Source organism: Suncus etruscus, chromosome 3, assembly GCF_024139225.1.
Source record: "Suncus etruscus isolate mSunEtr1 chromosome 3, mSunEtr1.pri.cur, whole genome shotgun sequence".
Taxonomy (NCBI): domain Eukaryota; kingdom Metazoa; phylum Chordata; class Mammalia; order Eulipotyphla; family Soricidae; genus Suncus; species Suncus etruscus.
In genome coordinates, this window is record NC_064850.1 from 151,914,235 (window position 1) to 151,986,323 (window position 72,089).

At 38.6% G+C, this 72,089-nt stretch overlaps 1 pseudogene; it reads left to right on the forward strand.

The window, feature by feature from the left end:
* The first annotated feature begins 31,238 nt into the window (after positions 1-31,238).
* Positions 31,239-38,404, forward strand: LOC126004497 (sentrin-specific protease 2-like; annotated as a pseudogene).
* The last annotated feature ends 33,685 nt before the right edge of the window (positions 38,405-72,089 follow it).

Below are 72,089 nucleotides of genomic sequence, written 5' to 3' on the forward strand. Positions count from 1 at the left end.
GAATGGCTAAAGAAACTGTGGTACATATACACAATGGAATATTATGCAGCCGTCAGGAGAGATGAAGTCATGAAATTTTCCTATACATGGATGTACATGGAATCTATCATGCTGAGTGAAATAAGTCAGAGGGAGAGAGAGATGCAGAATAGTCTCACTCATCTCTGGGTTTTAAGAAAAATAAAAGTCATTTTTGCAACAATCCTCAGAAACAATGAGAGGAGGTCTGGAACTTCCAGCTCACTTCATGAAGCTCACCACAAAGAGTGGTGAGTGCAGTTATAGAAATGACTACACAGAGAACTACCATAATCATGTGAATGAATGAGGGAACTGGAAAGCCTGTCTGGAGTACAGTTGGGGGTGCAGTGGGATGGAGGGAGATTTGGGACATTGGTGGTGGGAATCTTGCACTGGTGAAGGGGGTTTTCTTTACAAGACTGAAACCTAATCACAATCATATATGTAATCAAGATGTTTAAATAAAGAAAAAAATGGAAAAAAAGAAAAAAAAACAAAAAAAAGAAATTTGAAATTAAATAATTATAATAAATTTTTTTTGGTTTTGCATAAAAAATCTTCTAGAAACAATACACATGTAAAGTCAGGCTACAAAATTAGTATGAAAAATCCATGGCTTTCCTATATACAAATTATGAAACAATAATTAGATATTAAGAACACAATCCTGTGAGGTCACCCCTCCCCCAATGCCCTATGTTAATATAATGTATATAATATATGATATAACAAATATATAAATATAATATAATATGTTAATATCACCTGTATTATCAGACCCACTCACACTTGCGAGGGGTCTGTGGTTTGGAATAAAGAATAAAAGATGCTGGGGCCCGGAGAGATAGCACAGTGGCGTTTGCCTTGCAAGCAGCCGATCCAGGACCAAAGGTGTTTGATTCGAATCCCGGTGTCCCATATGGTCCCCCCTGCCTGCCAGGAGCTATTTCTGAGCAGACAGCCAGGAGTAACCCCTGAGCAATGCCGGGTGTAACCCAAAAACTAAAACAAAACAAAACAAAACAAAACAAAAGAATAAAAGATGCTGACTGGGCAGGAGAAAAAAAAAAGGCAGCAAGGAAGCATGGAGAGCAGTAGAAGGGGAAACAGAGAGCTCCTGAGAGAAAGAGACAAAGAGCCAGAAGGGAAGCAGCTTAAATGAAGCTGCTTGGAAAATGTTTAGTATAGAAGCCATGTGAGGAAATGCAAATAGCGGTTAGGGCTGTGAAATAAAAACTTGTTCTAAGAGCAGGTTGTCTTACCTCCCCACCTAACTATAAGATGCGATCAGAAGACATATCATCCGTTGATTTGTACAAAAGCCAAGTTGCTATCTACAGAAGACTGACTGTGACAACCATGACTGGGCAGAACTTATCCTGGGGCCAATACAAAAGACCCTAGTCTAGGCCTTGGCCTATGATCTGTACAATAACCAAGATCTCTATTTCCAGAGGTCTGACTAAAGCAACAACTGCAACTGAGCAGATCTTCTGGAAACATAATGAAAGACTCTATTCTATGCTTTGTCCTAGAATCAGGGCAAAAACCAAGACCACCAAATATAGAAGATTGATAAAAACAACAGTTATGGAACAGAACTTCTAGAACCATAGAGAAAGACTCCATCCTAGGCTTCATCCTTGGACTTGTGCAAATACCAAGATCTCTAGCTACAGAGGCATGACTTAATCATCCATGATGGAGTGGAAAGCTTCGGACCTAGTGGAGAGTAAAAGAACAAGTACGGAGCCTGTAGTTATTCCCATGACAGTATCAAGGGTGGAGAAATCCTGTATCTCTTAGGCCAAGGGAATTCCCTTTCTAATCTCCCCAGTATTTTGTTTGATATTTTTTATATTATGTTTTTCTTCCTGTTTCACTTTTATCCCCTAATTTGTTATTTTAGCCTCTAGAAAGATTCCTCCCATTTTTTGCTTGTTTGATTTTTGCCCCATTTTCTTTTTTTCTTTCAAACAGAACCACATAAATTGAACCATGTTTTTCCGCTTCACAAATTGAGGGGGAAATAACGGAGGGTACCAAGACCAAGAGTCATTTGAACATTAAGTAGAAATAAAAAATGATCAGACTTAAACACCAAATCCAAAGCCAATGACAACAGAATTGATACCCAATTTACAAGCTAAACACAGAGGGGACCACTTATACTAGCAGCCTAGGGGGTAAAGGAGGGGGATATGGGGTGCATGCTGGAAGTAGGGGTAGAGGGAGGACAACATTGGTGGTGGGAATACCCCTGATTCAATGTTGCTATGTACCTAAAATATTACTGTGAAAGATTTGTAATCCACTTCGGTCAAAATAAAAATGAAAAAAAAATAACTCTGTGCCTATATTGACTGTATATAACGTAATTTTCTTGAATAAGAATCAAATAAACACAAAGAAATTATTATTATTGTTATTACTATTTTTTTGTTTTTTCGGGCCACACCCATTTGATGCTCAGGGGTTACTCTTGGCTAAGCACTCAGAAATTGCCCCTGGCTTGGGGGGACCATATGGGATGCTGGGGGATTGAACCACGGTTGCGATCTTTCCTTGGCTAGTGCTTCCAAGGCAGACACCTTACCTCTAGCACCACCTCGCCGGCCCCGCAAAGAAATTATTTTATAATTACTTTATTATGAAATGATAAAATATTTTATAATCGTTCATATTTCTGTTTACTTATTGTGAAATCTGGGCCTGTTTGGCTGGACACAAAGCTGACATTCTGGCAGGAATTGAAGAAAGACACACATGTAGCTCTTGTTCAACAATTCTCAGTCTCTCTCTGTCTTTAGTTTTTATAGTCTGTAACATGCGCTTTGGCTCACAAATAGACCAATCATGCTGAAGCCACATGTTACAGACAAAATTGGAATTTTTCCACCGCACACCAGACAATATCTGATGGCACACTAGTGTGCTGTGGCACAGTGGTTGAAAAATTCTGCCTTAACCAACTTATCCATGACTCGGACAACATGAAACTGGTTAAGTATATATATATAAATATACATTCATGGTCAGTAAGTAATATTGTAGCAATCACACTTATTTAGTTTCATCTTGAAAACATAACTTTAAATATTTGTTTGAAACTGGTCAATTGAATGGGCTGATTGTATTCTTCCACTGGATCCCTGTTGGACTAACACTTACTGAACACCATTACATGCTGGGTATGATGACCAGCTTGGAAAATAATAAGCAAACTCAAAACAAAATATCAGACAGAATTATTCTCTTTGGAATTTACCACCAAGCAAATATCCTCACTAAGAATATGCAATTAGCACTAGAGATTTGTGGAGGGACTCCCAAGTAATCTCAGGAGGCTCAGAGGCCCTGCTGGTGTTTCTTCACTAATCAAGTGTTAGTTCAGCACAAGGGCCAGAGGAGGCTGCACTAAAGGGCTGACAGGTTTGCACGTGAAACCTGTATTAAACTAAAGTTGGTAACATTCTAGGCATGTGCGTTATATGCTGCTTTATCTAGAAATGTTCTGGAGGGGGGAAAAAAAAGAAAATAATGGATCTATGGCATTGCTGAACAGAGAATCTTGCACTGCTGAAATGAGTCAGAGGACAGATTTTTATGGCTGAGAAGCCCAGGGTAGTATTTGAGTAATGCGTCAAAACTTACTAGTATCTAATTTGCAGAAGTAGGAGAAAAGAACCTTTTGGGCAAGAAAAAGAATCTGTGCAAAGACCTGAGGGTGAAAGGAAGGAGATTATTCATTAGAAATGGTCATGATTGAAAGAAAAATGGTCATGATCGGGAGTGCTGAAAGTTAGCAGAATGTTAGCTTAGTCTGGGGAATAGAAAAAACTGGGCAAAGTTCCAAAGGGGACTTTTAAAAGTTGTATTAAATATTTAGATAATCAGCAGAGGGCATAGGGTGAGCCATTAGAAACGTTTGAGAGAGAGAGAGAGAGAGAGAGAGAGAGAGAGAGAGAGAGAGAGAGAGAGAGAGAGAGAGAGTTATGTATCTAAATGATTATACTCTCAAAACGAAACTGCATATAATAAGGACCTAACCTGGATAAGGAAACTTAAAAGGATACTTTGGCAGTTGTTTTAAAGAACCAGTGGTACATATTTAAAGTAGGCATTAAAATGAAAACTAACTGGCAGAAATTTAGGCAGTGTAGTATTGAAACTGGACATGAAAACGAAAGGGTTTGGATTAGGGTTAGGAAATAGTGCCTAGGATACAAAAGCCACTCACAGAATGGGAGAACCTATTCACCAAATATGCATCAGATAAAAGGCTAATATGTAAGATAAATAAGGTACTGACAGAACTTAATAAGAAATAACTATCAAAAATGGGAAGAAGAAATAAACAGTTCCTCTTTTTTCAATATTTCCATTGCAACATTAACCAGATTTAGATATTACTAAAATTCAATTTTCTTTTTTTTTTATAATATATATAATTTTTATTTTGATCATAGTGTCTTACATATTGTTGACAATAACATTTTAGGTACATATTTACATAAAATCAGGGGGGATTCCCATCACCAATTTGTCCTCCCTACACCTCCGTTTTTGTTCTACCTCCCATTTCCTCTTCCCTCACCCCCAGGGAGGCTAGAATATGTGGTCCCCTCTGTATCCAACCCACTACTTAGTAGTCTTGCCCCTGTTTGGTCTTAATGCCTCCCTTATCTCCCCCTCTAACTGTAGGCAGGACTAGCTAATTCAAGTTGCATAATTTTGCCTGAAAAAGAGAAGATAAATAAACTGGGGTAAGAGTCTAATACTCCAAAAATGGATGGAATCCTTCTAGAGGCTCTCATCATCGATTTGGGAGATGAAGGAGAAAAAGAAGTTGAAACACTCCACCAGTACCAAAAAAAGAGTCAATTATCCAGTGGGGACTCCATCTATATCGATAAGCACCTCAAAAAAAAAAAACAGATGAAAAACAAAGCAAAACAAAACACAACAAACAACCAAAAACCAAACAAACAAACCAAAAACACGCATGGTCTTGAAATAAGAAACATGGCATAGCACATAACGAAAGAAGAGAAAAGAAGAGAAAAAAAAAATAAGTATAATTGGGGACCACGATTTCAGTAGTCACACCCAAACAGAGAAATCGACCAAAATAGATAGGTATATAAAAATAATAGTAACAATAATAAATGAAGGGAAAAATATATGTATATATGAAATAACCAAGGTTTTGTGGTTTTGTATTTTTGTTTTTTCCCCTCCTGCCCTGGCACAGTAAATATTGGGGTCATTCGGAAAGGAATTCACTTGGCCTAAGAAATATGGGGTTTCTCCGTCCTTGGAGTATACTGTCATGGGATCAGCTCTAGACTTTGCTCAGGATCATTTATTCTCCCGGTGGTGTTTTTTTTTTTGTGTGTGGAAGACTTCTGCTCTGTCCAGGGTGATACAATCAGAGCTCTGTGTGTAGAGGTCTCTGTATCTGCACAGTCCTGAGGTGGGACTTATGATGAAGTCAGTCTTTGTGGTTCTAGAGGTTCTGTTGCCTCAGTGTCGTTTTAATCCATCTTCTGTGGTTGGTGATCTTGGTCTTTGCACTGAACCTAGGATGGCACCTAGGATAGCATCTTTCTTTGTGCTTCCAGAAGCCCCATTCAGTTGCAGTTGTCTCTGTCAGACCTTTGGGACTAGGGATCATGATTATTGTGCAAGTCATAGTGCAAACCCTGAACTAGGGCTTTTATATTGGGCCCAAGGTGTATACTGTCTGGTCGTGGTTCTAGTAGCCAGTCATCTGTAAGTCATGATCTTGGCTTTTGGACCTACCAAATGGTGCCGCGTCTTCTGGTTTTGTCTTGTCGTTAGCTGGTAAGGTATGCTAATCTGCTCTCAGGACAAGTTGTTCGCATTTTCCTCATTGTCAGGATATCATGTTAGAGCTGGCCCTTGTTGTTGACCCCGCAGTATTAAGGCTGGCTCAGATGGAGTTTGTTTCCTGTAGCTGTTGTGAAGAGCTGTGCCGATTCTATGTCTGGGATCCAGATTTCAAGGCTGGATGAACGGTATCTAATCACCTGAGGTCTAAGCTGATTCCACATGACATATTTTCAAGGTAGGAGATATCCCTGTATTGTAAACAACTATGAGTTCCTATCTCTAGTAGATAAGAGCTCTTTTTGTTTTATATATATATATATATGTAAGATTTCCCCTTTATTTAGTGTGTCTTTGCAGGGGGAAATGGTGCTACATTATATTGTCGGTGTAGCTGGGGGTGGACAGAGGGTATAACAGACACAGGTCACATACCCAAAAATGATAAAAATAAAAATAAAAATTAAAAAAAAAGAAAGAAGAAATAAATAAAAATGTATGTGCTCGCAAATGTATATGTAGGACCAACATTTAAAAAAAATAAATAAATTTAAGAAAAGAAGAAAAATGAGTTCGCGAAGGTTTTAAAGGGCCAAAGTGGTGCAAAAGACTACCTTACATTTGGGGGAGAGCAGGTAACGAGGTGGTGTATTACAGGTCCTATGCCTATGTTGGAAGTACAGTTTTTCCCATTGTCTTTTGGGTTTTTGTTGTAATGTGTGGGTTCTCAGGCATCTTCCTATCCCACCCCCTGACCTTCTTCAGGTTGGTAAAAATTTGCGGCAGGGAGGTCTTGGAAGAGTTCTTGCATTGGGGATACTTTTGGACCTAGGTCCGGTTAAAATTCAATTTTCTAAACTAAATATAATTTTTGTTTGTTTTGAGGTCGCAGCTGTTAATATTCAGAGGTCACTCTGGGCTATTCACTCATAGTTACTCTGGTTGTGTTCTGGGGATGATATGGAATGTTGGGGATCAAACCTGGGCTTGTACTTGAAAGGTAAAGATGTACTCTCTGTACAATTGCTCCAATGCCTAAGTATAATTTTTAAGCTCTGACAATGTGCTCTACCAGGCTCCTTATAATTTATCATCTCATTGAATCTTTGCGATTTTTGAGAGATATTTCTAAGATGAGACTGAGGCACAGAAAGATTTGGTAACACAAAAAAAAAAAAACCCACATTTTCTTGAACAATAGTACAGCAGGGATCTTGCTTGTCTTGCACACAGCTGGTCCAGATTTAATCCCCACCTTCTCTTATGGTCATTCTAGCACCAAGAATAATTCCTGAGTGCAGAACCAGGAGTTATGTATTGCTGGGTGTGGTCCCCAAACAAAAACAAACAAAAAGCCCACACTGACAGTAATCAGAGGAGGGATTTTACTGACTGATGGGAGAGAGCACCAGTCACCCAAATATATGCTGTTTGAAAGCTTCTAAAATAGTAAATATTAACAGTTCTCATCTCAACAGAAAAAAATGGATCATGTTTGGTAACTGTTACCTAGGAGTTTAGGGCTTGGATGGAAATATTCCTTCCGTAAGTTCCACTACCCTCTGGGAAGTACAGAGTAAATACAGAGACTTTCTAGTGTCAGTAGGGGAGTTGGAAATGAGGTCTCCCAGACCTCGGCTTTCTATTGACCTACTTGTCTATGCATCTATTTGAGATAAAGGATGGCTTTTATATCCAACTAGAGTAGAGATGAATGTTTCCTTCTCTGCCTTTCACTGCTCTGATTGGCTTCCATTCCATTTGCTCTTCCCCTTTGAAATAGATTTTGTAGCTGCCACCCCAGTTTTCAGAACTTTTGTCTTGGATAATCTTGAAAAAAGAGGTGTGTGTGTGTGTGTTGTGTGTGTGTGTGTGTGTGTGTGTGTGTGTATCTGCGTGTGTTATGAGCATGAGAGAGATGGAGAGACACAGAGAGGCAAAGACAGATACATGGTCAGAGAAGGAAAGGAGAAGGACTTATCTGGAAAGGCAAGTTGAAATACATTATAAAGGTAGGTGTTAGAGTGAGAGTTAAATGTCTGTGACTTGGGGTGAAGAGGCTTAATTATTAATTGGCTCCCATTCTAGAATACCTTCTTGATTCTAGAGAAACAAATCAAAGCAAAATTCTTAAGTTTCTTCATTGTGATGCTAGATCATCTGACCATGAATCTGCAAAACTAAGGATTGCGAGCCTATCTGATACCTCCATCTACTAGGCTCTGTGCCAGACTTGGGGAGCAAAGATGAGCCAGAAAAGACCCTGGAGGAATGAATGAATTCAGTCATCCTGAGATTGATCCCAAGATTTTTTCATTTCAGAACTGTATTTTGCTGGTACTTTTTTTCCCTACAGGCTAGGCAGGATAGTGCATTTCTAGCATGAGCTGCATCAGATGGCAAATTTAGGGGAGACTGGCATGGCAGTCTGTGAAGAATTTGGGTTCAATGGAGGTTCTGAGGCCAAAAGTACAAAGTTTTGAGGGAAGATCTTTGTCTCCAAACCAAAGAATACATCTTTGTAGATGTAGAAAAAGAATACATCTTTGTAGATGTAGAAAGATGTAGAAAAAGCCAAGAGTGAAGAGAGCTGGGACAGTGACCAAGAATTCTTAGTCACTGTCCCAGCTCTCTTCACTCTGGGCTGACTATATGTACATGATCACTAGAAGAGTGTTTGAAACCTGCTATAAAGGCAGGCTTAAAATTTCAGAGTGCTAAATAAATTCAATGATCTATGTCCTATTTAAAGTGTCTTGAAGGTAGATAGCCCATTACTTTAGCTAAGCCTTCATCTCTTAATGAGAAATGTTCAGAGACAATATTTTTTGGGATCTTTTTTCTATCAGAAGGCTCATCGCTCTATAGTTCACTAACATTCACTTTCAAATCTGGATCAGAGGGACCAAAGTGGCTCTATCACAAAAGTTGTGAAAACAAAATCTAACTGAATGAATATGCAGGCAGTCTCGTTGCCTAACATTAGTCCCTTTCATTTCTCTTTAGCTTTCACATATCTGTCAGTATTTCAGCTTACTTGTTACCTCTTCTGAAGACATTACAAACATCGATCTGTTTTAGATTGCCATATGCTAACAGCTATACCTTAGCCTTAATAATTCCCTTGTTTATTAATAGCCATAGTAATGTAGAAATTGGTCTTGATACCTGGTCATCACTTTGTGGTTGACACACTAGTTTCTCTTGCATTACTAGCCCTGTGAAAGCAGAGGTAGGAATGTACATTTTAAGGTCAGAGAAAACTGAAACCACATTCCAGCTTGACTCTTGGGAAGCAGCAGGGTTCAGAAAAAGCTGTTTATTTAACACACTCCTCCTAGCTTTTAAAGCTTTGGGGTATCTGATTAAGTATAGTAGCCAATGGCCTGGTGTATGGTTGATGCTAGAGATGCAGGATGCTACCAGGATCATTCTTCCTGTTTTACAGATAATGCCGAAAGAGGCCAAAGGACTTGTGCAGAGTCCTCCATGCTCAGTTTTGGGCTATTTTGCCCCTAAAGCTGCTTGGCATGCCTCCTGAAACTTGAATTCTGCTTCATGGATAAATCCAATATTCACAATGCTTTGGATAGGTTATCTTTACATGATCATTGAAATACACCAAATGAGATGTAATAGTGTGTGATCAGACTTCTCTCCAGAAACCTAGTCATTGGTTTAGAATACACTCCGCAGCTCCTGCTCTGCTGACAAAGGCTCATGATAAGAATCTCCTACGCCTTGTCCCACTACTGGAAACCAACTCTCTTGTTTCTTGTTCTGAACCTTCTTTCTGCTCACAGAATTCAAGTACAAACACTAAGAGAAAAAAAAAGACAAAACAAAACATTCAGGAGTGAAGCTGCTTAAATTTGATATGAAAAAAATATTTCTGAGTGAAGTTGAGGAACATAAAATGTTATTGATATCCTGACGAACAAATTTATGCATCTTTCTGTGCTTTATTTTTTTACATCAATGTCTTAAAAACCTGATAAGTAGTAAGTACTATATGAATTATATTATCATGAACTAACTCTCATTTCTGTTCATGGGTACACTCAATATATCAAAATACCCAATTTAAGATTGGTATATATTCCCAACACAAACAAAAACAAGAACAACGACTAGAGAATGTTCTGTTTTTTGATGTTTGTTTGTTTGTTTTGGGGGGAGTCCATATTCAGTTGTGGTTAGGGCTCACTCCTAGCACTGTGCTCAGAGATATTGTCTGGCAATGCTTTGGGATTTAGGTGGGGTGAAGGTTGGTTTTGCCTGCAAGGCAAGTGTCCTATTTACTGTGCTATTTCTTTAGCCCCAAATTAAATGTGTGGTTCTTTCATGCAGCTACTCAAGTATTTTCACAACACAGGCCAGCTGCTCCCACCAGAGCTTAAATGCTGAAGTATCTATCTTATTAGACGTTGTTGGTCAATTTCTTTCGGCAAGAAAGGGTCTAATTCTGGGGTCACAGTTTCCACATTCATTCAAGAGCTAGTTAAGGAGCATTTCTTCTAAGGTCCTAGGTCAAATAGGGCACCTATGATGATTATGGGTGACCCAGTGGTAAACCCTAAACTTACCACTACCAATGGTAAGTGATGTGCCACCAGTTGGCCTAGGACCTTGGAAGAAGAAGGTCTAATAGTGCCGCCTATTCTGAGCACACAGTCAGGAATTAGATAGACAAGCGAGAGAAGGGGTGTCTTGATTCATGACCAGTCCTGCCTATTTGACATCCGTCCTAATAATGATCAAGGGGATTTTCGGTCTCGCCCAGCCCTTCCCAGACCCTTGCAGGCAAGTGGGACGCTGCCAGCCACTGCTCCCTGCCATGTTCAGAGTGTAGTCACTTTGAACATAGCCACTGTCAAGACCTGGCTTTCAGTGCTGAACTGTCACGTGGCCTACAACCCCTGAGGGCGCTCTCGAGTGGCTGGTGGTTCTGAGGGGGTCCAGGAGGTCGCGCTGCAAGGCATAGCTCTTGTCCTGCGATCCTGCGGAACACTCGGGGGTTTCAGCGGCTCAGCGTCCTGCTCTGCTTCTTGAAAGTCTGCTAGACTTGACAGCACGAGTGAGGAGTGGACTTCTGCGTTTCCCACAAGTGACTATTGAGGCTGGTCCTTGATGCAGATGAGCCAAGGAGAATGTGGGCTTTGTGAGAAAGTTGTTAAAGAGAAAACCAGACTTGCTTGCCTGGCTTGTGGTCCACAACTTGAAGTCATAAACTCCTCCATAGGATGAAGGGTTGATGCATAGAGATTCAGTGGCGTGAGTGAGCAACCTCCCATCATCCTGACTGTGAAAGAATTCTTTGGGCAGAAGAGAACTGGTTTGATCATTGGATTGGAAGACAGACGTAGCAGGGAGTATCCCGTCCTTATGACCTTAGTATATCCAGAGTGGTGAAAGAAGGTGTTCTTCTTGGAAGGGTAACAGCTCTTGAACCTATAATATTTATCAGGGCAGAGCTAGAGTAACCACTGAGCATTTACATGCAAGCTTGTGATGGCTATCCTGGGTGGCTGCTGTGATTACTGATGGTGGGCAGATCCTTCTTATCTTACCTGTGTCTGGATGTCATCATCCAAAGTTCAGTCAGACTGAACTAGCTGCATAACCATGAGGTTATGAATGGTATTCCAGTTCAAATCCCACACATCAGAAAAGTGTTATGCAAGAAGGACACCACCTGGGTTTCCAGTTAGGAACAGCCATTTCAACTCTTCATTATATAAACAAGGGCCAATCAACTTGTGGGAGGTTTTTCTGATGGCTACCTAGCACTATGGAATATGAAAAGTATGAACAGAGAATATTATACACAACCGGAAAGAGGGAGAGTACCCATATATGCTGTTACTTTTCAAGAGCCAGAGAATGAGCCTCAAAATTGCTGTTATTTTGGGCTGTTCAGTCTACACAAGACACTGAAGGAGGATGTTTTGACTTTGCAACTATTTCGGTTGGTCTTCGGCGATAGAAATTGTTTGGCATGAGGACAAATCTTATATGAAGAGTTGGAGTCCTGTGAAGAAGATACACACTGGATCTTACAGAGGACATGTTTCTTTTGACTGAACAGACGAATACCAAACTATTAGGATGTCAGAGTATAGAGAAATTCCCATCTCATGGTGATAGAGAGGAAGGCATGAATGAAGCTCTGTCTCTGACACCAGTGTTTCAGTATTTACCTGGCAAGTGAATAGACATGGACAGGGAACACCTTCTGTATATCTGGGGATTTTTGATATAAATCATTGGTATCATGCACACATGCCCAATTCATTAACATCAGAAGAATATCTACATAACTGTTCTTTGCACTATGGTCCCTAATAGTAAGTAGTAAGTAGGAATTCTCCACATTATATCTTGGATAGATTAGTGCATGAGAGAAGTTTAAATTGAGGAGTTCCTCTTTCATATCCACCTCCTGAGCAGTTTTTCAACTCAAGCACTGTGAATTTCTGTATTTATGTATTTTTGCATGACATTTTGAGAAAAATATGATACGAGAGTTGAAACATGCTTAAAATGATTCTGTGCACGTGTACATATTCTTTAATTACCCAAATTTTAGTCACGGGTATCTTCAAAAGTCAATTTGATAGATGCCCGTGAGAAATAGAATATTTTTTAAAAATATAAATCACTATACTGAATTTACTAGGAAATTGTTGACAATAGTACATTTGTAATAAGATTGGAACAATAATTTAAAATGTACTATACATGATAATTTTTACTTTACTTATCTTGTATTTAGGATCAAGTTTATTAATCCCATCTGAAATATATGTATGATTTTTTAAAAAATCTTTTTAGATGCTATGTGTTTGTTAAACTCAGGAGTTGTGCATATAGCTTGCACTGGCTTTAAAAGAAGGTAGGTAAGAACATACAGACATTGTTCTCATTGGAGTCAGATCATGAGGATAAACTTTCATGTTAATCATATAAGCTGCCCTTTCAGCTTAAACAGCAGTTTCTCTTTGGTTTATTAGAAGATTTGTGTTTAGCTACATCATGTCATGTCAGAGGACACACTGGGAACTTCGTAGCAGTTTTATTTAAGGGTTAACTATTGAACCCTCTAGGAAAAGAATATAGTAGTGCCTTAACATATTTCTTTTTGTTTATTTGTTTTGGGGCCACACCCAGTAATGCTCAGGATTACTCCTGGCTATGTGCTCAGAAATCGCTCCTGGCTTGGGTGTGAGATAGCATGGAGGTAAGTCATTTGACTTTCATGCAGAAGGTCAGAGGTTCAAATCCCGGCATTTCATATGGTCCTCTGAGCCTGCCAGGAGCGATTTCTGAGCATAGAGCCAGGAGTAAACCCTGAGTGCTGCCAGTGTGATCCAAAAACAAAACAAAAAAAGAAACACTTCTGGCTTGGGAGACCATATAGGACATGGGAGATTGAACCGAGGTCTGTCCTAGGTAAGCTGCATGCAAGGCAAATACCCTACTGCTGCGCAACTGCTCTGGCCCCTGTTTTTATGCTTTTGTTTTCCTTCATAAAGTGTTTAAAGGAAAGTAAATAATGCAAAGGAGGTAACTGGTAGAGTGGCATGATGCAGAAAAAATACTTACAAAAATTAAGATAAAAATAAAATTTAAAATGTTCTTTTAAAGTAAAACATTTCTCTCATGAAAAAATCAAAAATAAAGTGGCAGGTTTTTGATTGTTAATCAATAATTGCCTCCGTTTTTTTCTTACCAGATCTCATTCGCATTAGATTCTGAAGAATAAACTGTAGGGTTTTTACAGCGGGGGAGGGGTTGTTATGCCACAACTAGCAGCATCCAGGCTTACTTCTGGCAGGCTCAGGGGACCATATAGGATGCCAGAGATTGAACCTGGGTCAGCCACGTGCAAGGCAAATGTCCTACCTGCTATCCTATCACTCTGACCCAAACAAGAAGGTTTTTAACTTGTCTCTCACTAAGATCTTTTACCAACTTGTGGTAATATCTGGAATATCCAAAATCCTAATACTGAGTTTAAACTCAACTATATTCCTAAATGTTTAAAATCTTGAGCAAACAAGACAGAATCAATTATATTGCTATAGTAAAACAAAGAATAAGACATTTGGGAATAAAGTTAGAGGTTAAATTTTAAATTCTAATAATGTCAACACTGTTGAGGAAATATGATCTTCAATTAATGGGAAATGCACATTATGTTCAAGGACCAGAGATGTATTATTGTTAAACTAATGTTATTTCTGAATCAGTATGTACTTTTAATGAAGTTCCTGCTAGAAATATCGTACATGCAAATTTCACTGTGGTGAAGAGGGGAGAGAAAGAAACAATAAGTTGATGAAAGTAACTAAGAAACATAGGCAGAGGATTTAGAGCACATGAGTAGTGCTACAAGTGATCACAGGATACCTGAAAACCATAACTCTATAATGAATAAATGAGCATGGAGGTAAGGCGTTTGCCTTGCTTTCAGAAGAACGGTGGTTCGAATCCCGGCATCCCATGTGGCCCCCCGAGCCTGCCAGGAATGATTTCTGAGCATAGAGCCAGGAGGAATCCCTGAGCACTGCCGGGTATGACCCCAAAATAAAAAAAAAATCGAGGGTCAGACCCAAGGAGACATGAAGTTGTGGAGGTTCATGGTCACTGGGTAGTGATGGTGTGCAATAACATTTTTTATTAATGTCATAAACTTGAGCAGTATACCCCTAATACTACAATAAAATTATTTCTTAAAAACCAATGGGACATTCCTAAAATTATATGGAATTATATGGGGCTCAAATTAGCACATCCCGGTGTGGAGGTGGGATGATGGATGTGTTGTTGACATGCATAGTAGGGGAACTAGATGGAGGGGGGACTGAATTTTAATTTTAAACAAATACAGTGTTTTAAAATCGTAACTAAAATGAAACACTATGCAAAATCAATGAGCATTTTTTTAATTTTTGAAGTAAATTAGTACAGTGAGTATTACTGGAGCCTATGTCTAAGGATTTACTGGATTGTGGGTAGTGCTAGTGAAGTGTTATGTTGATGTTTAGGTTTACTAAGGCTGGTAGATGACTATGTAACTTTCCCGTCAGAATTTCTCTGTAATACTACTGGGCTGATACTATTATGAGATATTAATGTGTCTAGGGTTTATAGATCTAAAACAAATGAGGTGGCTTGGAAGTTTGTTATAAGATTCGTTAAAAAGTTGGACCATTTCTATCAGAGATTGTAGGAGGTGCTGCTGGGCTGTTGTAGTTCATGCAGAAAGGGGAATCTGCAATCCTTCCTTTCAAAATTGTCACATAGGTATCAGGCAGGACTAAACTACCTGGGAAATATCAAGAGACATATTCTTGTTCTTTTGGAACTAAGGGGAGAAGGCTGGCCATTTTTTGCTGGAAAGATGTCAGCTGAGGGTCCACCTGAATGCAGGATTTCAAACCTGAGTTAGCAGTAGGCAGAACAAGTTCCATATATATTGTACTCTCTCTCTCCAGTTTCATCATGTCAAGAAATTTTCTGAAATGCTGAGAACATTGCAACTCTTCATTTAAACAATGCAGTTCTCTTTGACTCAGCTGAGCTTCTCCTCATTTGCATAATCCATGGTCAAAGTAAAGTAACAAATATATTAATGAATCCATTCTCACAAGTCAGTATCTAAGTCATTGCTACTTTGAGAAATCTTGGCACATCAGCAGCGCATATTGATTAAAACATGACTTGTCGTTTTCCTTAGAAGTTTTACACATCCTGAGGCTGGAGTGATAGCACAGTGGTAGGGCATTTGCCTTGTACACAGCCCACCTGGGAAGGATCAGGTTTGACTCCCTACATCCATATGGTTCCCCATGCCAACCAGGAGTGATTTCTGAGTGTAGTGCCAGGAGTAACCTCTGAGCGTCACCAAGTGTGCCCCAAACTCCCCAAAAGAGAATTTGTACAATTTCTATACAACATGGGCTACGAACCCCTGATTTTATCACTAATTGTCAAGCTGTGATTAAAATCATAAAAATATCCATGTGCTGCATCTAAATGTATGTCAAAACTCTCATTTTATAGGACAGACAGTTTGGAGAGACTGAAAAACACACCAGGTGGAAAAACAATTCTCTCTACTGCAACTACTCTGTGTTAAGTGCCATGGTAAGAATTCTACATACCTACTTTTAGTAATATTTAATCATCTGCTGAGAATTAAATGATCATTATTGCCATTTAAAAAAAAAGAAAAACAATTCTCTGGGAATTTTTCATGCTCTCTCCAATGAAAATGGTTCTTTTTCATTGCCAATAGATCAGCATTAAATTACACAGTGACAAAAACTATTCAGATAATAGAAATATTGATAACTAAAAAAGTGTAGCTATATTTGCTCAAAGAAAAACCTTTAACACACTAGAATAAATAAGAAATATAACTCGGGGCCGGGCGGTGGCGCTCGAGGTAAGGTGCCTGCCTTACCTGCGCTAGCCTAGGAGACGGACCGCGGTTCGATCCCCCGGCGTCCCGTATGGTCCCCCAAGCCAGGAGCGACTTCTGAGCGCATAGCCAGGAGTAACCCCTGAGCGTCACCGGGTGTGGCCCAAAAACCAAAAACCAAAAAAAAAAAAAAAAAAAAAAAAAAGAAATATAACTCAATACCAATATACTGAAAGAAAAATAGGTTTAAACATTGAATTTATATAAATGCCACATTTTCTGTCACCTGGACAGGTAACATGAAATGGTTCTTGAAATAACTACTCGGGATGGGTGGCATTTCTTTTCTCCTTAGAGATCAGAAATCCAGTAACTTAAAGCAACTGTACCTCTCCATGACCAAAGTCCACATTAAGCTTCAGCATTGTGCTGTCACTGCTACTTTGCCTCTTCATTCCCACCTCGATAACTGCCTGCCCCACTCAGACTGCCTGAGTTTAGCAAGCCCAGGTCACGGTTTTTTCATTGTTTTGGATATTGTCTATTTCCTTTTATTTTCTCTATGTGGCACAGATGAATGAGAGCATTTGATAACTAGTATTTTTCTTGGGGCCCAAGCAATAGCAAAGCATGCAGGAAGCTTTCTTTGCACGCAGCCAACCTAGGATTGATTCCTGGCATCCCATATGGTTCCCTGAGCCTGCTAGGAGAAATTTCTGAGCACAGAGCCAAGAGTATCTCCTGAGTGCCACCAGGTGTGGCCAAAAAACTAATAAAAGAATTTTTTTCTCAGTAGAAACTGAAAATATGGTGACATTTTAGATTCAGTATATTCTTTTGTGTAGACTCATTGAGATGTTTAAAACTGATTTCAAAAAGATGAACCTTCATTCAATCTCTGCAATAGTGTGTTTACAACTCGGTGAAACATTGATCTTAGGCAACCAGGGGCAGTCAGACTAGATGTGGGGAGCTAAGACTTAGGAAACTGTATGATGCCCCAGGACCTTTATGATGCAATAATAGGCAGCCCAGGGTTCTTGACTCCCCACCCCCAGCCCCCACAGTTCAGCTCATTCTGGCTAATTAAGGAGTTGGGATTAGACCAGAGACTGACTATACCACAAAACTTTCATTTCTTTACTTATATATTGTTAGAATTAGATTAAAAATAAAATAAGCACTATCTTAGTTAATTTAGATAAATTAGTTTACATAGGATTTAAGACCAAGTTTTTTGTTTTGTTTTGCTTTTGTTTTTGTTCGTTTTTGTTTTGTTTGTTTTTTGTTTTTGTTTTTATTTTTGTTCTTGTTAAACAATGGGCAACTGTTGCTCATGCTTCCAGGGAGGTAGGTTCATACAAAGGAAAATGCTATTGCTACTATGCTTTCTCCTATTTTTATATGCTCTCCCTAACTTTTTAATGCTATTGTAATTGAGATTTATAGATATTCTTCTAAGTTTCTTGGGACTGTTTTATCAAGGTCATTTCCAAGATTTTTATCTATTTAGAAAAGTATACTCTCTTAATGGAGAATTGGGGTCATGACTTTGGTTATGTGGTGATGCGGTAGAGTGGTAAGAGAAGTCCAGTTCTACATCCACAGCACAAAGCCAACAGCACTGAAAGCAGGACATTGAAGGTACAACCCCCACCTTGAACTTTGTAATGTATCTGTTAAGGGGCAGCTGGGTTGTGTTGATAGGGATAAGGATTGGCTAGATTATGGGAATACTAGTGTAGGGAAGCTGACATTGGTGGTGGGTTGGTGTTGAAATATTATATGTCTGAAAACAAAACTATAAGTAGCTTTGTAGATCAATACTTTCAATACATAAACTTAAACAAAATTAAAGATAACCCCTTCCCTCTTCTATCCTGCATCTATAGCTGGATACACTTTAGCTTAAAAAAAAAAAGAGTGGAAAGTATTTATTTAGTGCTGCTAAAATGACTAGTTTCGGTAATCAGGAGAGCATCTATCTAACTGGGATTAGTAAGAATTGTTCATATGAAGAATTCCTGTCATTGTAATGTTGGCTTCTGAGCCTTTAGACTGAACCACATACAAAGCTGTCTATTTGGGTCAACAGTTTTGCAAAACAGGTTAAGATTTGCCAATCTCTTAGTTTCATTTGGTTTCAGAATTGAATCAAGTCCTCAAATGTCCTGCAACAAGTGCAAAACACTGCACTTACACATTTAGTTTCAGTTTGGTCATTTTTGATTGCTCAGTTGCCTTTTTCTTGTAACCCCAGGACAGAATTGATCATATCTATCTTCCAATATGGGAGATATTGGCTGATGCTTCAATAGCAGCCCATTCCATGCCTGCTTACCAATCCTAGTTCTTTGTGAATTCTAGAATAGTTTCCTATGTTATTCCTGAGAAGCCACTAAACTCTACTAACTCTCATGTATCCTCCAAGAAGAAGAATGGTTGGAGGATGAGGATGGGAGAAGCTCCATAAAACTTAATACATTTCATGTAAGTCAACTTTCCTTCAGAAATATTGCTATTTTAGAGTAATTTCAAGTGAAGTTAAGATATAAAAATGGATCACGCATGTTAGTAACATCTGTCATTGCTTACTTGGGAGATGGACAGAGAATGTTACCTGCTAAAACTTGATCCCAGAGGAGAATGAGAGTTGGATCAGTTCATTGTTTTCTGTGTTCTATGGGCCTTTTTATGAGTATCAATGCCTTTGTTTTGAATTGAGAAATTTTTACATTCCAAGCACAAAGTGTTTAGAAATCTATTATCCAATAAATGATTAACTTTCATATTATAATATATATACAAAATATATATTCTGTATATATGAATGACCTTAGTGTACATATATTTTGTGTGTATATATGTATATGTATATGCATGTATAAGTATATATGATGATCCCTAAGATCATTGTGTGTATATGTGTATAGGTATATATGTGTGTATACATATAAATATATACACACAGAATGATCTTAGGGAAACTGTATAGTAACTCCCATTTTCAAACAGACATTTTTACAAATGTTTCTTTTTCTTGTATGATTCAAGATTTGTCTTCTACCTAGATTTAAATTTTTGTAGACATTGTAGTAGAGTCCCTTCTCCACTTGGAGAATTTGAACCTAATGGATTAAGGACCAACTGCCCAACCTCAGGGAACTGGAATGACATACCAGTAAAATGATCTTTCTATAATGTTACTTCCCATTTTATTTCTTGAGATCTTTGTCTCAAGTTTTCATCTGGCTTACTAATTACACAAAAGTAAATAGATAGATTTAGGCAAAAGATGCACTTTGGGGTATGATTCTTATAATGTATTTCTTTTCTTTTCTTTTCTATTTTTTTTGTGTGTGTAGAACAAGATATCTCCAAGCAATACAGTTGGTATGTACTGTGAAATTGTTCACTTAAACACCATAAGGTCTTTCAAGAAGAAAGGAAAGGGTTCATTCTTATGTTGAGTTCTGTGGTGGTTAGAGGTATCGTCTGAAGAGAAACATTAATTTATATCATGAAAATATTCCTTCCACAAGCATTTATATAGTCTTTATGTAATACTGATTATGGCATTTGCTGTATCTACATGTATTTCAATAAGTTAAAATTTTGAGTGTATGTGTTTGTGATCTATCATATGCGTATATGCCTTTATTCCATGAATATGAATTTGTACACTCAAAGGATGAATTTTTGAACATCACTATGAAAATCACATATCTCCATAGTTTTTGATGTTCATGTAAATATACTTTTATTCCAATGTGCAACTACTCTATATAGTGAATTGTATTCTAAAATACATTAAAAATTCTCTAGTTCAGCTGAATGAATCTTAATAATAAAGATAGTGAAAACACCTCAAGAAACCATGAGTTCAAAATTCATATCTTAGAATCATGCTTTATGATTCAAGTTTAATAGAAAAATGCATTTCATTACTCAATTTCCTATTACATGAATTTCTTAGGTTATGATTAAAGACATGTGTTCAGCTGACAGTTAACTGGCTTATGAGAAAGGGAAGAATGGAAAGGTTGACAAATTACGTGAAAATATAAAGCCAGCATGTACTAAAACTTGACTGGAAAACAGACCCAGTGAATTTATCCTGTAGTATTCCTTATTCAGTGTTTGGTCTGTTATATTTGCAGTTCTGAATGCAGAATTGGTCATGGTGTAGGACCTCTTGATGTTTTGTTGGATTCCATTTTCTACAGTATTTTCAGAATATTTGTATCAGTAATATTCTTTAGCATTATAGGCCTAAAGTTTTCTTTTGCTTCTGAATAATGCTAATCTTGTTGAACCTGTAAGGTTTATGTTTCTCAGCCTTCTGAAGGAGCCTGAATAGGACTGGAGGGGGGATTCTGTAAAGGTTTGCAGGAATTCACTAGTTCACTCATCAGGACCAGGATTTAGCTTTGGTTGCTTGCCTGTTGTTTCCTACTGGGACCTGAAGTATGCCAGACGAATTGACTTTTGCTTCAGATGTGAGATATGAGTCTTAGCTCATTCTTTTACATGGATTTATTCTTTCTTCCCAACATCATTTTGAAGATACTGTTCTTACTCTAATGCATGTATGCACCTCCTTTGTCTAAAATTAGTTGACCATAGATTGCAGATTTGTCACTGTGTACTGAATCCTTAACCTGCTGGGAAGTGAATTCATCCTTATTCTAACACCATAGTGTTGTAAAGACTGTAGTTTCATATTATAGTTTCAAGTTAGGTAATGAGATACCTCTCAGTTTTTATACCTCTGTGTGACTTTGATGTATTACTATTATTATTATTATTATTATTATTTTGGTTTTTGGATCACACCTGGCAGCACTCAGAGGTTACTCCTGGTTCTATGCTCAGAAATCGCTCCTGGCAGGCTCGGGGGACCATACGGGATGCCAGGATTCGAACCACCATCCTTCTGCATGCAAGGCATATGCCTTACCTCCATGCTATCTTTCTGGTCCCTGACTTTGATGTATTTTTAGTATTGTATGAATTAATATAAGGACATAGAAATTGGCAGTCTCTCATGGTGATAAGATGTTATGGTTGTAATGCCATGGTGTCTTCATATATATGATTTATATGGATATAAAGAAACTGTGGATATTTTAGGTCATCTGAGCTTTCATCTTCATTTTCTGTGGATGGTGTTTGCCTGCGAGGTTTCCCCATTGTCATGCTTGTAGTGTACTTTTTCCTGCGTATTGTGGTGGGGTTCATTGGTTAGAAAGAGTGCGCGGCCGCAATTCTTCTGCTGCCTCCATTTGACAGTTTTGTATATTATGTGTATGGTATTTATTTTAAAAAATAGACACTTAAGTTGAAAGGGAACTCCAGAAATTAATCACTTTCAGCTAGAAAATAGTGTACAGTGTGGAAGCTACTTGCCTGCACACAGCGTGTCAGTGTTGGAGTTGTAGACCCCTATATACTTGCCCACCTCTACCAAGAGTGATTTCTGGGCCAGCACCAGAAGTAAGCCCTGACCACAGCCAGGTGCTGTGCAGAAATAGGTGCAGAAACAACACAGATATTCTTTTGGTGTAGTTGAAGACTGTCTACTTTAGACCAGGGAACTATTTCTCCTTAGCCCTAAGAAGACACCACTCAGCTCTGCTTTTGATTTCAACAACTTTAAGACTGGAATCAAAACTGGCCTCAAATAGAATGGGAGGGTGATTTTTGTTTCTAAACTTGAAGTCTTCCAGTTCCACTCAAATTACCACAAAAAGTAGCACTTTTTTCTATTCAAGGTCTAAAAATTGATGTACGAGTAAATAAGCACTACATTTTCTATGGTATAATGACAAAAAAAAAGCATATATGATTTTTCTGTTGTGATAAATCTTAGTGTCTGTGAGTAATTTTGAATGTGTGAAGAATTTTATTTATCTACTTAGACATCAGTATTCTAGCCAGAGCAGTAGAAATGCCACTCCCATTCCAGTTCGGTCACATAAGAAGCTAATGGATCAGCTTATTGCTAAGCATTGGCAGAAAGAATTTCTCCTTCTTGAAGCAGTGCTGCCAATTTGTTATTGATAAAAGTAAGAGACTGTTATTCTCAACAGGTATTTGATTAAATTACGATGGAACTCTATGGAATGTTCCCATATCAACACCAATTTCCCCAGCACACAGTTCCTTCAGAACATTGTCACAGAAAACAAACCAATAATACATTTTCATTCAGTGCTGGAGCCATAGCACAGTGGTAGGGTGTTTGCCTTGCAAGTGGCTGACCCAGCTAAAATCCAGGTTCCATCCCCAGCATCCTCCCTCTATGGTCCTATATGGTCCCTCAAGCCTGTCGGAAGTGATTCCTGAGTGCAGAGCCAAGAGTAGCTCCTGAGTGTCTTGGGTGTGGCCCAAAACTAACACAAAATTTCATTCAATAAAGTCCCCACTGACACCAAGTTCTATATTTTCTTGAAAAATTGTATAAATATAGCAGTTGCATCTTAATCTAGTGATTGAATCATCATCATGTGTGTAATTTATAGAATATCATTGTGCTATGTTTCACATAAGACTGCAGTGAATAATGAACTACATAAGTTATGTTAAAGGAATGTTATGTCTTGAAGGAAGCTACCAAGATGTGGCAGCTCAATTCCTACTTCTGTGAAATTTCCAAATAGTTTTCCACAATGTTCAGCTGTGAGAGTTTCCAAATTCCTCTGAATGGAGACTCTTTTCATTTTTATTTTTTCCCTGTTTTTATATATTCCTTCCTCTCTAGTATAAGATGATATTTTGGAGCCAGAGAGATAGCATGGAGGCAAGGTGTTTGTCTTGCATGCCGAAGGTCAGTGGTTCGAATCCCAGCATTTCATTTGGTTTCCTGAGCCTGCCAGGAACAACTTTTGAGCGTAGAGCCAGGAGAAACCCCCGAGCGCTGCCAGATGTGACCCCCAAAAGCAAGCAAACAAACAACTAAAAAAGAGCATATCTTACTGCTGTCTTAATTTGAATTTTGCTGGTTGTAAGTGACGATAAGCACTTTTTGCTGCTCTTATTGGCCATCCATCTTCTACATGATAGTGCTTATTTAACCTCTCTTTTCTCTTTTCATTCTTGATCACTCTGAGTGGTGCTGAGGGCTTACTCTTTTTTCTGTGTTCTGGGATCACTCCTGGTAGTTCTAGGACCGAATGGCATGCTGGAATGGAAACTGAGTCACCTGTGCAAGGTATGTGGTATACAACTCACAATTTGTAATAGAATTTTAAATGAACTTTCAATTTTGAATGTGCTTTTCTACTTTTGGGGCCACATCCAGTGGTGTTCAGGGATTAGTCCTGACTCATGTCTGTTTATGGGACCATATAATGTGGTGGGGACCACTCCTAGATTGGCAAACATGCTACTCGGGCTATTATCCCTGTTGTTCAGGATATGGGGTTTGAAAAACTTTGGATTCTTAGCTTCTCTAGGACAAGAATAGATATATTATGAACATATTTTACTCCTTTCAATGAAATATATTTGAGTTTTATTCAGCATTTCTTTTGTCATTCAGAGGCTTACTTACTCTTTTGATGTAATACTTTTATTGCTGCTATTTCTGTTTGTCTTTATCTTTGTCAATAGAATCAGCATTGAAATAACTTTGAGGTAAAAGTATAAAAAATCAACCTCTTCCAATATACACCTCAATGCATATTGCTGCTATATGAAAATGTTCTGCCACTATTTTCCACAAAAAACTTCTTATACTTTTCTGATTCTTTGATTTTTAATCAATGTTGAAATTGTTTTTGAGAAAGAAATTTTCCTGTTACTCTAAATATATTTGTAACACTGAATACAGGACTTCATAATGATATAATACATATCAGCACCATTTTGCCTTCTATGTCTTACTCCTTTCATACTACAGCCTTTCAAATCTTGCAAAGTTGATATATGGGTTCCTGACTTTTATAGATTCTATTTTGCTCTTCAGGTTGATTGTTTGTATATATATATAAAAAAAGACCTGAGTTCTCATCATAGATAACCACTTTACCGTCTTGTAGTAATTTTACTACACAATGCTTAGAAAATTTATACACACACACACACACATATACACAGACACCCTATCTTTGGAAATTGTGGTAATTTGTCCATTTATTCCTTCAAATAAGATCCTTTTATTTTTTGTCTGAATGGTATTGCTAAATCTTTAATATTATATTGAATCAAAGTGTAGTCAGTGAACTTGGAAGAGTTGACAAAGGAGGTTTTTATTTTTCACTACTGATAAAGATAACTCATTTTAGGATGGTTACAGAGGGCTCATAGGAAGTGAATAAACCTTCTTTAATCCATAGATAATGCAATATGGTCAGATGATAGTACTTTTCCCTTTATGATGTGGATGTTAAATGAACTGCTTTGCATGTGTTGTACACTCCTTGCATCCTCGGGAAAAAACCCACTTGATTGTGGTTTATAGTATTTTGATATACTGTTGGATTCAATTTGCTAAGGTTTTTTCAGAAAGTGTGTGTATTTTATGGCCAGAGGGCCAGTGGTCTGGACCCTAGTTCTTTGTTAAGGCTCAGTGGACCACATGTGTTGCCAGCAATCAAACCTGGTTGGTCATGTAAAGCAAGTGTCCCAGCTGCTGCTCCATCACTCCAATCAATGCTGAGAATCTTTGTGTCAATGTAATCATCAGGAAAGATCATCTGAAATGTTCTTTTCTTTCAATATCTCTGTTTCGGCAGATAGTAGTGACAATGTAAGCAAGTAAGAAGGTTATCTATTCTTCTATATATTTGAAAAGTTGCTAAGAAAACCTGCTATGTCAGTGGAAAAGAGCTTGTGGAGCTCACCAGTGAATACAACAGGACCAGGGTTGCATGCTTCTTCATGATTTTTGATTCTTCAGTGGTGATTGGTCTATTCTTGATTTTTGCTAACTTTTAGATGACATGACTCCAAGGAAAAAATCCGTTTCCTGTAGATTCTCCAGCTTAAAAGTTTAATGTGCTTCACAGTTGTTTCTCATGATAGCTTGAATTTCGGATGTAATCTCTGCCCTTTTTATCAATGAGTCGATTTTGTTTAGTTATTTTTTTTTTTGGGCCACACCCGGTGGTGCTCAGGGGTTACTCCTGGCTGTCTGCTGAGAAATATCTCCTGGGAGGCACGGGGACCATATGAGACACCAGGATTCAAACTAACCACCTTTGGTCCTGGATCGACTGCTTGTAAGGCAAACACCGCTGTGGTATCTCTCCTGGCCCTGGTTATTTTCTTTTTCCCACAACAGTCTAGCTAAAGTTGTGTGTCTCATGTTCATTCTTTAAAATAATTTTTGATTTCATTGGCTCTGTTTTGAATTCTGCATCTTTGATTTTTGCTCTAGCTTTCATTATTTCCTTCCTTTTTAGTTTTATTTTATTTGATGTTGCTTCTTGAGGTCTTTTAGACCAGTGTTTGTATCCTCAGTCTTCTGAGTAGTCTATGCTAATGTGAAATCAGACATCAAGACTAATCCCATGTTGATCCTTATACTGAATAGCATGCAATACCCTAACAATAGATCTGACTACGAAATCCATAGAAACTGTAACATGTTTTGAAAGGTTGATTGTATTGCCAGAATTACATGCAGATCCATGACGTCCCAGCTACCCTTCAACACTGCTGCCTAAACTTTATTTATTATTAATGTGAAGTCACCCAAGAATATAGTCTCTTTATTTCAGCTCCAGAAGCAGAGGGCAGGGAGGTATCAAAGAAGAACCTAGAAACTCCCTTTATTAACAGCTGAGTTACAAGTTACAGCTCTCTCAGAACTAAGATCAGTTATTTTCAGTAAATATATATTGGTGATGTCACTACAAGTACCAAGAATGAGCACCATTAATATGTTCTTTGTTTTGGGTGGCTATTAAGTGTATGGTATCTTCGCTGGGTATTTGTGAATTCAAGAACAGTCCCCAGAGTTTTGATCAAGAATGGGTGTTGGACCTTATCAAATGCTTTCTCTGCATCTATTGATATGATCATGTGGTTTTTATTTTTCTTGTTATTGATGTTGTGTATTATGTTGATAGATTTACGGATGTTAAACCAGCCTTGCATTCCTGGGATGAAACCTACTTGATCGTAGTGGATGATCTTTTTAACGAGGCATTGAATCCTATTTGCCAGGATTTTGTTGAGGATCTTTGCATCTGCATTCATCAGTGATATTGGTCTGTAATTTTCTTTTTTGGTAGAATCTCTGTCTGGTTTAGGTATCTAGGTGATGTTGGCTTCATAAAAGCTATTTGGAAGTGTTTCTGTTTGTTCAATTTCATGAAAGAGTCTTGCCAAGATTGGCAGTAGTTCCTCTTGGAAAGTTTGATAGAATTCATTAGTGAATCCATCTGGAACCTGGGCTTTTGTTTTTCAGCAGACATTTGATTACTGTTTTAATTTCATCAATGGTGATGGGGGTGTTTAGATATGCTACATCCTCTTCCTTCAACCGTGGAAGATTATAAGAGTCCAAGAATTTATCCATTTCTTCCAGGTTCTCATTTTTAGTGGCGTAGAGTTTTGGAACCTTTCTCAATATAGTGAAGGCCATCTACCACAAGCCAGTGGCAAATATTATCCTCAATGGAGAAAAACTAAAAGCCTTCCCTCTAAATTCTGGCACAAGACAAGGCTGTCCCCTCTCACCACTCCTATTCAACATAGCACTGGAAGTACTTGCTATAGCGATTATGCAAGAAAAGGATATCAAGGGAATCCAGATAGGAAAGGAAGAAGTCAAGCTCTCACTGTTTGCAGATGACATGATATTCTACTTAGAAAACCCTAAAGACTCTATCAAAAAGCTTCTAGAAACAATAGACTCATATAGCAAGGTGGCAGGCTACAAAATTAACACACAAAAATCAATGGCCTTTCTATTCACCAATAGTAATAAGGATGAAATGGACATTAAGAAAACAACCCCATTCACAATAGTGCCACACAAACTCAAATATCTTGGAATAAACTTGACTAAATATGTGAAGGACCTATACAAGGAAAACTATAAAACTCTGCTCCAAGAAATAAGAGAGGACACACGGAAATGGAAACGCATACCCTGCTCATGGATTGGCAGGATTAACATCATCAAAATGGCAATACTCCCCAAGGCTTATACAGATTTAATGCTATCCCTCTAAAGATACCCATGACATTCTTCAAAGAAGTGGATCAGACACTTTTGAAATTCATTTGGAACAATAAACACCCTCAAATAGCTAAAGCAATCATTGGGAAAAAGAATATGGGAGGAATTACTTTCCCCAACTTTAAACTGTACTACAAAGCACAGTTATCAAAGCAGCATGGTATTGGAATAAGGACAGGTCCTCAGATCAGTGGAATAGGCTTGAATACTCAGAAAATGTTCCCCAGACATACAACCACCTAATTTTTGATAAAGGAGCAGGAAATCCTAAATGGAGCATGGAAAGCCTCTTCAACAAGTGGTGTTGGCACAATTGGATAGCCACTTGCAAAAAATTGAACTTAGACCCCCAGCTAACATCACGTACGAAGGTAAAATCCAAATGGATTAAAGACCTCGATATCAGCCCCAAAACTATAAGATATATAGAACAGCACATAGGCAAAAAACTCCAGGACATTACAGACATCTTCAAGGAGGAAACTGCACTCTCCAAGCAAGTGAAAGCAGAGATTAACAGATGGGAATATATTAAGCTGAGAAGCTTCTGCACCTCAAAGGAAATAGTGCCCTGGATACAAGAGCCACCCACTGAGTGGGAGAAACTATTCACCCAATACCCATCAGATAAGGGGCTAATCTCCAAAATATACAAGGCACTGACAAGAAAAAAACATCTAACCCCATCAAAAAATGGGGAGAAGAAATGAACAGACACTTTGACAAAGAAGAAATACACATGGCCAAAAGACACATGAAAAAATGTTCCACATCACTAATCATCAGGGAGATGCAAATCAAAACAACGATGAGATACCAGCTTACACCCCAGAGAATGGCACACATCACAAAGAATGAGAATAAACAGTGTTGGCGGGGATGTGGAGAGAAAGGAACTCTTATCCACTGCTGGTGGGAATGCCGTCTAGTTCAACCTTTATGGAAAGCGATATGGAGATTCCTCCAAAAACTGGAAATCGAGCTCCCATACGATCCAGCTATACCACTCCTAGGAATATACCCTAGGAACACAAAAATAGAATACAAAAACCCCTTCCTTACACCTATATTCATTGCAGCACTATTGACCATAGCAAGACTCTGGAAACAACCAAGATGCCCTTCAACAGACGAATGGCTAAAGAAACTGTGGTACATATACACAATGGAATATTATGCAGCTGTCAGGAGAGATGAAGTCATGAAATTTTCCTATACATGGATGTACACGGAATCTATTATGCTGAGTGAAATAAGTCAGAGAGAGAGAGAGAGAAAAACGCAGAATGGTCTCACTCATCTATGGGTTTTAAGAAAAATGAAAGACATTCTTGTAATAATAATTTTCAGACACAAAAGAGAAAAGAGCTGGAAGTTCCAGCTCACCTCAGGAAGCTCACCACAAAGAGTGATGAGTTTAGTTAGGGAAATAACTACATTTTGAACTGTCCTAATAACGAGAATGTATGAGGAAAATGGAGAGCCTGTCTAGAGTACAGGCGGGGGTTGGGTGGGAGAAGGGAGACTTGGGACATTGGTGATGGGAATGTTGCACTGGTGATGGGTGGTGTTCTTTACATGACTGAAACCCAAACACAATCATGTATGTAATTAAGGTGTTTAAATAAATTAAAAAAAAAAAAAAGAACAGTCCCCAGAATGAGAAATTACTTCCCATCCCTTTGTCCCCTTTCGGGGGAAGACCTCGGTAATATTTATTCGAGCAAATATTAATCCACACAGACAAGAAGGATAGGGTGTAAAAGATTGGGCAAAGAGAGCCAGAGAATCCTCCTGCAGCTGGCAGCTTTTGCAGAAGTTCCTTCTCCCCTGTCCATCAAGCTATTTATTGCCAACTCCACAGCGCCCCACCTGGAAGGGCTAGGTGGGGCAATAGTCACAGAACAATCCTAAGGAAATACTTTTATATACAACAATTCCAAGGATAATCTTATGGAAACTTTTTCATATACTACAATTAAGTAGTTAATAATGATTTTATTGTTTTCTTTCTGTTCCTGTTTGCTTTCCTACCAAGAAAAGATAAGCATGGAAAGCTTTCATCTGATTTTCACTGATCACATCCATAATCAAGTTCCTTCTACAGTCTAGTAGTTTAGATTTTTTTTAAAGTTAAGCTGCACCAATGGACTGACATATGCTCTCCTCCTTCAGGCCCGCCCATGGAAGATGAAAGTGAAACAACAACATCGGTAGAAGTATGTTTAACAGTTTGTCCTTTTACAAATGTTTTGGTTTCAGTCCTTTGATGTGGAATACACGATACAAAGAAAATAATATAGTATAAATGAATGATGGGAACATGCTTTCTCTTGGAGCATGGAAGAGAGGCCATAAAAATCTGTTAAATCCATTTTGCTCAAACAATTTATTTACTTATTTGTTACCCCCACTAAAATAATTTTATCCCTTTAAGAACATTTTGTCATCATCCCCTCAATTTTATTGGCCTGGAATTCTTCCAAAACTCTCAGATAATCCCAAGAAGTTCACCAATGATTGATTGTGACATTCAAATTTGCCTGAATTTCTAGTTCTTAAAAAACCTCAGGTTCAGGGCAGAATATTCTCTGATCTTTATACTGTTTTTTTCTAGCCCAAAATAAAGTCATGCCTAAAAGGAAGTAAGTGTCCTTAATTCTCTACTTTTCTGTGGAAGAATTTTAATGTCATAATGATAGGCCTTTCTGATGGCCTCATCTACCAACTCAAGAATTTCAACTTGCTAGTAGGAACAGTCCAGGGGATGTGAAGAATATCTTGATATCCTATTGAAAATTATATCTGTTACCTTTCTCAAAAGAAATGTATTTTATTAGCTTTGTAGGCAAGGGATTGAGGGTTATATTACCTAGGCAAGGTAATAATTAGGCATTTTGGATCGTGTCCCACTGTTCAGAATTATAACAGAATGCAAATGATTATTGTCATGCATGGGATAAAGAGAATTTAAAACACATAGTGAACCTTCCAAGAAATGCATTACACTTGAATTCACACTTCCCAGTAACATTCATGTCTCCCAACACTACCCTATAATGTAATGAATTATGGACTTTTTATAATTTATGACTAATCAAAGCAGTGAAAAATAGGGATCACATAATAACCTCAACTTCAAAAACATTTGATTAGGTTTGAATGCCTAACAGCCAAACCTCTGGTTAGGTAACTTAGTGACAAAACCTTAGAAATATAAGTTTATGTGGCTGGACAGGTAGCACAACGGGTAGGGTGTTTGCCTTGCACATGGCCACCCAGACTGACCCTGGTTTGATCCCCAGCATCTCCTAGGATTCCCTGACCCTGCTAGGAGTATTTTCTGAGCACAGAGTCAGGAGTAACCCTGAGTGTTACTGAGAGTGGCCCCCAAACAAACAGAGGAAAAAAAAATAAACAGTATGCTGATAGGAATTTGATTATTAGTCTCTAGTCACATATTGCTTCATTATTGAATTTGAGGTTTCTTTCTATTCCAACCTTATTTGTGAATGTTTTGGCAAGTGAAGTTCAACAAGTAACATCAAGCAGCTCTTGATGAGTTCTAATTACTCTTTTCTCAGAAAATAACAGAAAAGAAAAACATGTGACTTGGAGAAAAAAGTTAATAAAAAAAAAGGTAAGCTTCCCTTGTTCTTTGTAAAGTTAAAAAGAAAGCCGTGTTTCCTTTAGAACCAAACATTAATGAGTTTGTGCCTTTTTCTATGGACTATAAGCACAATGACCTTGGTGAAACCATACAGTAAGTATCCCCTTTTCAAGTAGACAGTTGTAATGTTGCTTTATTTGTATGATTCAAAAAGTCATAGTTTTCTATCTACGTATAAATATTTGTATATGTTGTGGCAGACGTATATTTCTCCACTTGGAGCGTTTTAACCTAGATCAAATACCAAATATCCAGCCTCACTGAACTGGGTTGATATACCAGTGAAATGATCTTTGCAATACTCTTGCTTCCCATTTTATATCTTGATATCTTTGACTGCAGTTTCCATCTGGCTAGCTAATGACACCAAAATAATAGATGACTCAGATAAAAGATGCATATTCAGTTATGATCTCTTAATATTCTCTTGTCTTTCTTTTTCCTGTGTGTGTATGCTTCTATGAAGACGAAAGTCATTGAAGAGCCAGGTGAATGGGTCTGAAGCACTGCAAGCAAGAGCCCAGGGTGTTCCCTGTGGGCATTTCCATTCTGATAATGATCATTATCAGATCATTATCTGCACCATCTCTCAGACTGTCAGAACTCTGGCAAAGTTTAGAAGTGTTCTACTGCAGAGAACTCAATGATAAAAGATACACATTTTATATATGTAGCCTTACTCTGAGGGTATGTACTCTGAAATCACTCATTTAAAGACTGAGTCTTTCAAGGGAAGGAAAGAGGCTGCATTCTGATGTTGAGTTCTGTAGTGCCTGAGATATAGTTTAAAGAGAATATATTATTTATATCAGAAAAATATCCACGTGCTGATTGCATATGGTTCGAATGGTTTAGCCACTGCTAGTGGCTGCTTAGGGACACATATGAGTTTCCCATGAATGTAAAATAGAGGCCAGTGGTAGGCTCTCAGTGAAGCCATCTGAGATGCCTCCCCCAGCACATATGTGCACTTAACTCTGGATCTTGAAGAATAATAATTGAGCTTGAGGTAAAGGATCCAACCAAGTTAAGGATCCAGTGTGAGTCAGTGCTTGTTGCCCTGAACCCTGTCAACAGGCCTTCAGTAGTGAGAGCTGGAACTGAGGGATGTCTGGGGAATACAGAGGGACACAAGCCCCTTTCCCCTGCACAGACCTCACTCTTATCCCCCATTTTCTTTGTCTCCACAGTATCTCCTGTGTTGCTCCCAGACAGGACCCTGCACCTGAGGGTGTCTGGCTCAGCTTTCTGGATCTTGCCTATCCTCACTTTTGGGCCTATCCAGTAGTGTCCCTGAGAAACCACTCAATTGCCCCACCTGGTGACCTTGGTTATTGATCCTGGTAACCATCTGGTGCTGCCTTCTTTCCCCATGATGCCCCTGGTGAAAGGAGCTGCTTGATATGGCTCCCATGACACTGATCTTGGCAAGGTCACCACCATCCAGGTTGGACCTATGGGGTGGGCTGAGTACAGTCTCAGCTGCATCATTAAACTGACGGTTCTCTTTTGTCTTTCAGTAATGAAGTATTAGAAATAGAAGATCTCAAAGACTTGTGAGAGTTTATTTTTTGGGTTTGTTTTTTGTTTGTTTTGTTTTTAAATAAAAGTCCTCATTGTGCATAAATTTCTGTTTCAAGCATTGTTTTGAAGACAACAAAGGTAGCAAATTTTCTTAGAACAAACTTTAAAAATGTTATTTGTCCATTAAAACAGCAGTGTATATTACATTAATATCTGTAAACTCCAAAATAGTTATATATTTAGAAGTTACATTGTTGTGATATATAAATTTAGAATACAAGTCACATCAATTATATGCTTAAAATATCTAAGCATTTTAAAGCCAGAGCAATAGTACAGCACGGTGTGTGTTTGCCTTGCAATGCAGCCCATCTCACATCAAACACTGTCCCTCCCACCAGCTTGTGGATAAACAAGTGCAGGCATGGCATATAAAGATATCTGAAGAAAAGAGAAGAAGCAACCCTGGTGGCCCCCAATGACTTGAGCATAAATGAGACTATAGCCAGTCACTACAGAGCTACAGACAATAGCTTGTGGATAAGGAGCTATAGGCAATCCACAACAAGGAGTCTGGGAAGGCTCATCTTCAAAACCTGGTGAACCCAATGACTTGAGTCTAAATAAGACACTAGCCAGCCAAGGTACACCACCAGACATCCAGGCTCACAGGGCAGAGACCAGCATGGGTACCTGTGCGTCAAAAACTGACTATTGACACACCCCAAGGCCTATCCTAGCAGAGTCTTCCTTGGCATTAGAGCCTTTGCCCCCAAACCCCGCTGTTTCCATCCTGCTTTCCCCAGCCTGGTCAACAGGGACAACCACATATTGGGTGAGGACACTCCTGGCATTATGATGCCTGAGTGTACAGACGGTCCAGTGAGGAGGAGGAGCTTCTCAGCCTGCTTTCCACCTGGCCACTGACTCAGAATCTATAAATCTGTGATTTCTCCCTGGGTTGTTTGTCTTTCCATGGGAGTGGGAAATAGAGGGAACAGGTGAGAAAAATAGCTTCCTGGGTTGTTATTGGGGTGTTGACCCCAGTGTGAGACCCAGATAATCCTCTTGACCCCTTTGGGTTAAGGAGAGACCAAAACATCATCACATCCACAGACATGTGGGGAGAATATGAGCATTCAGAAGACAATTTCCTCTAGAAGGGATCCTCCAAGGAAGGCTGAGGGGGAAGAGAGTCTATCATAAAGGGTGGTCAGAGAAGCTGGCTGGAATCAGGGATTGAAATATGGAATGGGCTGAAATTGTGACCAGAGGTCCCTAAGAGGTTAACGATACACCATATGAGATGCAATGAAATATATCATCATTGAGAGGTAGCCATGCTCTTTGGGAGGAATATCTACACTGAAGGAAAATATCATTTTTCTATTAGATTTAGAGACAGAACCAGTCACCCTGCTTGGTAAAAGTAATCAGTGACAACATGAGGTGGAGGGCAGCAGAAGCACTACAGGGATCTCCTCGGCATCAAGAAAGCTAGCCTCAGCTCTGAAGCCTTTGGGGGGGAGGAAGAAAGAATGGGAGAGGTGAGAGAGTTGGGATTTTTTAATTCCTAAAACTCATTCAGAAGAACCTATTTCAGAGGGCTGACTGTGGGAACTTGCATTAGAAAGAACACTTATATTGTATTCTCAAGAGGTTAATCAGTGTTTAAAAGATCTATATTTTCTTTACATTTTCCAAGTACAATTTATATACTGTTCCATACTCTCTCAACATAAGTCACTTTCCTGACCATCGCAGAACTTGGACTCAACTCTGAGCTTTCCTCATTAGTTTTTGCTCCACAGATCACTCTGCCAGCTTGTGCTTCTGATGCCTGATGTAAAGGAATCCAAAAGTTGTACGTATTCAATGGGCAGATACAGAGTTGCCCCCATGCCAACTTAACATGTCCTGAGGTCTTTCAGTTACTGGGGGAAGCACCCATCCATTTTCTCCCAGTTTTTGCAACAATACACATTCTTTTCTTTTTTCATTTTTTTTTGGGGGGGGTCTCATCCAACAGTACTCAGGGGTTACTCCTATACCGAGAAAGCGCTCCTGGCAGGATCAGTGGACCATATGGGATGCCGGGATCTGAACCACTGACCTTCTGCATGCAAGACAAACACCTTCACTCCATGCTATCTCTCTGGCCCCAACAATACCCATTCCTGCTGCTGACTCTCTATTTGGATTATGAATGGTGATTATTTTTGCACTGATGGAAAACAAGCTCTATTCAGTATGAAAATGAAAGTGGTCATTTTGGAGAGAAAGAATGGGTCTGAAATTTAGTTGTTTTACGTAGAGATACAAATTGAGCAGACATTTGATCTCCAGATGAGGTAGGGACTATGACTTGAAAAGCAGAGAATATATATTTGCCTGCATCTTTTCTGGGAAGGAACCCACAACCCAAAGGGTATTGTGCTGTGACATGAAGACTTCTTACAGATCAAGGTAATAGCCTCCAGAGAATCACGGTATAAGCAGGGAAGACCCTAGAAAAGCTGTGTCTACGTCTTCTCTACGAACATCATTGTCTGAGAGATTACTAGACTAGGAAGGTTTTCAGTTTTACCACATGGCCAACCCTGGTTTGCTTTGTGGTACTCCATAATGATCCCTCCAAGGCCCTGCCAGAATGATTTCTTAGCAAAAAGCCAGGAGGAAGTCCTGATCACCTCCAGGCGTGGCACAAAAGCCAAAAAAAGGACAGATTAAGTTTGCATAACTCTGAAGTTCAATCCTGTGTCAGTCAGTCCTGTCAGCTTCAACATGAAGATAGTGAAGTCTGGACTCAATATCTAAAAATAGGTTTTTACAAATGTTGCGGTCAGTACTCTTAAGCTGCAATGAAATCTAGTTCTGCCTTGATTTCATACTTGCTGCCAGGGCTCACTCAATTTGGAACCTTCTGCTTCTCTGTCACTTTTTTCTCACTCATCTCTACTGCACATGATACCCAATGTTCATTAGCAGCAAACACCTTAAAAATTGTGCTAAATTTGCTTCCCCCTTCTTTTCACGACTACGTGCTTTTATATGCCCTGTGTCCCAGATGAGATTTTTCCTTATCATTAAAAGCTACTTTTTTGTCCCTGTCCTGGGACTTTTAAGCTGCTTGTTCTGTCAAAATTCTGTTTAAAATTCTGAGTTGTTGGTCAGTTTGCTGAAGAACTATAGAGGTACATTTACATATTGCCACTATGAAAAGTCTTGGGTCTACTTGAGGATGAAGGCAGAAGTGTTCATAAATACACACAGAGAAATGGAGCATCTACCCCAACTCTGGTCGTTGGGGTGATTTCTGGAAATATGTTGGAAACATATTTCACTTGCTCTGCCTTCTATTGGGCCGTTTGGGAGCACAAAGCTTCATAGACTGAAGACAAATGCTTATGTCTAAGCTCTTTAATTTGGTGGCTTGAAGCCCAGGATTATTTGCACTTTTCTCTTTAGAAAAACATTTTCTTGTGAAATATGTTTCTAGAGCACTTGTGCTTGGGATTATTTGCTGTTTGATTCCCTGGCAAGTGCCAACCCCTATTTCTCTCTCTCTCTCTTTTTTTTTTTTTTGAGCCAAAACCTCTTTCTCACAGAGAGGTCGTTGCTTTTTCAGTCCCTTTCAATTGTCTATGATTGGAACTTGTAGTCTCACACAAGTCAGCTTTCTCTACCCTGTTCATGGGACCAGGCAGGTGGAAATTTTGGAGTTCCTAGGATGTTGGCTATCCCTTCCATCTATCTTGTGACCACATCACACAGGGTTCTCCAATGCATGTTCTTTTTATGTGCTGAACAAGAACCTGAGAATAGAAGTTGAGTACAGAAAGTATACATGCTTCTGACTATCTCCAGGTTTCTTCTTCAGCAGAGATTTAAGTTCCCTTAGAAGCTCTTTGTTACGGTAGCTGAGGTAGCAGAGATGGTGGCAGCCACAGCTCTGGGCTTGGCTTCTCAGAGTGTGTCGGCTGGATAGGAATCTTGGAACCATTTTCCGTGTCTGTGAGCAGCCAGTCCCCCACCCCTCCGCCCCCCCATTGCGGGCCTTCCTGAAGAGGCTGCGCTCAAACAGCACTCTGTTTTCTACACTGGACACTGATGAAATACCTGCTAAAAGACCAAGTTTAGATTGCCTTAGCCATGAAGTGAAAAGCAGTCTTTACAGTGCTGCCAGCTTCTTTGTAATCTCACTTCAGCTGACCACAACTCCTATGATGACTTCTACTTGTAATAAAACAAAGAATGGGGCCCCTTTAGGAGAGGTTCTGGACTTGGGAACAACATGTGGAAATTGGGTAGTAAATCTCCTACTGGAATAAGTGACTATGCAAAGATCAGCGTGACAGTAACCCGAGATCTACCTCGCAGAGTTGGTTTCACATACAATTGATTTTACTTTGAATTCAGAATGCTACAATAGAAGTCCTAGTGGTCATGGCCATAGCAAAGGCAATCCAGAGATTTCCTGGATTATGCGGAGACCTCAGGAGCAGGTGGTAAGAGAGATAGTCTCTGAAGACAGTGGTAAGTGGCAATGGCATCCCCATTGTACTTTGGAAGAGGGTTTTCAATAAGAGGAGTGAGATAAGTACAGAAAGTTACTGGAGCGACTCAAAGGAGGCTTCCATGGAAGCTCTGCTCCTCCTGTAACTTCAACTCATCATAATTCTCCAGGAAGTCAGTTGGACACATTAAAGACCAAAGGCTTGGGGGGGTGATCCAAGTCATGGATTCAAAACAACACAGTTTTTTCCAAAACAATATAGTTATTGAAAAAAGAGGTCCTGTTTATTTAGTGATAAGAGGTGTTCAAAGGGAAAATTTTCAGATACAGAGAAGACAATTGAAATCAGACTAGAAAATGAGAGTAGGAGGGGATATCAGGTAGAACCTTATTTATCTGAAGAAGTGTCAGCCTGACTTCACCTGGGTGGTGGAAGCAATGCTTACATAGGAGGAAATTATCAATACTTGAGAAAAAAGGAAAACATTGCTCAGGCTAAGGAAGGGATAAAAGAATGGATGCTCTTCTTGAACTTACAGAGGACATGGAATAGGAAGTCAGTAATGCACTGACTAGATCATGGTCCTAAGGATGAGATCCTAAGTAGTGCTTTCAAACTGTCAATCACTCAAGGAGATATCCAGACCTTGAAGAAATATCACTGGCTCAATGATGAAGTCGTCAATGTTTATATAAATCTTCTAATGGAAAGAAGCAAAATCCAAGACTATCCAGCACTTTCTGCTTTCAGTACTTTTTTCTACCCTAAATTGAAGTCTGGTGTTTACCAAGCAGTATAAAGATGGACCAAAGGGATCAATATCTTTGAACAGGAACTAATTTTAGCACCTTTTCATTGAAATGTACGTTGGAGTCTAGTGGTGATAGACTTAAGAAAAAAGTCTCTTAGATATCTGGATTCAGGGGGACAAAAAAGCCACAGGTTCTTTGAGATTCTCCTTTAGTGTTTATGGGATGAAAGACCAAAAGAAATACTAATCTGAATCTTCTGGAGTGGAAGCACTATAGCATGAAACCACATGAGAGTCCCAAACTGTTGAATGGAAGTGACTGGAATGTTCATTTGTAAATATGCAGATTATATCTCTGGACAGAATGATTACTTTGACTCAGCACCAGATGCCTCTCTTCCAGAAGATGATGGTGTGGGAAATCCTTCACCAACAGTTGCTGTGAGAATGTCCTCTGGACACTCAAACTGCTGGTGCTTCTTTCGTGGACAGATGTTTCCATATACCCAAGCCCTGCCAGGAGGGAATTCTGAGTACAATCGGAAGTAACTAAGCCCTTAATTAACACCGCGGGGTTTGGCACCAAAACAAGACATGTATGTAATAATCTTCTCCTCCATACATTTGCTTTCATAAATTGAAGCTCAAAATACTTTTGGAGGGTCTTACTCATATGCAAGTAACTATGAAAAGTCCTAAACCCATAGATTTTTATCCTTACTAGAAAAATAAAAGAGCTCAATCGGGAGAAAGCAAACAGTACATATTCACAATTGTCAATAAATATATGATCTGGTGAGAAAAAGGTTCATGGTAGTCTACATAAATCCTGAAAATCATAACAAAAATTCAGAGTGCCAAGTTTAGATGTGGTAACACCATTTGGATAGGAGAACTAGTGTAGAAATGTACACCCAGTGAGCACAACCCAAGTAGATAGACATGTTGGGACAGTATGATGCTACCCATAATTCAAGAAATCCCTGAACCCCTTGAAACCCTGACAAAGGTGCTGCTGGTTTGGACAATACAAAGGTACAAGAACTTTCAGCAATAAAGGACTAAATGCAAAACAAGTTTGTTCTCCATGAAGAAGATGGCAAATAAAATATATGAGAACTTAGATGCAGGTCTTCTTTCCCAAGACTTGGTATGTATAAGCCAGAGAGAAGATGTGGCTATAAACTACCTGGAGAAATGGTCACCAAAGCTGAGCAAAGATGCAGCAGACTAGAGCAAGAATTTTGAAATTAAAGAATGCAGAGACAGTCCTAGAGGAAGGTACTGTCCAAAGGAAAGTGTCCAGGGAGAAGTTGGTGTTTCTGTTTTGACCAAGATGGAGGGTGGGAAGGCTTTGGGTTGCTGGAGGGAATCCGGAAAAGCTTTTGGGCAGAGGGAAGGATTCAGCAGGAACAAGGTCCGAGTCCCTTGAAAGAAGACAGTGGCGACTTTTCCACATTTCATGACTGGATATTGGAGTTATCCAGAGATGGGCCCATCAAATCCAGCTTCCATCAAAAGTAGCCCTATAAGTCTAAGACACAGAGGACCTTCCAGGACTCTTGAAAGAGAGGTCTAGGTTGCTTTGGGCTGTTTCACATCTCAGCTGCTTTCTGGATCAGTCAGCTCATACCAACTGAGAACACTGGTAGCACTACACCAACTTTGAAAATTAAGGCTGCAATCACAAGTGAGGAAATAAAAATAAAAAGCAGAATTGAATTTCATGCTTTGTTCTTTCCTCATTTCAGCCAGGACAGAAGTGTGGATTGTTGTTGAATCCAGCACACATGACTGCTAAGCTTTCTTATGTTATAAACCTTTCTCATGGGGTTAGAGCTTGAGTAGGGCATTTGCCTTCCATGCAGCAGAGCAGGGTTTGACCCACTGCATGCCATATGATCCCCTAGCCTGCCCGGAAATGTTTACTGAGCTCAGAGCCCAGAGTAACCCCTGACTGCCATCAGGTTTGGTCCTAAAACGAAAAAAGAAAAAGAAAAAAGAAAGCAGAAAGCATCTCTCTAAAAATGAACTTCTGGCCCCTTCCTTTATTTCAAGGGCCCCCAAATGTAGAGGCAATCGAGCTCCATGTTGCGAAAGGAGAGAAAATTTGCTCTTAGGCAAGGTAAAGTAAGGTAAGCTGACTCCCTCATTGTCCCCTTCAGGGTATACTTATTTCTGCCCAGCAACCTGAAATTCTCAAGCCTTAAAATTACACCAACTCATGGCTCAAAAATGTCAAATCCCAAAGAGGGAAAAGTCCACAGGCCTTTTGCACCCTTCCCTTCTGCACTCTTGACCTCTTATCCAGCCCCACTTTTGGCCCTCTGGGACTAAAATAACTTCTTTCTAACTGACCAGGGTTCTAAGTGCTCCCCAATCCTAACGGCTTCTCAGCAACTGCCACCAACTCAAAATAGACTCTGAGTCTTTGTCCCCACAACAGTTCAGAAACATCATCTCAGCTGTGGTCATTGCCGTTGCCAAACATCCCCCACCCCAGAATCAAACATTTCTGAAAGTTTCTCAAGGGTCTGAGCAGTTGCTGGCAGTCTTCAGCAAGGATTGCAAGTTGCTGTATTTGCCCTAGAAGGCACACTTTAATGTTCATATAAGAAGCCCCAGGGTCACAAAAACCCTTAGAAAATTACATGAACTCTCTTTCTGGCTAGTCTAAGCACCCCTAAAACTTCTCTGCAGGGCCAGAAGGGATAGGAGAGCAGGTATGGAGTGTCTAATGGACCACAAATTATATAATATAGGGATCAAGAGATTCATCAAGAGACAGGTTTCACCCAGAGGAAGAAGGAAGCAATTCTCAAAGACACTAAGGAGTTAGGAAAAACTCAAGCAAACAAGTCTGAGACCTGTAGTTTGGGAAGTATAAGAAGTCCCCAGCAAAGGCACCTGCTCTAATCTTTTGCTGCTGTTCCCAGAGAAGCCACTTAGGATGACTCTAACAGATTCCTTTAAGTATAAAGGAATCTTATATTCTGGCTAATTGAGGAGTTGGGATTAGACCAGAGACTGACTATACCACAAAACTTTCTTCATTTTTTAATTTTATATTGTTAGAATTAGATTAAAAATAAAATAAGCACTATCTTAGTTAATTTAGATAAATTAGTTTACATAGGATTTAAGACCAAGTTTTTGTTTTGTTTTGCTTTTGTTTTTGTTCGTTTTTGTTTTGTTTTTTGTTTTTATTTTTTTCTTATTCAACAATAGGCAACTGTTGCTCATGCTGCCTGGGAAGTAGGTTCATACAAAGGAAAATGCTATTGCTACTATGCTTTCTCCCATTTTTATATACTCTCCCTAACTTTTTAATGCTATTGTAATTGAGATTTATAGATATTCTTCTCCTAAGTTTCTTTGGACTGTTCTATCAAGGTCATTTCAAAGATATTGATCTATTTCATAAAAGGTACGTGCTCTCTTAATGGAGAACTGGGGTCATGGCTTTGGTTATATGGTGATGCGGTAGAGTGGTAAGAGTAGTCCAGTTCTAACAGCACAAAGCCAACAGCACTGAAAACAGGACATCGAAGGTGCAAGCACTACCCTAAACTTTGTAATGTACCTGTCAAGGGGCAGCTGGTTTGTGTTGATAGGGATAAGGATTGGCTAGATTCCTGGAATACTAGTGTAGGGAAGCTGACATTGGTGGTGGGATTGGTGTTGAAATATTATATGCCTGCAAACAAAACTATAAGTAGCTTTGTAAATCAATACTTTCAATAAATAAACTTAAATAAGCAAAATTAAAGATAACCCCTTCCCTCTTCTATCCTGCATCTATAGCTGGATACACTTTAGCTTAAAAAAAAAGAAGGGAAAGTATTTATTTAGTGCAGCTAAAATGACTAGTTTTGGTAATCAGGAGAGCATCTATCTAACTAGTATAAGTAAGAAATGTTCACATGAAGAATTCCTGTCATTCTAATGTTGCCTTCATAGTCTCTAGACTGACCCACATACAGAGCTGTCTATTTGGGTCAAGTTAGTGATTCTTCTTAACAAATGTTAAGGTTTGTGATTCTCATAGTTTCATTTGGTTTCAGAATTGAATCAAGTCCTCAAATGTCCTGCAACAAGCTCAAAATACTGCACTTTCACATTTAGTTTCAGTTTGGTCATTTTTGATTGCTCAGTTGCCTTTTTCTTGTAACCCCACGACAGAATTGATCATTTCTTTCATCCAATATGGGAGATGTTGTCCATAACTTTAATAGCAGCCCATTCCATGCTTGCTTACCAATCCTATCCACTAGTTCTTTGTGAATTCTATAATAGTTTCCTATGTTATTCCTGAGAAGCCACTAAACTCTACTAACTCTCATGTATCCTCCAAGAAGAAGAATGGTTGGAGGATGAAGAAGACAGGAAAAGATCCAAAAAACCTAATGCATTTCATACCAAGACTTGGTATGTATAAGCCAGATACAAGATGTGGCTGTAAACTACCTGGAGAAATGGTCACCAAAGCTGAGCAAAGAAGCAGCAGACTAGAGCAAGAATTTTGAAATTAAAGAATGCAGAGACAGTCCTAGAGGAAGGTACTGTCCAAAGAACGTGTCCAGTGAGAAGTTGGTGTTTCTGTTTTGACCAAGATGGAGGGTGGGAAGGCTTTGGGTTGCTGGAGGGAATCCGGAAAAGCTTTTGGGCAGAGGGAAGGATTCAGCAGGAACAAGGTCCGAGTCCCTTGAAAGAAGACAGTGGCGACTTTTCCACATTTCATGACTGGATATTGGAGTTATCCAGAGATGGGCCCATCAAATCCAGCTTCCATCAAAAGTCGCCCTCTAAGTCTAAGAGACAGAGAACCTTCCAGGACTCTTGAAAGGAGAGGTCTAGGTTGCTTTGGGCTGTTTCACATCTCAGCTGCTTTCTGGATCAGTCAGCTCATACCAACTGAGAACACTGGTAGCACTACACCAACTTTGAAAATTAAGGCTGCAATCACAAGTGAGGAAATAAAAATAAAAAGCAGAATTGAATTTCATGCTTTGTTCTTTCCTCATTTCAGCCAGGACAGAAGTGTGGATTGTTGTTGAATCCAGCACACATGACCGCTAAGCTTTCTTATGTTATAAACCTTTCTCATGGGGTTAGAGCTTGAGTAGGGCATTTGCCTTCCATGCAGCAGAGCAGGGTTTGACCCACTGCATGCCATATGATCCCCTAGCCTGCCCGGAAATGTTTACTGAGCTCAGAGCCCAGAGTAACCCCTGACTGCCATCAGGTTTGGTCCTAAAACGAAAAAAGAAAAAGAAAAAAGAAAGCAGAAAGCATCTCTCTAAAAATGAACTTCTGGCCCCTTCCTTTATTTCAAGGGCCCCCAAATGTAGAGGCAATCGAGCTCCATGTTGCGAAAGGAGAGAAAATTTGCTCTTAGGCAAGGTAAAGTAAGGTAAGCTGACTCCCTCATTGTCCCCTTCAGGGTATACTTATTTCTGTCCAGCAACCTGACATTCTCAAGCCTTAATATTACACCAACTCATGGCTCAAAAATGTCAAATCCCAAAGAGGAAAAAGTCCACAGGCCTTTTGCACCCTTCCCTTCTGCACTCTTGACCTCTTATCCAGCCCCACCTTTGGCCCTCTGGGACTAAAATAACTTCTTTCTAACTGACCAGGGTTCTAAGTGCTCCCCAATCCTAACGGCTTCTCAGCAACTGCCACCAACTCAAAATAGACTCTGAGTCTTTGTCCCCACAACAGTTCAGACACCTCATCTCAGCTGTGGTCATTGCCACTACCAAACTTCTCCCACCCCAGTATCAAACATTTCTGAACGTTCCTCATGGGTCTGAGCAGCTGCTGGCAGTCTTCAGCAAGGATTGCAAGTTGCTGTATCTGCCCTAGAAGGCACACTTTAATGTTCATATAAGGAGCCCCAGGGTCACAAAAACTCTTAGAAAATTGCATGAACTCTCTTTCTGGCTAGTCTAAGCACCCCTAACACTTGTCTGCAGGGCCAGAATGGATAGGAGAGCAGGTATGGAGTGTCTAAAGGAACACAAATTATATGATATAGGGATCAATATGTTCATCAAAGTACAGCTCTCACCCAGAGGAAGAAGGAAGCAATTGTCAAGGACACTAAGGAGTTAGGAAAAACTCAAGCAAACAAGTCTGAGACCTGTATTTTTGGGAGTATAAGATGTCCCCAGCAAAGGCACCTGCACTAATCTTTTGCTTCTGCTCCCAGAGAGGCCACTTATGGTGACTCTAAAGTTTTAGATACAGATTCCTTTAAGTATAAAGGAATCTTATATTCAACACAGTGTTTTATGCAAAATGACTGAGAATACCTATGAGAAAGAATGATGCTGTGATTGATACTGTGATTTATTTAGATAACAGTCAGGGTAGAGATAAAATTATGTTTTAGTAATATGCCTCTCGGTAGAAATTAGATCCAAAAATGATTGGACAGGTGTGTTTTAGTAGCCTTCATTTAAAAGATGGTCCCGAACCTTGGTTTGCTGGTGGTAATTTTGTTGTTGTTGTTGTTATTGTTTTTGGACCACACCTGATGACTCTCAGGTTACTCCTTGCTATGCACTCAGAAATAGCTCCTGGCTGGAGGGCCCATATGAAGGATGGAACTGCAGTCCATTCAAGGCTAGTGAGGGCAAAGGTGTGACTTATTTTCTGAACCATACTGCTGGTAATTTTTGGCATAATTTTATTTTAAAAATCAAGTAGCAACATGCATATTGAGCAAATTAGGTTTTACTCTGAGCAATTAGATAAAAAACAATTAAGTCCTTAATAGATTTTTTTACCCTCATTTATATATATATATATATATATATATATATATATATATATATATATATATATGTGCATTTTCAGAATTTTGCTACCACTGGAGGGAATTACTATCTTAGATTTATTTCAGGGTCTTCCAGCCAATTGGTGGTAATTCTTCTATTTAATTTCCTTTTAATTTAAGAAGTAAATATAAAAAAGCACTTTTTCTTTTTTTTAATATTATTAGTATATTATACTATGATGCTGAGTGAAATAATGGAAATATGTGAAATCCGGGAGAGAGATAGACACATAATAGTGATGTTTAAGAGTTCACCACTGTATGATAGGATAAAAATAACACAGAGGATATAGATTCCAGGTCAGGGCTCTTGTCTGCATGGGTTTACCTGGGAGACCTGGCTTCCTCTAATATTTGAAATGTAAATATGAAGTTCACAATACATCTCCATGTTTTTTTTGTTTGTTTGTTTGAAAGAGAAAGAGAGTGTGTAAGAGAAATATGTACTTTCTGATGGAAGGGCTAGCATTCCTTTTTTGTGCCCTGATCTGTTGGGAAAAGCTTCAGCTTCCTATGACCATGAACTGGAATAGTCTAGTTGGAAATGACTATGTGTATGTGTGTGTATAAGTGAGAAAGACAGAGAGAGACAGAGAGAGAGGTGAGAGACAGAGATACAGTGAGAGACAGACAAAGTAACAGGGAAACAAAGACAGAGAGAAAAGAGAAAAAAGAGAGGGGAATAGAAGAAAGAGAGATGAGAGAAAGATGCACCTTCCGATGGAAGGGATTCTGTTTAGGGTAGCATCCTTTCTGGTGCCCTGAACTGCTGAAAGAAGTGCCAGCTGCCTGTCACTGTGAATTTAAATAATCTAGTTGGAAATGAATAAATAAGTAAAATTTTGTTATATATTAAAATAAAATAGTCTCATTCATCCATGGGTTTTAACAAAAAATAAAAGACATTCTTGCAATAAATTTCAGAGACAAAAGGGAGGAGAGCTGGAAATTCCAGCTCACTACATTAAGCTCACCACACAGTGATGAGTGCTGTTAGAGCAATAACACATAATACATTGAGAACTATCATGACAATGTGAATGAATAAGGGAAGTACAATGGGAGCATAAAGTCCCAAGTGCTGAGGGCAGATAATTATGTTAGTGCACATGTAAAAGTAGTGGCTTGAAGGCCATGATCCATGGCAATTTTTGTTATCCAGAATCTTCCCAAGAGCTACACCATGGGTATCTCATCCTCAGACATCTCACCAGCCATTACCACTCTGCTTTTGACTACTCCTTGGTTCTTTGCAGAGGCTATGTAGGTGTCCAATTTTGCAGAGAATCCAAGCCTATGCCTTTCTTTTTAGACAAGTTTGATTTTCTTAACCTATTTGAGAATAAATTGTAAATATCCTTAACCTATTGAGGAATAAATTCTAGGTTCTAGGCTCTATCTTCCATCTATCTGTAGATCTAGCTCAGAGGGCGACTAAACTTTTATTCCATAAGACTTTTTTGAATGTGATAATGAGGAACCCGGAAAAGGTACATTGTGTGCAGTAAGAAGTACATGCTTGTGACAATTGCCAGGCTGCTAATTCATGTTAGATTTATGCTCCCTTACTATATATTTAGGATTGTGGCAAATTGGAATTTGATGGCACAAAGGGTTCCTGTTCTGGTGAATGAAGTCTCTTCACTAATTATGGGAAAATATTGGCCTTGAGTTGGCACAATGGAATCCAAGGTGGCTCTAGAATCTGGTGAAACCAGGCGACTTTTTAATCTCTGCTGCCCCTGTGATCTCTGTGACCCTCACACAACTAAGTTTGCAGTCACCATTTTTTCCTGATCCGGTGATGCTCAGAGGTTACCTGGCTATGCACTTAGAAATCGCTCCTGGCTTGGGGGACCATCTGGGACACTGGGGGATCGCAACACCGTCCTTCCTAGGCTCCCATGGCCTTACTGCTTGTGCCAATTCTCAGGTCCCTAAAAGACATTATTGAAATAATAGCCAGAGACAATAGAATTGAAGGCTGGAAGGACCATGATATGAAGCGTACCACAGAGTGGTGAGTGCAATTAGAGTAATAACTACATATAAAAATGGTTGTGAGTGAGAGAGGTAGAATGCCTGTCTTGAATACAGGCATTGAGTGGGGGAGGAGGGAGATGGGGAGGCATTGGTGGTGGGAAGGTTGCACTGGTTGAAGGGGGTATTCTTTTTTATATAACTGAAACCCAACTACAAACGTGTTTGTAATCATGTTGCTTAAATAAAGATATCATTTTTAAAAAGTCACATACACACAAAAGGCCAATAGGGCAGAACTAGATTCCTTACAGATAAGAAGAGGCCTCTTACATTTGGGACCTGATAAGTGAATGGTTTAGGTCAGGTAAACTGAGTAGTTGATGAGAAAAAAAGAAATCAATAGCACAGGTTAAAATAAGTTTAAGTGTTAAAGTAGAGCTACCAAGTAGCTCAAAAATTGGTGGGGGGGGGTCTGAAACTTGGGAAGAGGTGCAAGCTTAATCAAATTCATCACTTGTCCATGAGGTTTTCACCAATAATTCACAGAGGATCCTGGCACTGTGAGGGGCTGTTTCTGCTTCAGTGCTGGAGGTCTGAACAGTGGGTGGTTGGCCAAGGATGTAGTCCTCCCTCCTTAACTTGGAGAGAGGTATAATCTCTCCATGTGGGATAGGAATAACACTTGTCAGCTTTTCTCTTTTGCTATTTTCTTTTGGGTTACATTTGTCTGTGCTCAGGACTGACTCCTGTCTCCGAGCTCAGGGTCACTCCTGATGATGCATGAGGGATTCTATGTGATGTTGGGGTCAAAGTCAGGTCTCTGTGTTTTAGGCCATGGCACTTAGGATTGTATTATGTCCTCAGAATAAAATGTACTATAGATGATAATTTTTACTTTACTTTACTTGTACTTAGGGTGAAGTTTATTATCTCATCTTAAATATATTTTTGATTTTTTAAAAATCTTTTTAGATGCCACGTGCATGTTAAACTCAGCAGTTGGGCATATAGCTTGCACTGGCTTTCTAAAGAAGGTAGGTAAGAACATATGGGCATTGTTCTCATTGGAGTCAGATCATGAGGATAAACTTTCATGTAAATCATATAAGCTGCTCTTTCAGCTTAAACAGTAGTTTCTCCTTAGTTTATTAGAAGACTAGTGTTTAGCTACATCATGTCATGTCAGAGGACACACTGAGAAGTTTGTAGCAGTTTTAAGTTTAAGTATTGAACACTCTACGAAAAGAATATACTACTGCCTTAACATATTCCTTTTTGTTTGTTTCTTAATTTGTTTTTGGGCCACACCCAATGATACTCAAGGGTTACTCCGGGCTATGAGCTCAGAAATTGCTCCTGGCTTGGGCTGGAGAGATACAATGGAGGTAAGGTATTTGCCTTGCATGCAGAAGGTCGACGGTTCGAATCCCGGCATTTCATATGGTCCCCTGAACCTGTCAGGAGTGATTTCTGAGCATAGAATCAGAAGTAACCCCTGAGTGCTGCCGGGTGTGACCCAAAAACCAAAGAAAAAATAAAAATGAAAGGAAGAAAGAAATGATGGAAGGAAGGAAGAAATGATGGAAGGAAGGCAGAAAGGATAGAAGGTAGGAAGGAAGGATGGAAGGAAGGAAGGATGGAAGGAAGGAATGGAGAGAGGGAGGGAGAAGAGAAGAGAAGAGAAGAGAAGAGGAGAAGAGAAGAGAAGAGAAGAGAAGAGAAGAGAAGAGAAAAGAAAAGAGAAAAAAGAAAAGATAAGAAAAAGAAATCGCTCCTGGCTTGGGATACCATTTGGGATGCAGGGGATTGAAATGAGGTCTGTCCTAAGTCAACTGCATGCAAGGTAAAGGCCCTGAGACTGCGAAACTGCTCTGCCCCTGCTTTCTATGCTTTTGTTTTTTCTCATAAAGTGTTTAAAGGAAAGTAAATAATGCAAAGAAGGTAACCGGTATAATGGCATGATCAGAAAGATATTTTCAAAACATAAGATAAAAATGAAATTTAAAATGTTCTTTGAAGGTAAAAAATTTTCTCTTGAAAACAAAGTGGCAGGATTTTGATTGATAACCAATAAGGTATAGATAATTGCCTCCTTTTTTTTTTCTTACTAGGTCTCATTCACATTAGTTTCTGAAGAATAAACTGTAGGGTTTTTACAGAGGGGAAAGGGTTGTTTTGCCACACCTAGCAGCATCCAGGCTTACTCCTGGCAGGCTCAGGGGACTATATCAGATGCCAGCAATTGAACCTGGGTTAGCCACGTTCAAGGCAAATGTCCTATTCGCTGTCCTATCACTCTGGCCCAAACTAGAAGGTTTTTATGTTGTGTCCGACTAAGATCTTTTACCAACTTGTGTTATTACCTGGAATATCCAAAATCCTAATACTGAGTTTAAACTCAATTATATTCCTAAATGTTTAAAATCTTGAGCAAACAAAACATAATCAATTGTATTGCTATAGTAAAAACGAAGAATAAGACATTTGGGAATAAAGTTAGAAGTTAAACTTTAAATTCTATTAATGTCAACACTGTTGAGGAAATGTGATCTCTAAGTGATGGGAAAGGTACATCATGTTCAAGGACCAGAGATATATTATTGTTAAAGGAAAGTTATTTCTCAATCAGTATGTACTTTTAATGAAGTTCCTGCTAGAAATGTTGTACATGCAAATTTCACTATGGTGAAGAGAGGAGAGAAGGAAACAATAAATTGATGAAAATAATGCAGGAACATAGGCAGAGGATTTGGAGCACATGGGTCGTGCTACGGGTGATTACAGGATGCCTGAAAACCATAATTCTCTATACTGAATAAATGAGCATGGAGGTAAGGCATTTGCCTTGCTTTCAGAAGTACAGTGCTTTGAATCTCAGCATCCCATATGGTCCCCCAAGCCTGTCAGTAGTGACTTCTAAGCATAGAGCCAGGAGTAATCCCTGAGTGCTGCTGGGTATGACCCCAAAATAAAAAAAAAATCGAGGGTCAGACCCAAGGAGACATGAAGTTGTGGAGGTTCATGGTCACTGGGTAGTGATGGTGTGCAATAACATTTTTTGTTAATGTCATAAACTTGAGCAGTAGTATACCCCTAATACTTAAACTACAATAAAATTATTTCTAAAAAACCATTGGGACATTCCTAAAATTATATGGAATTTTATGGGGTTCAAATTAGCACATCCCGGTGTGGAGTTGGGATTATGGATGTGTTGTTGACATGCATAGTAGTGGAACTAGATGGAGGGGGGACTGAAGTTTAATTTTAAACAAATACAGTGTTTTAAAATTGTAACTAAAATGATACACTATGCAACATCAATGAGCATTTTTTTAATTTTTGATATAAATTAGTACAGTGAGTATTACTGGAGCCTATGTCTAAGGATTTACTGAATTGTGGGTAGTGCTAGTGGAGTGTTATGTTGATGTTTAGGCTTACTAAGGCTGGTAGATGATTATGTAACTTTCCCGTCAGAATTTCTCTGTAATACTACTGGGCTGATACTATTATGAGATATTAATGTGTCTAGGGTTTATGGATCTAAAACAAGTGAGGTGGCTTGGAAGTTTGTGATAAGATTCGTTAAAAAGTTGGACCATTTCTATCAGAGATTGTAGGAGGTGCTGCTGGGCTGTTGTAGTTCATGCAGAAAGGGGAATCTGCAATCCTCCTTCCTTTCAAAATTGTCACATAGGTATCAGGCAGGACGAAACTACCTGGGAAATATCAAGAGACATATTCTTTTGGAATTAAGGGGAGGAGGCTGGCCATTTTTTTGCTGGAAAGATGTCAGCTGAGGGTCCACCTGAATGCAGGATTTCAAACCTGAGTTAGCAGTAGGCAGAACAAGTTCCATATATATTGTACTCTCTCTCCAGTTCCATCGTGTCAAGAAATTTTCTGAAATGCTGAGAACATTGCAACTCTTCATTTAAACAATGCAGTTCTCTTGGACTCAGCTGAGCTTCTCTTCAGTTGCATAATCCATGGTCAAAGTAAAGTAACAAATATACTAATGAATCCATTCTAACAAGTCAGTATCTAAATCATTGCTACTTTGAGAAATCTTGGCACATCAGCAGCGCATATTGATTAAAACATGACTTGTCGTTTTCCTTAGAAGTTTTACACATCCTGGGGCTGGAGTGATAGCACAGTGGTAGGGCATTTGTCTTGTACACAGCCCACCTGGGATGGATCAGGTTTGACTCTCCGCATCCCATATGGTTCTCTGTGCCAGCCAGGAGTGATTTCTGAGTGCAGAGCCAGGAGTAACCCTGAGTGTTACCGGGTGTGGACCCAACTGCCCCAAAATGAATTTGTATAATTTCTATACAACGTGGGCTACAAGTCCCTGATTTTATCACTAATTATCAAGCTGTGATCAAAATCATAAAAATATCCATGTGCAGCATTTAATGTATGTCAAAACTCTCATTTTATAGGACAGACAGTTTGGAGAGATACTGAAAAACACACCAGATGGAAAAACAATTCTCTGGGAATTTTTCATGCTCTCTCCAATGAAAATGCTTCTTTTTCATTGCCAATAGATCAGCATTAAATTACACAGTGACAAAAACTATTCAGATAATAGAAATATTGATAACTAAAAAAAGTGTAGCTATATTTGCTCAAAGAAAAACCTTTAACACACTAGAACAAATAAGACTATATAACTCAATACCAATATACTGAAAGAAACATAGGTTTAAACATTGAATTTATATAAATGCCACATTTTCTGTCACCTGGACAGGTAACATGAAATGGTTCTTGAAATAACTACTCGGGATGGGTGGCATTTCTTTTCTCCTTAGAATTCAGAAAGCCAGTAACTTAAAGCAACTGTACCTCTCCATGACCAAAGTCCACATTAAGCTTCAGCATTGTGCGGTCACTGCTACTTTGCCTCTTCATTCCCACCTCCATAACTGCCTGCCCCACTCAGACTGCCTGAGTTTAGCAAGCCCAGGTCACGGTTTTTTCATTGTTTTGGACATTGTCTATTTCCTTTTATTTTCTCTATGTGGCACAGATGAATGAGAGCATCTGATAACTAGTATTTTTCTTGGGGCCCAAGCAATAGCAAAGCATGCAGGAAGCTTTCTTTGCACGCAGCCAACCCAGGATTGATTCCTGGCATCCCATATGGTTCCCTGAGCCTGCTAGGAAACTTCTGAGCACAGAGCCAGGAGTATCTCCTGAGTGCCACCAGGTGTGGCCCATTAACTGAAAAAAGAATTTTTTTCTCAGTAGAAACTGAAAATATGGTGACATTTTAGATTCAGTATATTCTTTTGTGTAGACTCATTGAGATGTTTAAAACAGATTTCAAAAAGATGAACCTTCATTCAATCTCTGCAATAGTGAGTTTACAATTTGGTGAAACATTGATCTTAGGTAACCAGGGGCAGTCACTAGATGTGGGGAGCTAGGACTTAGGAAACTGTATGATGCCCCAGGACCTTTATGATGCAATAATAGACAGCCAGGGTTCTTGACTCCCCACCCCCAGCCCCCACAGTTCAGCTCATTCTGGCTAATTGAACAGTTTGAATTAGAGCAGAGACTTTATTTTTTAATTTTATATAGTTAGAATTAGATAAATTTAGTTAATTTAGATAAATTAGTTTATATAGGATTAAGGTTTTTTGTTTTGTTTTGCTTTTGTTTTTGTTTGTTTTTGTTTTGTTTGTTTTTTGTTTTTGTTTTTGTTTTTTTTTTTGTTATTCAACAATGGGCAACTGTTGCTCAAGCTGCCAGGGAGGTAGGTTCATACAAAGGAAAATGCTATTGCTACTATGCTTTCTCCTATTTTTATATGCTCTCCCTAACTTTTTAATGCTATTGTAATTGAGATTTATAGATATTCTTCTAAGTTTCTTGGGACTGTTTTATCAAGGTCATTTCTAAGATTTTTATCTATTTAGAAAAGTATACTCTCTTAATGGAGAACTGGGGTCATGACTTTGGTTATGTGGTGATGCGGTAGAGTGTAAGAGTAGTCCAGTTCTATATCCACAGCACAAAGCCAACAGCACTGAAAGCAGGACATCGAAGGTGCAAGCACCACCCTAAACTTTGTAATGTACCTGTCAAGGGGCAGCTGGGTTGTGTTGATAGGGATAAGGATTGGTTAGATTACTGGAATACTAGTGTAGGGAAGCTGACATTGGTGGTGGGATTGGTGTTGAAATAATATATGACTGCAAACAAAACTATAAGTAGCTTTGTAAATCAATACTTTCAATAAATAAACTTAAATAAGCAAAATTAAAGATAACCCCTTCCCTCTTCTATCCTGCATCTATAGCTGGATACACTTTAGCTTAAAAAATTCTCTAGTTCATCTGAATGAATCTTAATAATATTCACAGTGAAAACACCACAAGAAACCACGAGTTCAAAATTCATATCTTAGAATTATGCTTTATGATTCCAGTTTAATAGAAAAATGCATTTCATTACTGAATTTTCTATTACATGAATTTCTTAGGTTATAATTAAAGACGTGTTCAGCTGACAGTTAACCGGCTTTTGAGAAAGGGAAGAATGGAAAGGTTGATAAATTATTTGAAAATATAAAGCTAGCATGTACTGAAACTTGACTGGAAAACAGACCCAGTGAATTCATCCTGTAATATTTCTTATTCAGTGCTCGGTCTGTTCTATTTGCAGTTCTGACTGCAGAATTGGTCATGGTGTAGGACCTCTTGATGTTTTGTTGGATTCCATTTTCTACAGTATTTTCAGAATATTTGTGTCAGTGATATTCGTCAGCATTATAGGCCTACAGTTTTCTTTTGCTTCTGAATAATAAAACTGGAAGGTTTATGTTTCTCAGCCTTCTGAAGGAGCCTGAATAGGACTGGAGGGGCTATTCTTTAAAGGTTTGGAGGAATTCACTAGTCCACTCATCAGGACCAGGATTTGGCTTTGGTTGCTTGCCTGTTGCTTTGTACTGGGACCTGAAGAATGCCAAACGAATTGACTTTTGCTTCAGATGTGTGATATGAGTCTTGGCTCATTCTATACATGGACTCATCCTTCCTTCCCAACATCATTTTTGATGATACTGTCCTTACTCTAATGCATGTATGCACCTCTTTTGTTTAAAATTAGTTGACCATAGATTGCAGATTTGTCACTGTGTACTGAATCCTTATCCTGCTGGGAAGTGAATTCATCCTTATTCCAACACCACAGTGTTTTAATGACTGTAATTTCATATTATAGTTTCAAGTTAGGTAATGAGCTACCTTTCAGCTTTTATACCTCTGTGTGACTTTGATGTATTTTTTTTTATCAAACCTGGCAGCACTCAGGGGTTTCTCCTGGCTCTATGCTCAGAAATCACTCCTGGCAGGCTCGGGGGACCATATGGGATGCCAGGATACGAACCACCATCCTTCTGCATGCAAGGCATATGCCTTGCCTCCATGTTATCTCCCTGGCCCCTGACTTTGATGTATTTTGAGTATTTTATGAATCAATATAATGACATAGAAATCGGCAGACTCTCAAGGTGATCAGATGTTATGGTTGTAATGCCATGGTGTCTTCATATATATAAATTATATGGATATAAAGGAACTGGATATTTTAACAATATAGACTCCAACTCATTTTAATAACTTTTCCAATTTATTAAGTTCACCTATAGTTCTTTAAGTCACTTTTGGTTTTATTTCATAAGTCTTTCAGCTATTTTGTTATGATAATCTCTAGGTAGCTCATGATTTTGGAGGTTACTTTAAAAGTAATCTTTATCATTTTCTTTTTAAGCTCTTTATTTCCTTTTCTGAGGATAAAGATGTTTGTGTGTTGAATTAGTTAGCTGGTCTATTTTTTATACTGTAGTGGTTTATAGTTTCTAAGAACTTATTCATGTATTCCTCAAGGTCTTCTGTAAATATAGTCATGTCATTTGCAAATCTGGTCATTTTATGCCATTTTTTAATTTTGGATCTCTTTAGTTTCTCTTTTCCTTTTTTAACTGATTGTTTTAGCTGAGATTTCTACTAACAGATTAAATACAAGTAGAGGCAGTGAACATCCTTCCCTTTGATGTGTTGTCAGGGGGATGTTTTCAGTTTTTGATACGGGAGACTAATATTGCTTTGGGTTTCCTTTAGCTGGAGATTACTATCTTGATAATGATTTTTTTCTATTCCTGTTTTATTGAGGGTTTTTACCATGAAAGGATGTTGGTTCTTGCCTAGTCTCTTCTGCATTGATTGAGATGATCAAGTGATTTTTACCTTTCTTATATCAGTGTGCTAAGGTCAGTGACTTGCATCTGTTTCAGCACCCTTATCTCCCAGAAATGCATCACAGAATTGAGGTGTATATTATATGTATGGTATTTATTTAAAAAAATAGACACTTAAGTTGAAAGGGAACTCCAGAAATTAATCAGTTTCAGCCAGAAAAGAGTGTACAGTGTGGAAGCTACTTGCCTGCACACAGTGTGTCAGTGTTGGAGTTATAGACCCCTATATACTTGCCCACCTCTACCAAGAGTGATTTCTGGGCCAGCACCAGAAGTAAGCCCTGACTACAGCCAGGTGCTGTGCAGAAATAGGTGCAGAAACAACACAGCTATTCTTTTGGTGTAGCTGAAGACTGTCTACTTTAGACCAGGGAACTATTTCTCCTTAGCCCCAAGAAGCCACCACTCAGCATTGCTTTTGAGTTCAACATCTTTTTTTTTTTTTGAGTTCTACATCTTAAGACTGGAATCAAAACTGACCTCAAATAGAATTGGAGGGTGATTTCTGTTTCTAAGCTTGAAGTCGTCCAGTTCCGCTCAAATTGCCACAGAAAGTAGCACTTTCTTCTTTTCAAGGCTAAAAATTGATGTACGAGTAAATAAGCACTGCATTTTCTATGGTATCATGACAAGAAAAAGCATATATGGTTTTTCTGTTGTGATACATTTGCGTCTCTCTACAACTAAATCTTAGTCTCTGCAAGTAATTTTGAACGTGTGAAGAATTTTATTTATCTACTCAGACATCAGTATTCTAGCCAGAGCAGTAGAAATGCCACTCCCATTCCAGTTCGGTCACATAAGAAGCTAATGGATCAGCTTATTGCTAAGCATTAGAAGAAAGAATTTCTCCTTCTTGAAGCAGTGCTGCCAATTTGATAAAAGTAGGAGACTGTTATTCTCAACAGGTATTTGATTAAATTACGATGGAACTCTATGGAATGTTCCCATATCAACACCAATTTCCCCAGCACACAGTTCTTTTGGAACATTGTCACAGAAAACAAACCAATAATAAAAATTTCATTCAGGACCGGAGCCATAGCACAGTGGTAAGTTGTTTGCCTTACACGTGGCTGACCCAGCCACGACCCAGGTTCCATCCCCAGCATCCTCCCTCTATGGTCCTATATGGTCCCTCAAGCCTGTCAGGAGCGATTCCTGAGTGCAAAGCCAGGAGTAACCCCTGAGTGCCATGGGTGTGGCCCCCAAACAAACAAACAAACACAAAATTTCATTCAATAAAGTCCCCACTGACACTAAGTTCTATATTTTCTTTGAAAATTTGTATAAATCTAGCAGTTGCATCATAATCTAGCGTTTGCATCATAATCATGTGTATAATTTATGGGATATCATTGTGCTATGTTTCACATAAGGCTGCAGTGAATAATGGACTGCATAAGTTTTATTAAAGGAATGTTATGTCTTGAAGGAATCTACCAAGATGTGGCAGCTCAATTCCTACTTCTGTGAAATCTCCAAATGGTTTTCCACAATGTTCAGCTCTGAGAGCTTCCAAATTCCTCTGAATGGAGACCCTTTTCATTTTTGTTTTTTCCCTGGTTTTTTTTTTTGATATATGTCTTACTCTCTAGTATAAGATGATATTTTGGAGCCAGAGAGATATCATGGAGGCAAGGTGTTTGCCTTGCATGCAGAAGGTCGGTGGTTCGAATCCCGGCATCTGATATGGTTCCCTGAGCTTTCCAGGAGCAACTTCTGAGCGTAGAGCCAGGAGAAACCCCCGAGCACTGCCAGATGTGACCCCCAAAAGCAAACAGACAAACAAAGAACATATCTTACTGCTGTCTTAATTTGAATTTTGCTGGTTGTAAGTGTCGATAAGCACTTTTTGCTGCTCTTATTTGCCATCCATAGTGCTTATTTAATCTCTTTTTTCTATTTTCATTCTTGATCCCTCTGAGTGGTGCTGATGGCTTAGTCTTGTTTCTGTATTCTGGGAACACTCCTTGTAGTTCTAGGACCATATAGCATGTTGGCAATGGAAACTGAGTCACTTGTGCAAGGTATATGCTATACAACTCACAATTTTTAATAGATTTTTAGATGAACTTTCAATTTGGAATGTGCTTTTTTTTACTTCTGGGGGCACATCCAGTGGTGTTCACGGATTAGTCCTGACTCAGCAGATCACTCATGTCTGTGTAGGGGACCATATGGTGCAGTGGGGACCAATCCTGGATTGGCAAACATGCTACCAGGACTATTATGCCTGTAGTTCAGGATTTGGGGTTTGAAAATCTTTGGATTCTTAGCATATCTAAGACAGCAATAGATATATTACAAACAGATATTTTACCCATTTCAATGAAATATATTTGAGTTTTATTCAGCATTTCTTTAGTCGTACAGAGGCTTACTTACACTTTTGATGTAATCACTTTTATTGCTGCTATTTCTGTTTGTCTTTATCTTTGCCAATAGAATCAGCATTGAAATAACTTTGAGGTAAAAGTATAAAAAATAAACCTCGAGAACACTCCACATGCCAGGCAGGATTTCGTGGGCTTTTGACTGGTATGATGGGGGCTCTGGGCAGGACAGCTAGCCATAGGACCCTGGGCTGACCACTTTGTCCAGGAGAGCATGATTCCCCCCACACCAGGCGGGTCTTCAGGGCCACGCCTGGTTAATCGGGCCTTGGGGGGAGGGGGTGAGAAATTCCTCCCTAGGCATCCAAAAACTGCAGAGGCTTGGCTGGGCCCAGAACACTCCGAATGCCAGGATTTCTTGGTGTGTTTGCCTGGTATGTTGGGGGCTCTGGGCAGGACAGCTAGCCATAGGACCCCTGGGCTGACCACTTAGTCCAGGGGAACAAGATTCCCCCACACCAGGCGGGTCTTCAGGGCCACGCCTGGTTAATCGGGCCCTGGGGGGAGGGGGTGAGAAATCCTTCCTAGGCATCCAAAAACCACAGAGGCTCGGCTGGGACCAGAACACTCCACATGCCAGGCAGGATTTCGTGGGCTTTTGACTGGTATGATGGGGGCTCTGGGCAGGACAGCTAGCCATAGGACCCTGGGCTGACCACTTTGTCCAGGAGAGCATGATTCCCCCCACACCATGCGGGTCTTCAGGGCCACGCCTGGTTAATCGGGCCTTGGGGGGAGGGGGTGAGAAATTCCTCCCTAGGCATCCAAAAACTACAGAACCGCGCGGGGGCTTACGCCCCCACGCGTACTTCATGTATTTCATGTATTCAGAATATCCCTTATTGTTATGTTATGTTTTCCGTATACAGAATGTTTATTTTGTATTCTCCCCTTTCCCACACCCCTACAAAGCTCTTTTTTACTCCTTAACTCTCTAACCCCTTCTCAAACATCACTAATCTAGTTTTCTCTTTTTAACTTCAGTAGTGTAGAATCGTAATCACAGTCCAAAGCTGTGCATTGTGTATGACAACCCCAAACTGTTTCAAGATACATAAAATGGACACGTATTTCTTTAGAATATTTTGTGTTTTTTTCTCTGACAGCTATAATTCTTACTAAATGTTGTCTTATACAGTGATGATTCTAACCACTTTTTATCTTCTCTTTTTGAGCTGTTTAACAAGGAATTTTGGTGGAAGAGTCCCCCAGTTTAATGCTTATGATTGAATCATGTCAATGGAATCAATGTAATTGTTCTTATGGCCCCCATATGCGCCAATAACACCATGTGGCATTGCTTCTTATTTGCATAGGCACATTAAAATGGGAAAATAGTATAAATACAAATAAGATCCTATCTAATAGAGATTAGAACACACAAACCTTGTAGTGCAAAGGGACCTTACACCCTGAACATTGACATAACGACCTGGCACAGACCTCAGAAGAAAGGGCATATTCCATTCTCCCCTGAACCAGGAAAGCCATCCACGAAACATCCAGGCTGGTCTATAACATCACCTGGAAGCAATCCTCTAACATGGAAGACCTACACTGCTCAGACTTCGACCTGCTCAAAAGAAACTTCCCTTAACACTGAGAAGACTTAACAACAACAACGACCGGCTTACAGGACAGGGCTCCCTGCATTGCCCTTTGATTGTGAGGTGAAAGGAGAGGATGCTCCACGTCCTGACTTCAATGTAAGATATGCAGATTCCAGGATCTTTAATACAGAAACATGATACCAACAACAGAGACTGTGTGAAAAATAAAAGTGTGTTGGCACTACAGACAATGTATTGGATTGGACGATCTAGCTTGCTTGGAGCCTAGACTTGGTCTTGTGCCAGGAAACTTCAGGGGTCTGGTCTCTTTGTACTTAGGCCAAGGTTATTTCTTTCCATGTTCCTCATATTTTGGTGGGCCTATGCAAACAACAATTGCCACTCTAACACCATTCTTACTGTGCTCCTTTGACTCTAATCCTTAAAAAGAACTCACTTAAAATTTGAGGTTAACTTAAGCTAATATGCATGTATATGGAAATGCAAGAAAATACTATGCCTGTAATGTTTAAGGAGTTACGCAAGTTTTATGGCTTTAGATTGCCTTGTGTACTGTTAAGAAATATTATAATGTGTTACAATCTGGGGACTTGAGGGACAAAGTAATTGTACATGGATTCTGTCTTATTTATCTTAATGTTCTTTGGCTGAAATTTCAAAGTTAATATATCAGCAAGGGGACTTCTGAGAATTATGTTATGGGTGATTGTCCTTCCACTGTAACTTTACCTTGTCCTCTTACTTTGCACCCTTGTTCTCATAATTAAAAATAAAAATTTATAAAAAAAAAATATTTCCTGAAGGAGGGAGATGGGGGCATTCATGGTGGGAAAGTTGCACTGGTGAAGGGAGGTGTCCTTTGTTATAACTGAAACCCAAATACAAACATGTTTGCAATTATGGTGCTTAAATAAAGATATTATTAAAACTTAAAAAAAAATAAACCTCTTCCAATATACTCCTCGATGCATATTGCTGCCATATGAAAATGTTCTGCCACTATTTTCCACAAAGAACTTCTTGTACTTTCCTGATTCTTTGATTTTTGATCGATGTTGAAATGGTTTTTGAGAAACAAATTTTCCTGTTACTCTGAACATATTTATAACTCTGAATACAGAACTTCATAATGATATAATACATATCAGCACCATTTTCCCTTCTATGTTTTACTCTTTTCATACTACAGCATTTCAAATCTTGCAAAGTTGATATATGGGTTCCTGACTTTTATAGATTCTATTTTGCTCTTCAGGTTTATTGTTTGTATATATATACATATATAGTAAATTTCAGTTGACACAATGCTTAGAAAATTTATACACACACACATATATACACAGACACCCTATCTTTTGAAATTGTGGTACTTTGTCCATTTATTCCTTCAAATAAGATCCTTTTAATTTATTTTTTTGTCTGAATTGTATTGCTAAATCTTTAATATTATAATGAATCAAAGTGTAGTCAGTGAACTTGGAAGAGTTGACAAAGGAGGTTTTTATTTTTCACTACTGATAAAGATAACTCATTCTAGGATGGTTACCGAGGGCTTATAGGAAGTGAATAAACCTTCTTTAATCTGTAGATAATGCAATATGGTCAGATGATAGTACTTTTCCCTTTATGATGTGGATGTTAAATGAACTACTTTGCATGTGTTGTACACTCCTTGCATCCTCGGGAAAAAACCCACTTGATTGTGATTTATAGTATTTTGATATACTGATGGATTCAATTTGCTAAGGTTTTTTCAGAAAGTGTGTGTATTTTATGGCCAGAGGGCCAGTGGTCTGGACCCTAGTTCTTTGTTAGGGCTCAGTGGACCACATGTGTTGCCAGCGATCAAACCTGGTTGGTCATGTAAAGCAAGTGCCCCAGCTGCTGCTCCATCACTCCAATCAATGCTGAGAATCTTTGTGTCAATGTAATCATCAGGAAAGATCATCTGAAATGTTCTTTCCTTTCAATATCTCTGTTTCGGCAGATAGTAGTGACAATGTTGTAATAGTGACTTCATAGAAGCAAGTAAGAAGGTTATCTATTCTTCTATATATTTGAAAAGTTGCTAAGAGAACCTGCTATGATGTCAGTGGAAAAGAGCTTGTGGAGCTCACCAATGAATACAATAGGACCAGGGTTGCATGCTTCTTCATGATTTTTGATTCTTCAGTGGTGATTGGTCTATTCTTGTTTTCTTGCTCACTTTTAGATGACATGACTCCAAGGAAAAAATCCATTTCCTGTAGATTCTCCAGGTTTAATGTGCTTCACAGTCATTTCTCATGATAGCTTGAATTTCGGATGTAATATCTGCCCTTTTACCAATGAGTCGGTTTTGTTTGGTTATTTTCTTTTTCTTTTTCTTTTTTTTTTTGGTTTTTGGGTCACACCCGGTAGTGCTCATGGGTTACTCCTGGCTATCTGCTCAGAAATAGCTCCTGGCAGGCATGGGGGACCATATGGGACACCGGGATTTGAACCAAACACCTTAGGTCCTGGATTGGTTGCTTGCAAGGCAAACGCTGCTGTGCTATCTCTCAGGGCCCTGGTTATTTTTTTTTGCCCAGAACAGTCTAGCTATAAAGTTGTGTGTCTCATGTTCATTCTTTAAAGAAAGAATTTTTGGTTTCATTGGCTCTGTCTTGAATTTTACATCTTTAATTTTTGCTCTACCTTTCACAATTTCCTTCCTTCTTAGTTTTATTTTATTTGATGTTGCTTCTCGAGGTCTTTTAGACCAGTGTTTGTATCCTCAGTCTTCTGAGTTGTCTATGTTAAAGTGAAATCAGACATCAACACTAATCCCATGCTGATCTTTATAGATATTGAATAGCATGCAATACCCTAACAATAGATCTGACTACAAAACCTATAGTAACCATAACATGATTTGAAAGGTTGATTGTATTGCCAGAATTACATGCAGGTCCATGAAGTCCAAACTACCCTTCAACACTGCTGCCTAAACTTTACTTATTATTAATGTGAAGTCACCCAAGAACATAGTCTCTTTATTTCAGCTCCAGAAGCAGAGGGCAGGAGGTATCAACGAAAGACCTAGAAACTCCCTTTATTAACAGCTGAGTTACAAGTTACAGCTCTCTCAGAACTAAGATTTTCAGTAAATATATCTTGATGTTGTCACAACAGTGCCAAGAATGAACACCATTAATATGTTCTTTGTTTTGGGTGGCTATTAAATGTTTAATAATGATTTTATTGTTTTCTTTCTGCCCCTGTTTGCTTTCCTACCAAGAAAAGATAAGCATGGAAAGCTTTCATCTGATTTTCACTGATCACATCCATAATCAAGTTCCTTGTACAGTCTAGTAGTTTAGATATTTTTAAAGTTAAGCTGCACCAATGGACTGACATATGCTCTCCTCCTTCAGGCCCGCCCATGGAAGATGAAACAGACACAACAACATCAGTAGAAGTATGCTGAACAGTTTGTCCATTTACAAATGTTTTGGTTTCAGTCCTTTGATGTGGAATACATGATACAAAGAAAATAATATAGTATAAATGAATGATGGGAACATGTTTTTCCTTGGAGCATGGAAGAGAGGCCATAAAAATCTGTTAAATCCATTTTGCTCAAACAATTTATTTACTTATTTGTTACTCCTACTAAAATAATTTTATCCCTTTAAGAACATTGTCATCATCCCCTCAATTTTATTGGCCTGGAATTCTTCCAGAAAGATCAGACAATTCCAAGATGTTCACCAATGGTTGATTATGACATTCAAAATTGTCTGAATTTATAGTTCTTATGAAACAACAGGTTCAGGGCAGAATATTCTCTGATCTTTATACTGTTTTTTTCTAGCCCAACGTGAAGTCATGCCTAAAAGGAAGTAAGTGTATTTAATTCTCTACTTTTCTGTGGAAGAAATTTAATGTCATAATGATAGGCCTTTCTGATGGCCTCATCTACCAACTCAAGAATTTTAACTTGCTAGTAGGGACAGTCCAAGGGATGTGAAGAATATCTTGATATCCCATTGAAAATTATATCTGTTACCTTTCTCAAAAGAAATGTATTTTATTAGCTTTGTAGGCAAGGGATTGAGAGTTAGATTTCCCAGGCTATATTATGTATTATGTACTTTTTCTAATTTATGACTAATCAATGCAGTGAAAATCAGGGATCACATAATAACGTCTACCTCAAAAACATTCGAATAGGTTTGAATGTGTCTAACAAGCAAACCTTTGCTTAGGGAACTTAGTGACATAACCCTTCGAAATATGTACGTGTGTCTGGATGGCTAGCACATCGGTAGGGTGTTTGCCTTGCAGGTGCCTACCGGGACTGACCCTGGTTTGATCACTAGCATCTCCTAGAATTCCCTGACTCTGCCAGGAGTAATTTCTGAGCACAGAGTCAGGAGTAACCCTGAGTGTTACTGAGAGTGGGCCCCAAAAAACAGACAAAAAAACCCCCAAAAAACAGTACACTGATAGGACTTTGATCATTAGTCTCTAGTCACATATTGTTTCGCTTGAATTTGAGGATTCTTTCTATTCCAACTTTATTTGTGAATGTTTTGGCAAGTGAAGTTCAACAAGTAACATCAAGCAGCTCTTGATGAGTTCTAATTTCTCTTTTCTCAGAGAATACCAAAAAAGAAAAACATGTGACTTGGAGAAAAAAGTTAATAAATAAAAAGGTAAGCTTCCCTTGTTCTTTGTAAAGTTAAAAAGAAAGCCGTGTTTTCTTTAGAACCAAACATTAATGAGTTTGTGCCTTTTTCTATGGACTATAAGCACAATGACTTTGGTGAAACCATACAGTAAGTATCTCCTTTTCAAGTAGACAGTTGTAATGTTGCTTTCTTGTATGATTCAAAAAGTCATAGTTTTCTATCTATGTATAAATATTTGTATATGTTGTGGCAGATGTATATATCTGCACTTGGACAGTTTTAACCTAGGTCAAAGACCAAATATCCAGCCTCACTGAACTGGGTTGATATACCAGTGAAATGATCTTTCCAATACTCTTGCTTCCCATTTTATATCTTGATATCATTGACTGCAGTTTCCATCTGGCTAGCTAATGACACCAAAATAATAGATGACTTAGATAAAAGATGCATATTCAGTTATGATCTCTTAATATTCTCTTCTCTTTCTTTTTCCTGTGTGTGTGCGCTTCTAAGAAGATGAAAGGCATTAAAGAACCAGGTGAATGGGTCTGAAGGAAGGGGGGCTGCAAGGGTGAAAGAGAGTGAGAAAGATTAAGAGAAAACTTTAGAGACACAGCATGGGGTGCATTGAGAGCAAGAGCCCAGGATGTTCCCTGTGGGCATTGTCATTCTGATAATTTGTATTAAGATTCCTCAGATCATTATCTGCACCATCTCTCAGACTGTCAGACCTCTAGCAAAGTTTAGAAGTATTCTACTGCAGAGAAGCCAATGATAAAAGATACACATTTTATATATGTAGCCTTACTCTGAGGGTATGTACTATGAAATCACTCTTTAAAGACTGAGGGCTTTCAAGAGAAGGGAAGAGGGTGCATTTTGATGTTGAATTCTGCAGTGCCTAGAGGTATAGTTTAAAGAGAGTATTATTTATATCAGAAAAATTTTTCTTCGAGAGGCATTTGTATAGCATCTATTTAATGATGTAATATGGAGCTCACTATATCTTTATGTCATTCACTACATTAAGATTCTGAGTATGGAAATGTAAAAAACTACTATGTCTCAAGTTTAAGTAGTTACATAAATTTTATGGCTTTAGATTACTTTGTGCACCTCTAGGAAAATTTATAATGTATTGTAATCTGGGGTCTTGGGGGACAAAGTAACTGTACCTCGGTTCTGTCTTAATGTTCTTCGATTGTAAGTTTAAAATTGGGGTGTCAGCAGGGGGATTTCTTCTAAAAAAAAAGAAAAAAAGAGAGGAAAAAAAAAGAGAAAAAAATATCCTGTCATAATGATCCTATTTCCAGTTATGTTCTGCAGTCTGGATTCTGAAAGCCATATTCTGGAGTCACGTGGTTGTTGTTGCTGTAACTGAGGAGAACTAATGCCATTTACTGAAAAGGAAAAGGACATCAATACCTTCCTATATGTATAGGACAGTTCCCAAAAAGAACTATCCAGAATATTGCCTGGTTTTTTAAGTTTGAATTTATGTTACAGGGTTACAATAGTGTTAGTTTCTGGCATTGAAACATTACTCCTGGCTGAGCACTCATAAATTGCTCCAGGCTTGGGGTACCATATGGGACGCTGGTAGATTGAACCAAGATCTGTCTGTCCTAGGCTAGCGTGGGCAAGGAGATGCCTTACTGCTTGCAAATGATATGGTTGTTAAATGAACTGACTTGCATGTGTTGTACACTCCTTGCATTCCTGGGATGCACATGTGGGATGTACCACACTTGATTGGGTACATGATAGTCTGATGTGCTTTTGGATTCAATTCGCTAAGAGATTGTTCATGAAATGTATATTTTAAGGCCAGAGGGCAGGTGGTCTGGGCTTATTCATTGGAAGGGCTTGGGGCCACATGTGTTGCCACAGATCAAACTCCATTGGGCATGGATGGCAAGTTCTGGACCTGTGCTGTCGCCAATCGCTTTTGAAAATATTTGTGTTAACATAATCATCAGGGAAGCTTCTCTGCAATACTCAGTTGTCTTAGGATTTCTATGTGCTTTCGTTGTTATTGTGATACAGGTATTTCTGCTGCTGCTTTCTATTTGAGGAGTTGCGAAGTGAACCTGGTATGATGTCTGTGGGAAAAGGAGCTTGTGGATCTCACTAGTGAATACAACAGGACCAGGTTCATATTCTAAGCGAAATTCCTCGTTATGATTTCTGATTCGTCACTGATGACTGGTCCACTCTTGTTTTCTTGCTCACTTTTAGATTACATGACTCCTAGAAGAGTCCATTTCCTGTGTGTTCTCAAGCTTGACAGTTTAAAGTGGTTCACAGTAATGTCTCATGATAGCTTGAATTTAGGTTGTAATCTCTGCCCTATTATCAGTGAGTCATTTTATTTTGGTCCTTTTATTTTTCCCACAAGAGTCAGTTAAAGGTGTGTGTCTTGTGTTCATACTTTGGAAGAACTGATTCTTGGTTCTATTGACTTTGTCTTGATTTATATATATATTTTTTGATTCTCCAGGTATTTTAGAGCACTTTTTAGTGGCTGATTTGAGCATTTTCTTCTTTCTGGGTAAAGGCTTAACATTTCCCTTTAGAACAGCATTTGCTAGTCTCAGGGTACTTCATTTCATATTTCCATGATTTTTTCACTGATTCTGTTGCTAGTTAGCAGTATATTGTTCAGGTGCTTGAATTTGTTGCCATCTCCTTTTTGTAGTTAAATTCTTCCTTCATAACGATGCAATCTGATAGGATACTTGGTGTTTCTTCTATAATTGAACATTTATATATGTTGGAGCTATGCCCTGAAGTGATCTTTTATTTATACTTTATTGATTGCCTTTTGGCACATCTTTCATCTTTGAGGAAATGTCTGGTTATTTCTTCTCATGTTGTGTTGGGCTAGATGAGTTTTCTAGTTAAGGTCTGTCAGTACCTTGCAGATCATAGATATTAGCCCCTTATCTGAAGGATATTGGGTGAATAGTTCTACACTTCTGCGGGTGACCTTGGTATCCTAGTCACTATTTTTGTTGAAGTGCAGAAGCTTTTCAGCTTAATGTAGTCCTTTCCCTTATCTCTCCTTTCACTTTCAGGGTTTTTGTTTTGTTTTGTGTTATATTGTGGGAGTTCGTTTATTTTGAAGCTGCGCTTGGTGATGCTCAAGATTATTCATGGCTATGCACTCAGAAATCACTCCTGGCTTTTGGGGACCCTATGGCACACCAGGAATCAACCTCAGGCCTGTCCTGGGTCAGCCACTTGTAAAGTAAAAGCCCTACATCTAGGCTATTGCCCTGGTCCTTCTCCTTCTGCTTGTAACAAAATTCTTGATCAGATGATCAAGTATGGAAATGTGAAATCAGACATCAATATAAGCCCCAAGCTTTTCCCTATAGATATTGAATAATACCCTGACAATGAGACCTGATCATAGGAACCGTAACATTATTAACAGCTAATTGTATTGCCAAAATTACATCCAAGTTCATGACATCCAAACTGCCCTTCATAAGACATGCCTAAAGTTACTTATTTTTATTTTGAAATGGACCGAGAAGACAGTCTCTTTGTTTCAGCTCAAGCTGGTGTCCATGGAAAAACATAGCAAATCTATTTGTTAACAGCTGAGTTACAAGGATAGCTCTCTCAGATCTAAGACCAAGTTATTTTCAGCAGATGCATATTGGTGCTGTCACTACAAGTGCCAAGAATGAACACCATTAATAGGTTCTTTATTTTGGGTGACTTTTAGAAGTTGATAATGATTTTTTTTTGTTTTCTGACCCATGTGCTTTCCTATTTAAAAAAAATGCATTGAAAGCTTTTACTTGATGTTCACTAATCAAATCTATAAGGAAGTCCCTATACAAAAGTCTTATTTCTTTAAAAATTAAGCTGCACCAGTGGACTAACATATGCTCTTTTCCTTCGGTCTTAGCACCAAATTTTACAAAACAACAGAGTGAAGCAGAGGAAACAAGCAGAACAGCAAATGCCACATGGGAAACAATACAGGTTTGCTTAGCAGTTTGTAGATTGACTTTAGGCTAAGGTTCTCGTCATTTTTTCTCTTAATTTTTTTCTTTCTATTTTTTTTTTTTGCATGTAGACCACAATAGAACAGCAGGAGCAAGATCCCAAACATGATGGTATGTACTGTCAATTCCCTCACTTAAAAACTTGTGGAGTTTCAAAGGAAGTGGAGAGAGTGCATTCTTATGTTGGATGGATGATTAGTGGCATGGAGCATTTTTATGTGCATTTAGCCACTTGTATTCCATTTCCGTTTTGTCAAAATGTCAGTTCAATTTTTCTCCCCATTATTTGATGGGGTTAGATGATTTATTTTTACAAGTAAAGTTCTGTCAGTGCCTTGTAAATTATGGATATTAGCCCCATATCTGAAGAGTATTGGGTGAATAATTCCTCCCATTTTGTGGGTGGCTCTTATTATCTGGGCACGATTTCCTTTAGGTGCCAAAGTTTCTCAGTTTAACATAGATGCATCAGTTTATTTATGCTTTCACTGGTTTGGAGAATGCTGTTTCCTCCTAAAAGATGCATGGAGACTCAATGTATGGAGCATTTCACCTACATTTTGTTCTATATACTATATGGTATCAAGTCTGATATCTAGGTCTTTATTTCATTTGGAGTTTTACCTTCATACATGGTGTTAGCTGGAGGTCTAAGTTTGCTTATTTACAAGTGGCTAACCAGTTCTGCCAACACCAATTATTGAAGAGGTCTTCCTTATTCCATTTAAAATTTCTTGCTCCTTTATCAAAAATTAGGTGACAGCACGTCATGTTGTCTCCAATGTATTTTAGTTAGTGTGACACTAATGTGAATGGGGTAGTTTTCTTAATCTTTCTTAAAGTTTCTTAATGTTGTTTTCTTAATACCATTTCATTTTTATCGTTTTTGACGTAGAAAAAGGCCATTGCTTTTTGCTCCCCATTGTTTTCATATTAAAAAAAAGATCAGCCTAGAGTGCTTTTACTTGATTTTTTTTAATCACATCTATAACCAAATCCCTAGAAAAGAGTTTTATTTACTTAAAGTTAAGTTGCACCAGTGGACTAACATGTGCTCTTTTCCTTTGGTCTTATCACCAAATTTCACCAAAGAAGAGAGTGAACCAAATGATACCATTCAGGTAAACTTAGCAGTTTGTCGATTGACTTTAGAATTTGGTACTCATAATTTTTTGTCTTAATTCTTTTCTTTTTATATATTTTTTTGCATGTAGACAAAAATAAAACAGAAGCATTTCACCAAAGGTAATGGAATCTACTTGAATTTACTCATTTCAAAACCTTGTTGAGATAAAAGGAGTGCAGAGGGTGAATTCTATATTGAGATTCTTCTCCAATTCATGTCCATATTTACAATTTATAAGTATCATTGTCATAATGGACACTCCGTTGCTCAACCTGCATTCTTCAGCAAAATGTGGAAAGCTGCCTACCATGGACTTGTCCTCTGGCCCATATCTATATTGCTTTTAGATATAGTTACTATACTATATATTTTTTTCTTATAAGTGGTAGAATATTTTATCCACAGAGATTGAGATAATGGAGAAAGATTGAGGGATGAAAATAAAGTGCCACTGAATTAGTAATGCATTAATTCATTACATTTTGAAGTGTAGCTTAATGCTGTGTGGATATCTCTGTGTCTCTTAAGTTGTCTTTGATTACAATGGGAGAGCTCCTTCTTTATCTTTTTTCAGAAACTTTTAAGATCATGTGGAATTCAGTACTAACTACGCAAACTGTGGAGGTATGTTTACCTTTGAAATCTTTACATTTAAACAATAGATTGCTCTATTTCTTTTAGAATAAAACTTTTAAGATTCTCTGAGCATTAAGAGTTCTTAAGAATTGCTTAACCATATTTTTCAATCTGGCCTCCTATGGACAAAAAAACATCTAAAGGTATAGTAAACATGGGGAGAGTCTGAATGTCACACTGATTTCATTTTTTTTTTTAGGACGAAAAAAAAAATACAAAAGACAATGGTATGTACTTGGAGTGACTCTCCAAATTCCAAGATCTTTTGATTTTTTATTTTAAAAAACCTTCACCAGTACAACATTCCCATCACCAATGACCCAGTATCACTCCTCCCCTACCCACACTGGCCTGTACTCTAGACTGGCTTTCTAATTTCCCAATTCAGTCGCATTTTGTTTTGATGTTTCTCAGTGTAATTATTTCTGTGACGGCAACTGTCACTCTCTGTGCTTAGCTTCCTGTCGTGAGTTGGGCCTTCCAGTCCTCCTGTCTGTTATCTCTGAGAATCATTACACAAAAGTCTTTTATTTTCCTCAAAACACATAGATGAGCGAGAACATTCTGTGTTTATCTCTGTCCCTCTGACTTTTTCACTCCATATAATCGATTCCACATATATCCATATACGGAAATTTTATGACTTCATCTCTTCTGACGGCTGCATAATATTCCATTGTATATATATATATATATATACATATATATATATATATATATATATATATATATATGTATATATATATATATACCAGTTTCTTTAGCCATTCATCTATTGAGAGGCAGCTAGGCTGTTCCAGGATCTGGCTATTGTAAACAGCGGTGAAATGAATATAGGTGTGAGGAAGGAATTTTTGTATTGTATTTTTGTATTCCTAGTGTCTATCCCTTGGACTGGTATGGGAACTGGATCTTATGGGAGCTCAACTTCCAACGTTCAGAGGACTCTCCGTATCGCTTTCCATAAAGATTGGACTAGATGCTAGCAGTAAATAAGAGTTACTTCTGTCCACATCCCCGCCAGCAGTGCATGTTCTCATTCTTTGTGAGGTGGGAAAATCTCTGTGCTGTGAGATAGTTCATCACAGTTGTTTTGATTTGCATCTCCCTGATGAATAGCGATGTAGAGCATTTTTCATGTGCCGTTTAGCCATTTCAATCTTTTTTGTCAGTGTCTATTCATCTCCTCACCCCATTTTTTGATGGTTTTAGATAATTTTTTCTGTAAAGTTCTGTCAGTGCCTCATGTATTTGAAACATAAGCCCCGTATCTGATGGGTATTGGGTGAATAGTTTCTTCAACTCAGGGGGGAACTCTTGTATTCTGGGCACGATTTTCTTGTAGGTGCAAATGCTTCTCAGTGTAATATAGTCCTATATGTATATTTCTGCTTTCACTTTTTTGGACAGTGCTGTTTCCTCCTTAAAGACACCTTTAGTCTCAATGTCAAGGAGCATTTCACCTACATGTTCTATATACTTCGTGGTTTCAGGTCTGATATCTTGGTCTTTATCCATTTGGATTGTACCTTTGTACATGGTGCTAGCTGGAGGTGGAAGTCTGCTTTTTTACAAAAAAAGCTAATTTTTTGTTTTGTTGCCTAACTAGTTGTGCCAACACCAGTTATTGTAGAGGCCTTCCATGTTCCATTTACGGTTTGTTGCTCCTTTATCAAAAATTAGGTGACGGTATGTCAGTTGAGTCCAAGGTGCTTGTGTTTGTGTGACACTAATGTGTATGAGGTTGTTTTCTTCATCTTTCTGAAAGTTCCATAGTGCTGCTTTCTTAAAATGCATTTCATCCCTATCGTAATTGGTGTTTAAAAAGGCCATTGTTTTCTTATTCCTTTGTTTAAATATAAAAAAAAGATTAACATGGAAGCCTTTACTTGATTTTCACCAATCACAGCTATAAACAGTCCCTAGACAAGAGTCTTATTTTCTTAAAGTTAAGCTGCACCAGTGGACTAAAATGTGCTCTTTTCCTTCGGTCTTATCACCAAATTTCACCCAAGATAACAGTGAACCAAAAGATACCATTCAGGTACCCTTATCAATGATTCGATTGACTTAGGGGTTGGTTCTCATAAGTTTTCTCTTAGTCTTTTCCTTTTGATATATATATTTGCATGTAGACCAAAGTAAAGAAAAAACAGTTTACCAAGGATAATGGTATGTACTGTGAATTCACTCACTACGAAAACTTGTGAAGTTACAAAGGGAATGCAGAGGGTGCAGTCTATGTTGAGATAGATAGTGATTAGAGGTATCTCATTTCAGCACCCAAATCTTGTCCAAAATGTATCATTCATAATTATCATTGTCATAATGGTCCATTCTCTGCTCTACCTGTTCTCTTCAGCTATTTGTGGGAAGCGTGCTACCCTGGACTGGTCCTCTGGCGCTCATCTATGTTGTCTCTGGATATTGTTACCATACTATCATTTTTTTGTCATAAGGGGTAGAATACATAATCCACAGAGACAGAGATCACTGAGAAAAACTGAGATGATGAAAATTAAATGCAATTGGCTTTATTAATGCAATAATTCATTACGTTTTGAAGTGTAGCTTAGTGCCTTGTGGTTTTCCTGAGGCTTTCAAGTTGCCATT